At 45.3% G+C, this 72089-nt stretch overlaps 3 protein-coding genes across 3 annotated transcripts; 1 reads left to right on the forward strand and 2 right to left on the reverse strand.

Moving 5' to 3' along the window:
• Positions 1–8782: 8782 nt before the first annotated feature.
• On the reverse strand, positions 8783–11524 carry LOC123131378 (receptor kinase-like protein Xa21). Its single transcript, XM_044551069.1, has one exon. The coding sequence runs from the start codon at positions 10197–10199 to the stop codon at positions 9105–9107; it is 1095 nt and encodes a 364-aa protein (XP_044407004.1). The 5' UTR covers positions 10200–11524; the 3' UTR covers positions 8783–9104.
• Positions 11525–13809: 2285 nt separating this feature from the next.
• On the reverse strand, positions 13810–16933 carry LOC123131379 (LRR receptor-like serine/threonine-protein kinase EFR). The gene is made up of 2 exons (XM_044551070.1): positions 16774–16933; positions 13810–16460 (listed from the first exon to the last, which is right to left on the reverse strand). The coding sequence occupies exons 1-2, from the start codon at positions 16814–16816 to the stop codon at positions 15364–15366; spliced, it is 1140 nt and encodes a 379-aa protein (XP_044407005.1). The 5' UTR covers positions 16817–16933; the 3' UTR covers positions 13810–15363.
• A 14914-nt stretch (positions 16934–31847) lies between these two features.
• LOC123131380 (phragmoplastin DRP1A-like) lies at positions 31848–42049 on the forward strand. Its single transcript, XM_044551071.1, has 13 exons — positions 31848–32057; positions 35435–35498; positions 35583–35687; positions 35800–35901; positions 36023–36073; positions 36145–36206; positions 36397–36487; positions 36653–36717; positions 36835–37029; positions 38056–38125; positions 40134–40384; positions 41041–41369; positions 41608–42049. Exons 1-13 carry the CDS (start codon positions 31929–31931, stop codon positions 41822–41824), a joined length of 1731 nt encoding a protein of 576 aa, XP_044407006.1. The 5' UTR covers positions 31848–31928; the 3' UTR covers positions 41825–42049.
• Positions 42050–72089: the final 30040 nt, after the last annotated feature.

Below are 72089 nucleotides of genomic sequence, written 5' to 3' on the forward strand. Positions count from 1 at the left end.
TTTTTCTCGGAACAAGCTCATTTTTGTGAGCCCGTGAAGTTTATCCGCATGTCCAACTCCTTCCCCTATCCTTCCTTTTTTTTCTCTTTCTTATCCATGTGCTGTTTTTTTTCTTCGGAAGAGAGTGTAGAAGGAAGGAGAGTCCAGCCCACCCGGGCCTCTCCATCCCCGCCGGCCACCTGGGCCATCTCTAGGCCAGCCGCGCCCCTGCCCACCTGGGCCTCTCGCGCCGGCCCAACAACCCCTCTGCCATCCTAACCCTAGGCCCCGATCCCAATATCCCACATCTCCCTCTCCCTCGATTCCTTCCCTCGCGCCGCCAGGAGAGGAAAGCCGCGCTCGACCCCCATCTCCTTCGAACCTCCCCGTCTCCCTCGATCCCATCTTCCTCTCGCTCTTTCCTCTCGATCCCTCCAGGCCTGCAGCCTCTCTCTCTCGGGCCACGACGCTCGAGCTCCACTCCTCGTCCCCATGCCCGCTACAGCAGAGCAGGAGCTCCGGCGCCCGCCATCCTCCACGAGCAGCCAAGCTCCGCCATGGCCGCCCCCCTGCTGCTGAGGCCCTGCCGTCCGACCGTCGCCCTGCCTCTCCTCCTGGTTCTCCGCATCGCCCTCAACCCGCCTAGACGTCGCCGCCGACAGAAGCATCTGCTGCACCCTCTCGTCGTCCCCACGCTCCTGCCGTCTTGCCGGACGGGGAGAAGCTGCCCCGTCGCCAGATCCAGCAGTATCGTGGCCTCGCCTCTGCTTCGTGGTAGCTTTGACCTGAGGCCGTCCTCCCCGACGCCCTTGCTGCTGCTAGTTCATCTTGGTGCAATCAGGAGCACCATGGCCTCCGCCGAGACCCTTGGTTTCGTCAAGATCGGTAACGCCCCATATGTAACCTTCCCGAATTGTACTCCAACTCATGCCGTTTCCGGCATTAAGTTATATTTAATTCTCGGGTTCGGGTCTTATTCTCCGTGTGTTGTTTTTGTTTTCGTGCATCTCATATCATGTCATCACATGCATTGCATTTGCATACGTGTTCATCTCATGCATTCGAGCATTTTTCCCGTTGTCCGTTTTGCATTCCGGCGCTTCGTTCTCCTCCAGTGGCCATTTCTAGCTTTCTTTCGTGTGTGGGGATTAAACATTTCCGGATTGGGCCGAGACTTGCCATGCGGCCTTGGTTTACTACCGGTCGACCGCCTGCCAAGTTTCGGGTCATTTGGACTTCGTTTGATACTCCAACGGTTAACTGAGGGACCGAAAAGGCCTCGTGTGTGTGCAGCCCAACACCCCTCCATTTTGGCCCAAAACCCACCAAACTCTGCTCCAACGTCTCGGTCGTTCGATCACGATCGTGTGGGCGAAAACCGCACCTCATTTGGACTCTCCTAGCTCCCTCTAGGTCTATAAATAGACCCCCCGTAATTCGGATCTCTCCCCTCTCAAAACCCTAAAAATCCCCTCCGACGCGCCGGACGTGTCCGGTCCGCGCCGGACATCTCGCCGCCGCCAACCACCACCTGCCACGTGGCACCCGCGCCGCCTCCACCGGCCGCGGCCCGCCGGGCCCGTCCGCGGCCCCCGCGTCGCCTCCGCGGGCCACACGCCGCGCCCCGCCGCCAGGGAGGGCCGCCGCCTCCTTCGCTGGCACCGGCCGCCGGAACCCGCTCCGGCCGCCGCGCGCGACCCGCCGGACCTTCGCCGGCCCCTCCTCTAGCCGGGATCCGCCGCCAGCGCCGCCCCGCGGCACTCGGCGCCCGTGCCCGCCGGCGCCGCGCCGCGCCCACGCCGGCCCGCCTCTCCTCGCCGGCCGCCCCTCGCCTCCCCGGCTCCGGTGAGCCGGCCACCGCCGCCATCGCTGGGATCGGCTTCGTTCGAGCTATAGTGCGCCGCCGTGCTACAGTAAATCGGGATCTAGATCTGGATCGGTTGACCTCTTCCCCGAAACCCTAATTCCGTAATTTTTTATGCCATGTTTGACCTGCCATAACTTTGCATCCGTAGCTCCGATTTGGGCATATGATATGTCAAAATCTTCTCCTCGACGAGTACATCATTTCATTCCATTGCATAATTTGCATTTGAGGTCATCTTGTTGCCCAAAATGCTATTGGAAGGAGGCATCATGAGTTAAATTGCAGATCCGTTAGTTCATCATGCACTTTTGTCATTTTTGCCATGTTTAATCCATGCATGATATGCCAGTGCCCCTTTGGGATGAATTGTTAAGCATGTTGTCTTCTTTCCAGAGGTGCCTCCCATGCATTTTTAGAATGTGTGTGTTGTCTTGTGCAAGCTTGCAAAGAGGGCTACCTGAGTTTACTGATTTCAGGGACTTAGTGAAAATCACTAAGTCTGGGATGTTTTAGTTCGCGATGCTATATGTCCAGCTTGTTTCCTAGTGATCCGTGCCTCTTTTGAGGATGATCAGTAAGAGTGATTTGTTATGCTTGTTGTGTTTAATCGATCCATGTCTTTACTTGTGATGTTGGAGCACCCTAGGTTGACTCAATCGAGCTCAACTTTTGGATAGTTGTTGTTTTGGGCAGATCGTGAACTCTTTTGCGATTTTGCCGGAGTTATTGCTAGTGATCCATGCATGCTATGCCATTGTTCTTGCCATTTCTAGCTAGCATTTTGTGCCTTCTTAATGGATATATGCTTGCCTTGCCATGACTTGCACCGTAGTGAGAGCATCGAGCTCGTACATGCCTCCGTGAGTTATTATTTCAGCATGTCCCAGTTTTCACTAAGTCTGAAAACTGATTGTGTTTCATCGATGTTCGTGTGCTCGGTAGAGTATTTTGTGAACCCTTTTGGCCCCAAGTCATTTTGGGTGCTTTTTTAAGCTTGTTGAGTAGCTCCATGCCATGCTCTTACTTTCTATGTTCAGGTTTTGCTTCATGTTGTTTTGCTGATCCGAAGAGAGCATCGTGGTCTGAAATTCCAGACTAGCGTTAATTTCGCTAAGTCTGAAATCTGTTTTGCTTATTCAGTTTTGCCATGCTTGTTTGAAGCCCTTAATGGATGAATTTGCCTATGCCTCAGTCCTGGTGATTTGTTAAGCTTCTTGAGTACATCACAGCCATGCAATTTGTTTTCATGTTGGGTGGCTGTAGCATGTTCATTTTGTTGCATTTAGGAGCCTACTTGCTGTAAATCACAGATCGGTTCGTTTAGTAAATCGCTTGCCATTTCTAAACCGTAGCTCCGATTGCCATGATCTTTATATCGTTTTCAGGGGATTTCTTCCCCTCTATCCAGTGGAACACTTGGATTTCCAAGTTGAGGCCAGGTTCATGCATTTCCTGTTACATCTTGCATTTGGCATCCCGCATCGCATCCCGCATAGTATATCATCTTTGCATATTATTGGTTGCCCTTGCACGTGGTTGATTGTATCCTTGTTGCTTGTTTGTGTTGTTGGGTAGAGCCGGGAGACGAGTTCGCTAACGAGGAGCCCGTTGAGTTTGCTTTTGAGGATCCAGTCAATTCTGACAACTGTGCAGGCAAGATGATCACACCCTTGAAATCACTACTATCTTTGCTATGCTAGTTTGCTCGCTCTTTTGCGTTGCCAATGCTACGATGCCTACCACTTGCTTGTCAGCCTCCCAATTGCCATGCTTGAGCCTCTAACCCACCTCTGTCCTAGCAAACCATTGATTGGCTATGTTACCGCTTTGCTCAAGCCCCTTCTTATAGCGTTGCTAGTTGCAGGTGAAGATTGGAGCCGTTCCTTGTTGGAACATTTATTTACTTGTTGGGATATCATTATATTGCTATGTTATCTTTACTCATCTATATACTTGGTAAAGGGTGGAAGGCTCGGCCTCTCGCCTAGTGTTTTGTTCCACTCTTGCCGCCCTAGTTTCCGTCATATCGGTGTTATGTTCCCGGATTGTTGCGTCCCTTACGCGGTTGGGCAATAATGGGAACCCCTTGATAGTTCGCCTTGATTAAAGCTTTTCCAGCAATGCCCAACATTGGTTTTACCATTTGCCACCTAGCCTCTTTTTCCCTTGGGTTTCCGGAGCCCGAGGGTCATCTTTATTTTAGCCCCCACGGGCCAGTGCTCCTCTGAGTGTTGGTCCGACCGAGTAGACTGCGGGGCCACCTCGGGGCAACTTGAGGGTTGGTTTTACTCGTAGGATGTCTCATCTGAGTGTGCCCTGAGAACGAGATATGTGCAGCTCCTATCGGGATTTGTCGGCGCATTCGGGCGGTGTTGCTGGACTAGTTTTGACCTGTCGAATCATCTTGTTGTACCGGGATACCGAGTCTGATCGGTGGGTCCTGGGTGGAGGTCTATTCCTTCGTTGACCGTAAGAGCTTGTTATGGGCTAAGTTGGGACCCCCCTGCAGGGATTGATCTTTCGAAAGTCGTGCCCGCGGTTATGGGCAGATGGGAATTTGATAATGTCCGGTTGTAGATAACTTGACCCTTAAATAATTAAAATGAATCAACTGAGTGTGTTGCCGTGATGGCCTCTTCTCGGCGGAGTCCGGGAAGTGGACACGGCGTTGGAGTTATGTTTGCGTAGGCTGCTCTATATAGTTTCCGCTCGTGCTTTGCCTCCTCTTCTCGCTCTACTTTGCGAATAAGTTAGCCACCATATGCTAGTCGCTTGCTGCAGCTCGACTTTACATTACCCCTTTCCTACCTATTTAGCTTAAATAGTCTTGATCGCGAGGATGCGAGATTGCTGAGTCCTTTGTGGCTCACAGATTACTATTACACCAGATGCAGGGACCGATGACACTTCTCCGGATGGCGCGCTCGAGCTGAAGTGGGAGTACGACGAGGACTCTCAGCGTTACTATGTGTCGTTTCCTGATGATCAGTAGGGATGCCTATTCGGGGTTAGATTCAGGGCCTAGTCGCTTGTTGGGGGTCTTTTCTATTTTGGCGCCGTAGTCGGGCCATGAGTGATTGTATGATGGATGTTATTTATGTACTTTGATGTGACGTGGCGAGTGTAAGCAAACTATGATATTCTCCCCTTTATATTATATATGTACTTGGGTTGTGTAATGATTCCCGACTTGCGACATTGCTTTCCATGCGCCTATGTCTCTAAGTCGTGCCTCGACACGTGGGAGACATAGCCGCATCGAGGGCGTTACAAGATCGACAAGTGCAGGATGAACCGCGAAGCTCCACGGATTTGCCAAGTACCACGACATGAGGACCCTCGAACGCGTCAAGTACCCCTTCGGATGCGCCAAGTTCGTCTACACGAGAACGGCAAGTACCTCGACGCCCGATGCATAGAACGACTACCGTCGCCGATGACCCGAGTACCACTACCGTCGACCCTCGAAGACCTCGTGGACGTCAAGTTTCGTGTCGTTGACCCCGAACCTCTCCGAAAACGTGCACGATTACTTCCGTGGCCGAAGACCCGTGTACAACTACCATCGCCGAAGACGTCGAGGGAACGTCTACCCACATCGTGTATTTGACCAAGTTCGATGACGACAAACTCGGATTCACCAAGTTCCACTACCGTCGCCTTCGGAAACATCGAATGCGTCAAGTCCTTCTCCGAGACGTGTACCACTACTTCCTCTACCGTCACGAGAACGCCTACTTCCTCTACGAACCCGAACCGCTTCGAAATGCACGCTTCGAAGGTATAACCTGAGTCGACATCCGAGAACGAATGCATGTGTGATGTATGAAATGCTCGTGTTTGCTCCGTGTCGGAGTTGTTCGGTGCACGTTGCCCCTCTTTTGCCTTGCCACCATCTTGTGGGAACCCGGTATCCGGAATCACCCCACCTCCTATCGCGTGTCACGCTCCCGTCACTTTTCCTTTTGCGCCGGTATCTCCGCGAGTTACCGGAACCGATATGTTGCCGTGGCATCATTTTCGGAACGTTGCCGTGGCATCCTTTCTTCCGCCACGATGACATATGCTTCCTAATGCTCTTATCAACTTTTAATAATATTTGCATAAACTTGTTCATGTCATCCGCATCATGATAACAACAATTAAAATGTTTAAAATGTTGTTTGCAATAATTTGCTCCTATGCCATGTTAAAATGTTTTCATTCATAACTAAATAATCGTAACTCCGATTTTAATAAACTTTATATGTAAATGGGGTAGAATTTTGCCTAGTTTATCATGGCGCACTCATCTTGCATGTTAAACAACCCTAAAATGTGGTTTAGGGCAGATCAGGACCAAACCTAATATTTGCATATGAGGATTTTCCGGACTTGTTGTTTTGTTGTTCCGGCCTCATTTAAACTTGCCTAGATTAGATAGTTTCATCATGCTTCACCTCTTGCCATGCTTAACAACATTTAATATTGTTGGGTACATAAACGAGATCGAACTAAATAATTGATGTGGTGTTTTGTCAATATGCATCTCGTTGCATATTGAGCTCCACTTAATTTGTAGAATTGTTTGTGCATTTTGCCATGCCATGCCCCCTTTAAACCGGACATGCATCATACTCGATTGTGCATCATGCCATGTTGATGTGTTGATTGTTTACTATGTTGTTTGCTCTTTTCCGGTGTTTGCTTCTTCGGGTTGGTTCCGATAACGTCGAGTTTGTGAGGATCCGTTCGACTACGTCCGTTTGTCTTCTTCGTGGACTCGTTCTTCTTCCTTGCGGGATTTCAGGCAAGATGATCATACCCTCGAAATCACTACTATCTTTGCTATGCTAGTTTGCTCGCTCTTTTGCTATGTCATTGCTACGATGCCTACCACTTGCTTGTCAGCCATCCCAAATTGCCATGTTCAGCCTCTAACCCACCATGTCCTAGCAAACCGTTGATTGGCTATGTTACCGCTTTGCTCAGCCCCTCTTATAGCGTTGTTAGTTGCAGGTGAAGATTGAAGTTTGTTCCTTGTTGGAACATGGAGATCGTTCCTTGTTGGAACATTTATTTACTTGTTGGGATATCACTATATATCTTATTTAATTAATGCATCTATATACTTGGTAAAGGGTGGAAGGCTCGGCCTTATGCCTGGTGTTTTGTTCCACTCTTGCCGCCCTAGTTTCCGTCATATCGGTGTTATGTTCCCGGATTTTGCGTCCCTTACGCGGTTGGGCTATAATGGGAACCCCTTGACAGTTCGCCTTAAGTAAAGCTTCTCCAGCAATGCCCAACATTGGTTTTACCATTTGCCACCTAGCCTTTTTCTTCCCTTGAGTCGGCCGGCTCAAGGGTCATCATTATTTTTAACCCCCCCCCCCCCCCGGCCAGTGCTCCTCTGAGTGTTGGTCCGAACTAGAGTCCTGTGCAGCGCCCCCTCGGGGAAACTCAAGGTTTGGTTTTAGTTGTATGGAGCGCTCATCTGAGTGTGCCCTGAGAAAGAGATATGTGCAGCTCCTATCGAGATTTGTCGGCACATTTGGGCGGTGTTGCTGGTTTAGTTTTACCCTGTCGAAATGTCTTGTTGTACTAGGATACCGAGTCTGATCGGAATATCTCGGATGGAGGTCTATTCCTTCGTTGACCGTGAGAGCTTGTCATGGGCTAAGTTGGGACACCCTGCAGGGATTTGAACTTTCGAAAGCCGTGCCCGCGGTTATGGGCAGATGGGAATTTGTTAACGTCCGGTTGTAGAAAACCTGAAGTTGACCTTAATTAAAATGAATCAACTGCGTGTGTAACCGTGATGGTCTCTTTCCGGCGGAGTCCGGGAAGTGAACACGGTTGTTGGAGTTATGCTTGACGTAGGTAGCTATAGGATCACTTCTTGATCATACTTTTAACGACCGTGCTTTGCCTTCTCTTCTCGCTCTCATTTGCGTATGTTAGCCACCATATATGCTAGTCGCTTGCTGCAGCTCCACCTCATACCTTTACCTTACCCATAAGCTTAAATAGTCTTGATCGCGAGGGTGCGAGATTGCTGAGTCCCTGTGGCTCACAGATACTTCCAACACCAGCTTGCAGGTGCCGATGAGTCCGTGCAGATGACACAACCCAGCTCAGGAGGAGCTCGTTGAAGACCTTGTTCATTTGTGTGGTTTCGTTCTAGTTGATCAGTAGTGGAGCCCAGTTGGGGTCGATCGGGGGTCTTTGTCGCATTTGGGGTTCTTCTGTTATTTTGGCTCCGTAGTCGGACCTTGAGTGTAATTGTATGATGTAATGCTTTATTCATGTATTTGTGTGAAGTGGCGATTGTAAGCCAGCTATGTATCTCTTTCCCTTATGTATTACATGGGTTGTGTAAAGATTACCTCACTTGCGACATATGCCTTCAATGCGATTATGCCTCTAAGTCGTTCCTCGACACGTGGGAGATATAGTCGCATCGAGGGTGTTACATATTTACAACCGGTTTGAATGGCAATCCAATAATAAGCAAGGTGTTTAGTCATCTCAACCTATTTTTGCCTGTTGTTGTCAACTTTTATTTGCTCTTTATTTTCCTTTTAGCTCCATGTGAGCTTGTACTGAACCGTAAGCATTCTGGTACTTTTGCTTAATATTATGGTTGCATGTGATGTAGAGGCCGGGGATGACCATCCTTTTCAAAAACAAAGTTAGTGCGCCTTCGGCTCGCTTCAATGCTTATAATCATTGCTAGATGGTATATGAGTCTGGATGTAATTTTTATTATTTTTTGTGTTCGTTGTACTACCATGATTGGTGATGACTAAATCAGAAGTTTCCCGCAAAAAATAATCCATAAGTTTAGTATCGGCAAAAGTTAGCATGAAAAGATCAAGACCTGCCTAGGTTAGCTTGTAAACAATACAATGGAGTGGTTGGCAATCAGCCAGGATTGTTTACGTGAAACTCCCCTTTTAACCTGTTTTGCTGATTGAGCACTGAGAGCCACGATCTCAGTGGATCGTTTATTGCCCGCGTGAATTACAATAATCAGGTAGTACAATGATAGGTTTGCTCTTGACGTCTTCTTGGTGAGCATAAAATAGGCCAAAGAATATGAGTGGCGTGAAACCAAGTATTGTAATGAGGTAGTACAATAATCAGGTAGTACATACTGTGTTTCTTCTCTCCAAGAGATGGCGGGACATGGGAGCAGATCCAGTGGTTCCTCCAAGGAAAAAGTCCATGTTGCCTCCAAGTGAGACGGAACTGTTATTTTCAACAAATATACTCCGTGTCATGGCACACCACCTTGCATATTATTATCAGACAGATCCAGATGGGTGAGCTGCTTTAAGCCGCCAAGCTCTATTGGGAGGAAGCCCCAAAAATTGTTTCGCTGAAGGATTAGGTATTCTAACAGTGCAAGATTACCAAACGAACCTGGAACTTGACCAATGAAATTGTTGGACGACAAGTTTAACAGTCTTAGTTCTGAAATATTGCCTAGTGAAGCAGGGAGATGACCTTCAAAATTGTTGTTGTCCAAACAGAGATGTTTAAGATTCGGGAGGGTGTCACCAAAGTTCGATGGCACTGTTTTCCCGAGCATATTCGAATATAAGTATAAATATTGGAGAGAGGACTGATTGTATTTGTACAAGGTTTCTGGAATTCCACCAGATAGCATATTTCCAGCAAGGTCTAAATTAACAAGAGATGAGAAAATTCCCATCTCATCAGGAATGGTTCCCGTGAGCTTATTATCAGTAAGAACGATGCCTTCAAGCTGACTGTTGTTTTTTAGGCTTGGCGGGATTTTTCCGGTGAGATTATTTGAGGAAAGCCATACTTTCCTTAGATTGGATAGGCGACCTATGCCAAGGGGAATTTCACCCATTAGTAAGTTGGCAGATAGGTCTAGGCTCCATAGCTTGGAGCAGTTTGTGAGAGTATTTGGAATGGTCCCTTGTAGTGAGTTGTTTCCCAAGTCAAGGTATTCCAGTCTGTGGAGACGGTTGAGAGGAGGTAACTCGCCGGTGAATCCATTTTTGGACAGGTCCAGTGTCCTAAGGAACGTTAGGTTGCCAAGGGAGGGGGATATCCGGCCCAACAACCCTCGTTTGCTGAGGTAGAGCTTAGTGACTCGCCCCGAGCTGCAGTGGACGCCCTCCCAACTGCAAAGAGGGACGCTGCCGTGCCAAGATCTCAAGGCTTGTCTTGAGTCGTTGGTGATGGCCCGCTTGAAATCTAGCAGCGAGATCATGTCCGTGCTGTTATCATGGACTGTCGTCATTGATGAGCAAAGGATGCTCCTGACTCCGCAAGAAATGAGCAGCAACGGTAGTAGCATAAGCATGGTGGCGAGCCTTGCCGTTTGACTAATGGCCATGTCACCTGCAAAGTTTGAATGAAGAATAAAACATTGTCCATACTATGTTTACTGCAAGTTTGGTCATTGCGTGCATCAATTGGTACACAAGCCTGTAGCTTGCATATTTTGTTTTCAAAGAGAAAAAAAAACTTATGAGTAGGTCATGAACAATACTAGTAGGTTTTGTGAGCTTTGCTCTCATGAACAACACTAAGGCCCCGCTTGGACGGTCGTTTCGCAGCCCAAACAACCTGTAAATTACACCCCTGTACAAAGAAAGCGGGTGGGCTTCGTATAGGTGATTGGATGGTCGTTTTGGGCTGTAAAACTTACACCGGTTTTTCGTTTTACACCCGTAATAGGCCGGTATATGATACAGACCTGAACTGGTCGTTTTTATTCCCCCCATCCCTCGCTCTGCACGACCTAGGAAAGACTAGGCCGAGGGCTGCGCTGCGCCGCCGCAGACACAAGGATGGGGAGGCGCCGGCTCCAGTGTCCGTGAGAGGAAGAAGCGACCGCTACATGGTGAGGCTCCGGCTCCGGTGACCACGACAGGGGTTGAGCGCCGGGACGGCGGGTAGGCATCAGCGGTCGTGACCTGACCACAATGGTGACGTCGACTCGCTCCTACTACTCCTACTCCTCACCGGCGGTCATGGCGCGGCCAAGTCTGTCACCCCCACCGACGTGGACTCGCTCCTCCTCCTCACATACTTGTGACATGGTAGTACATTACAAGCACGGCTTACACCCGAAAGCAAATACAACTCGGTCGCATGTATTCAATTGGAGACAGGTAAGTTACAGGTGTAGGGAAAATCCAACGATCCAAGCGGGGCCTAATAGGTTTCATGATCCGATGAGGGAAAATATTTGAAGTAGAACCCATGTGAAAAATATTAGTTTTTCCTTTTGCGAGATTTTTGGTTTTGACAGTAAAGAAGATGGAAGGAGTATTGAGTGAGTAATCAGGAGGAGGAGGCACCTTTGCCCAAGAGAGAGTTGCTAGGGCACCTTTGCTCGGCCGAATCGCACGGAACGGCAGCCTCTCTTGCATGGTTTTGCCGCCGCCAGCCGGGCTCTGAGGTGTGTCCGCCGTGAAGCCTGTGAGTTGAGTTGGAGGTTGGAACGCTGGCTGCTGGACGCTCAACTTGCTTTGCTTGCAGGGGTTTTAAAGAAATCACGCTTACTTGGCTCAGTGCTTCTCAGCTGGAATCGGACAGAGATGCTCTCCGTTGACACAGGACAAACGGTTGGCCCTTACTGCTTGTTAGAGTATATAGGCATATTTTTGTATATGGTAGACTATTATTTGTAATAATTTTCTGCGTTATTTTTAGGAGAGGCTTCTTGTCCTCCAAGCCTTGTACTTTATATAAACCGTCCGAGAGGCTCAATACAACATCCATCATATTCTGCCAATCTCTCTCTATTCCCTTCTAACATGGTATCAGCCTAACCGGTTCAAACCCTAGCCGCCTCCCACCGCTTCCACCCCGCGCGTCACCCCCGGGGCGGTTGGCCTGCATGACCGCTATCGGCGGCCATCCTGTCCGTACCTAGGGTTTGTCGGCCGGTCGTGTTGACCGGTGTCCTAGAGAGTCTTTTTCCCGATTCTTTGATCCGATTTTTTCTATCTCTTGCCGTCGTTTTGATCGGCATTTATTTTTGGGTTTTCTGATCTAAATCTTTCTTTGCTTATTCATAATTCATTCAAATTATGGCACCTCACATGGCATATAGGCATATACTGTGTGCATATGTATCGCCGCCTGGAGCACATATCTCTTAATAGACACGACGATCGGCTTGCAATATTAACTCTACGCCCACTTGCAGCTGGCAACAATATTAAGTTAGAACCCCACTTGCAGCCGGCCACTAGAGAACATGTTTACATGTCTACTAGCAGATTTTCTGGTGTTTTGATTCCAATCAGATAAGGTCGAAAGATCAAGTGGAAGTTTCTAAATGCATTTCTGGAGTAGTACTAATACTAGAGACGTGGTCGCTACTCTTCCTGTTGAAGTGTAGAGCAAACATTATTGTCCCAACTCTCAATAAAAAGAACATAAGTGTTATTGTCCAGGCCATCCCCATCGCACCGCGTCAGATATGCTTAATTTTGTCACCATTTGCATACAATGCAATGACGCATCTTGCTGACAGTACGTATATCATATAGAAGTACCACACTAGAGACAACTAAGGTCGCTTGACTAATAAGCTGAAGCTGTGATATATAATCGGCATTTGTCAAGCTAGCCAGCATTGTAAAACAACGCCTAGCTGTTAGACAGAGGAGTCCAGCTTTTTCGAAAAATCGTAATATCAAGATGATAGTAATTACATTCAGCCTCTGCAACTGACACAATACTAAAAATTAGTTGAGATATTGAGGATGCACATGGTTAAGAAGATAAAACATAAAGGGTAAATAACAAAAAGAGTCAAGCAATTAACGACACACAACTAAACAACTACACCACCACCAATGTCCTGGACAATAGATGAACCACATGCAAGGTTCTCTGAAAGCAACGCCTCCAGAAAAGGAACACCGCCCAAGCACTGGTATAGCCCGATCCGGGTGTTGAATGCCGGATCTTGCAGTTTTACCCTGAAGAGCGCATTTGAGATATCTATTCCTTCCAACAAAGGCGTGGAGCGTAAATTCCATCATTGACGGGTGCAACCAATGAATGTGAGACGGAGGAGTCCAGCTAATTGAAAGGATCTCTTGCGTCGTGAATCCATAGATGCGGACTATGTCAAGTCTTACTCTTGTGTTTAAAATATGGTTCAACCATTCTTGTCAGCTTAACTGTAATGGTAACAACATACATAGAAAGAAGGAAGACTCCACGTTCCTCTTTTTTTTAAAGAGAGTTTCCTCCCCGAATTCATTTACCAGAATCTAGTGTTCGTTACAGGCCCTAGCTAAGTCCAACTAACCAAAAGGAAAAGAGTGGAGACGTCCCATGACCAAGAAGCCTCTCTCTAACGGGAAGCCTGCGGGTGTCCACCCATGCAGTGTTCAGGGATATATATGATCCGAGCCGGAGTATAGTGTACAAGGTGGACGCGAATTAAGAAGAGATTTTTGTTTTCAAAATGGTGGAAATTTCCACAACCTATAGATCAGATAATGACGAAAGAGCAAGTGGAAGTTTCTTTGCGACTGCTACTATACTCGAGGACGTACTTGATCACTATATTTATAAGTGAAGTATTCCTTTCAAACAGACAATATTGTCCCAACGCTCAAGAAAAGGGAAAAAAAGTGTAGCTGTCCAGGCCATCACCATCTTACCGGGTAACACGGGCTTATCATTTGCAACATGTCTACAACACAATAAAATGACGTACACATCTCGCCAACAGCCGATAACATATAAGATTGCTACACTGGAGACAACAAGGTCGCTTTACTAAGCTATGATATATAACCAGCAATTGCTATCTATCATTGCCAAACAAGAAGTACCTAGCTGTTAGATACAGGAGACCAGCTAATTCAAGGAAGGAAACCCCTGCTTTGGCTGCCATAGGTGTAGACTTTGCCAAGTCTAACTCTTGCTTACGATGCAAACGAGTAATGATAAACATGGAAAAAGAAGCCAGACTTTGTTGTGTCTTTTGTAAAGCGAGTTTTCTCTCCCATTTCTTTTACCGGAAACCAAGGTTCATTACAGACCCCACTAGTACGACTACTACGAATAGGAAAAGGAGCAGAGACGGGACGTCCCTTCAGCGAGGAGCCTATGTCTAAGGCTAGTCATAACTCATAATGAAGAGTAAATTAGACTAGTGTCATGCATATGATACCAGTTTATTGTTATCTTCATAGTGCAAAGTACTCCATCCCTTCCTAAATATAAGTCTTTGTAGAGATTTCACTATGGACCACATATGCATCTCTATACATCTGTATGTGGTCCATAGTGGAATCTCTACAAAGACTTAGTTTTTCTAAATGTTATGTGATGGTAACATAAATCGTCTTGGCAGCGCCACTGATTTTTGAATCATCTAGACCAGTTTTGAGTGCCCACTTCCGCATCAAGAAAATCAGCAGCCAGAAAGTAAACCGCCTTTAGTATCTATGAACTCAGTGATTCTTGATCTTGCAATATTCTCCATGCCTGCCTGGCTAGCAACGAGAGGTTGAAAAGCTCCATGTCACGGAAGCCTAGACCTCCTATGTATTTCGGCATGCGCATGGAATCCCAAGATACCCATGCCGTTTTCCGTTCACCCCCTTTGCTGCCCCACCGAAATTTCCGGATCATCGACATAATACACTTGCACAGGCCCCTTGGTAATTTGAACATTGACATGGAATATGTACAAATGGCTTGCACAATAGACTTGATTAGGACCTCTTTGCCGCTGCCTGGTAGCATCTTCTCCATCCATCCTTGTACACGCCTCCATATCCGTTCTTTGATATACGAGAAAGTTCCATTCTTCTCATGTCCAACATCCAATGGTAAACCGAGATGTCTTTCATTCAATGACTCATTTATTATCCCCAGTACACCTTTCATTGTTGCTCTAACCAAGTCTGGGCAGCCTTTGCCAAAAAAAATTGATGCCTTTTGGGTATTGAGCTTTTGTCCCGAGGCTTGACTCTCCAAGTCATTATAAATTTTTGCTCCGCTTGTTGGATTGCTTTGACTGTCCAAGTCATTATAATTTTTTGCCATAAGTTCATTATCAGAAAAAGTCAGCATGACAAAACCAAGACGTGGCCTAGCTTAGCTTGTAAACAATACAATGGGAGTGGTTGGCAATCGGCCAGCATGGTTTATTTGAAACTGCCCTTTTAACACGTTTTGCTGATTGTTGAGCACTGAGAGCCACAGTCTCGCCCGATCATTTATTCACAAAGTGAAGGTTTGGAAGGTCCCAACCGCATGAATTACACACAGCACCCCCAAAAAAGAATGGTAGGTTTGCTCCTGATATCTTCTTGGTGAGCATAAAATAGGCCAAAGAATATGAGTGACAAACCAAGTATTGTAATGAGTAGTCCAATAATCAGGTAGCTAGTACATACTGTGTTTCTTCTCTTCGAGAGATGGCGGGACATGGGAGCAGATCCAGTGTTCCTCCAAAAGATGTCCATGTTGCCTCCAAGTGAGATGGAACTGTTATTTTCAACAAACACTCCATGTCATGGCACACCACCTTGCAGATTATTATCAGACAGATCCAGATGGGTGAGCTGCTTTAAGCCGCCAAGCTCTATTGGGAGGAAGCCCCAAAAATTGTTTCGCTGAAGGATTAGGTATTCTAACATTGCAAGATTACCAAAAGAACCTGGAACTTGACCAATGAAACTGTTGGACGACAAGTTTAACAGTCTTAGCTCTGAAATATTGCCTAGTGAAGCAGGGAGATGACCTTCAAAATTGTTATTGTCCAAACAAAGATGTTTAAGATCCGGGAACGTGTCACCAAAGCTCGATGGCAGTGTTTTCCCAAGCATATTGGAATATAAGTATAAATACTGTAGAGAAGACTGATTGTATTTGTACAGGGTTTCTGGAATTCCACCTGATAGCATATTCCCAGCAAGGTCTAAATAAACAAGAGATGGGAAAGTTCCCATCTCATCAGGAATGGTTCCCGTGAGCTTATTATCAGTAAGAACGATGTCTTCAAGCTGACTGCTATTTTTTAGGCTTGGTGGGATTGTTCCGGTGAGATTATTTGAGGAAAGCCATACTTTCCTTAGATTGGATAGGCGACCTATACCAAGGGGAATTTCACCCATTAGTAAGTTGGCAGACAGGTCTAGGCTCCATAGCTTGGAGCAGTTTGTGAGAGTCTCTGGAATGGTCCCTCGTAGTGAGTTGTTTCCCAAGTCAATGTATTCCAATCTGTGGAGACGGTTGAGAGGTGGTAACTCGCCGGTGAACCCATTTTTGGACAGGTCCAGTGCCCTAAGAAATGTTAGATTCCCGAGTGAGGGGGATATCGGGCCCAACAACTCTCGTTCGCTGAGGTACAACTTAGTGACTCGCCCCGAGCTACAGTGGACGCCCTCCCAACTGCAAAGAGGGACACTGGCTTGCCAAGATCTTAAGGCTTGTCTTGAGTCGTTAGTGATGTCCCGCTTGAAATCTAGCAGCGAGATCATGCCCGTGATGTTACCATGGACGGTCGTCGAGGAGCAGCGAATGCTGCCGACTCCACAAGAAATCAGCAGCAGCGACAGCAACATAAAGATTGGGGCGAGCCTTGTCGCTTGACTAAGGGCCCTATCACCTGCAAAGAGTGAATAAAGAATAAAACATTGTACATAATATGTTTACTGCAAGATTGGTCATTGTGTGCATCAATCGATACACAAGCTTGTACTCTTGTTTTCAAAGAGAAAAAAAACTTATGAGTAGGTCCAGTGGCGGAGCTAGGGGGGACTGGCAGGATCCATCGCTCCCCCCATGACCCAGGAAGTGCAGGATACATAACACACTGAACACACACACACACACACAAAACACACACGGAAGAAGCAGTACTTGAATGAGTAATCAGGAGGAGGAGGCACCTTTGCCCAATAGAGAGGTAGCTAGGGTACCTTTGCTCGGCCGGATCGCACGGAACGGCAGCCTCTCCTGCATGGTTTTGTCGCCGGCCGGGCTATGAGGTGGGTCAGCCGTGAAGCCTGTGAGTTGAGTTGGAAGTTGGAATGCTGAATGCTGGACGCTCAGCTTGCTTTGCTTGCACGGGTTTAAAAGAAAGAGTGTTGCTATGCACACGATGATGCGCGGACGATGTGTGAACGACAGCGTATATCGGTCCGTCCATGCATATCAGTAAAGTGTAGCTGTCAATGCAGGCTGTGTCGTTCACACAGCAGTTTCCTAAAAGAAAACCATGCCACACCTGCAAAAATATTCTCACGCACGGCACTCCATCAAAAGTCAAAAGGAGAATAGACCTCGCCACTTGGCTTAGTGCTGACTTTATCACGCGCGGCAGTATGTAAAAAAGAATTTATTTATTTATATATTTTACGATCAACAAACTTGAGGAATGGTGACTGGGTAATGCGAGCATGACTTATCATCAAACAAGAATTTTAAGAAGAGCACTCCAATTTGTCTGCCGTGCTGTGCATGGTGGGCTGTCTGAATCATGGCAAAGTCTAACCACTACAGCACTAGCTAATTGAGTATAGGAAAAGTATGCACGGCAAGACCGATACTCCTATCATAGAAGCTGTGGAATACAGAGAAGCTGTTGTGGTGGAATTGGAATACAGAGAAGCTGCTCTGCCCATTCTCATTTCCATCTGCCATTTCCCGACCAATATGACAGAGGAACTGCACTGCTCCTTTGCCTATTGATCTTCCAAGCAGGGTCCACTTCCCATGGCCAAGCGAGTGTATCAGGAGCCTGCATCAGCAGCGACCGATATGCGCTTCTGTCCTCAAGGCAAGCCTCCTAGACCGTGCTGACCGTCTCTCGTCATGACAGGGTGAGGATTGTTGCCAATGGAAGGGAGTCCAGTGCAGCAACAGAAGAGGCTCATCAAGCTCAGCCTCCGCAACATCGACATGGACGAATACAACTACCCGAATATGCGCAGAACATTGAGCTTGTCAGTAGGCGAGATGAGCTCTACTTTGGCTACTTTACAATAACTGAGGTATCTTGATCTGGAATTACTTCAACTGCACAAGCATCCCTGTGTTCTTGGCTTCCCTCAATAACCTTAGGTATCTCAACCTCTCGTTCGCGGGATTCAGTGAGACAATACCTTCCCAACTTGGCAATCTCTCAAAATTGCATTATCTTGATGTCAGTTGGAATGATTTCCAAACAATGGATCTTGCATGGTCACCAGGTCTCTCTTTGCTGAGCCATCTTGACATGAGTGGTGCGGATCTTAGTTCCGAGAGGGATTTGTTTCAGAGGGTTAACATGCTCCCTTCTCTTAAAGTGCTTATGTTGCCCTATTGTAGTCTAAATAATACCATATCTACTAGTATACCACGTTTCAATCTCACACATCTAAAAGTCTTTGATATGTCTGAGAACAACTTCGACACTTCACTCAAGCATGCGTGGTTTTGGAATCTCACAGGCCTTAAGGAGCTTTACCTCGCACATCTCTAACGCCATGAAAATATGTGAAAGGGTCTTTAACATGCTGATTTCCTAAATATTGCATTCTCGAAGTCATGACACATGGTATGCTACAACTGCGCCGTTGGAAGTTTGTAGGAACACCACGTCCTTGTGTGGTTGTAATCCTATGAGGTGGTAATCACACTCATCGTCATCGCGGTCGGCGATACTTCCATCCACATCAATGAAGCTGTCCTCATCCAAGTTCCATGAGTACTCGAATCGGCCATCTTCATCTACATGCACATATGCTTCTTCATCTTGTGCATAAACATCATCTGTTGTGTCGCTCAAGTCATCCGCTTCATAGACGCCATCTTCATCGTAGTTACTGTCGCCATCAACATCATCAATTGTGTTGCTAAGGTCATCAGTCTCACAGACACCATCTTCATTGTCATCACTTTCACCATCAGCGTCATCACTATCGCCATCAATATCATCAGGTGTGTTGCTGAAGTCATCAGGGTAACAGACGCCATCTTCATTGTGATCATAGTCGCTATCAACATGATCAATTGTGCCCCTCTATCTATCCTCCTCATTGTACATGAATTCCTCTTTATTACGAGCTTTGAACAAGCCAACTAGAGCTTCTTTTGCTGTCGACTGCCTCCCGCACTCTGGGTCTGGGATCCATGTAAGAGTATTTGTCTATGATGCAAGCATAAGGACCAAGGTCAGTCTCGTGCGCTAACATCCATCGATCCCTCCGCCAATCCATCTCTTGAAGGCATTGCTTTTGGAGAACCTTCTTTTCAGTCCGGATGTTGTCTTTGGTGGTGGTTAGAGTGTTACTACTGCGGATGATAGATCACCATGGCAGGGTCTTTTTTCTTTTTTGTTCCCGTTTTTATTTTCTTTTTCGTCGTGTGCATCCTGAATGTTTTTAAACATCTTATTGGTGCAAAGACTGGGTATAATTGATATCTATTTGATATTAATATATTCCTCTTTAAAAAAGGGATAAGTATATTTTTCGTCCTCGAACTCTTTCAAGAGTTTAGAAATCATCCCACAACTCAAAACCGGATAGTTTTCGTCTCTCAACTATCAAAACCGGATAGTTTTCGTCCCTCACACCGTTTCGGACGGTTTTCGTCTGTCATGAACAGTAAACCAACGAACAGTAAATTCGAAAAAAATAGCAAAAAAATCTGAAAACTTGTGGGATCAAAGTTCCTCGGGTGTGCAAGGTGCGTATAAATTTTCATATTGTTTGGAATATGTACGTCGGTGAACAATATGAAAATTTATACGCACCTTGCACACCCGAGGAACTTTGATCCCACAAGTTTTCAGATTTTTTTGCTATTTTTTTCGAATTTACTGTTCGTTGGTTTACTGTTCATGACAGACGAAAACCGTCCCAAGCGGCGTGAGGGACGAAAACTATCCGGTTTCAATAGTTGAGGGATGAAAACTATCCGGTTTTGAATTGAGGGACAATTTCTAAACTCTTGAAAGAGTTCGAGGACGAAAAATATACTTATCCCTTAAAAAAATAGGTAGTACACGAGGCAAATCAAGGCTAAGTCTGCGTGCGTCACTCCTCGATCGGTCTCTCTCGTGTTTTCTTTTTGGCTGCTCTGCTTTTTTCTCGTTTAATAAGAAAGAGATAAATGAACCTAAAAAATGATAAACGCACGCACGGCCTACCCTTGGACTTTTTTGTTTAGGGGTCCGAGCAAAATCATAAACGCACGGTGCTTGCTTTTTATTTAACACAGTATAAACGCCGCTCATATATATATGTGCTTATTCACTTACTCCTATGAACACACACGCTTACTTTATCCCTATGAGCACCTTCAAGAGACTGAACCGGCATATCATCTTGAGATTCTATAAAGTCACCGTAGGCGTCTCGTTGTTGGCGGGAACGTCTCCTCTCACTGAAAGCGCATCACCGGAAATCCTGAAATAATGCAAGCAACAGGACTTGAACCCTGGTGGGCTGGGGATACCACTGTCACTCTAATCATAGGTTGGTTCGCGGTGCTTGTTTCTGTTTTTGGACGTCCATAACTGGGAACGTTCGTTGGGGAGGGTGGCAGTTGCAAATGCTCAGCTGACAGTTTTAGTTGCAAGGGAGAGGGAGAGCTGGCAGTTTCTTGAGGCCACATGGTAGTTTCTCTCCGAGAAGCAATTTTCGTATAAAAATTGTCGTCGTTTGAAAGATGGTTCACTTGCCATCTCCCCTACAGCAAACGTTTGCCAGCTACCATTACCGTTTACTTTCTTTCACCGATCTGCCTTTCTTTCGTTTTCTCATCTCATTTCTTATTAAGAGATAAATGCATGGAGCGGCGAGATTCAACCTTCAAAGCGACGCCAAGTGTTTCATCTTTCATTCATTTTTTTAAGAAAAGGAGGATATACCCTCGGTCTTTGCATCTGGCAATGCACGTAGACATTTTATTAATTCATATTTCATTCATGGACCACATCGTCTCTTTTCTCTCACTCTCATTCAGATTCCCCCACCGGCGCTCACTTGCTCCATTCCAGACCAACCTCACCGCGGGGGGAGGGGGGCAGAGTATAAGAGGGACCTGGACGAGCAGGCCTTCCATGGACGCGACAAGAAGCAAAGGAGAAGAAAAAAACCACATAACGGACATGCCCAAAGCAAGTCTATTTCACCCATCTCTTTCCATTTAGAAAGGAAAGCATCGCCCTCTACCAACACCATCGTTTAAGGCCTAAGTCCTAAGTTGCACGTGCGCCCCGCACATGGATGAATGAGTATTCCTTGTATATATAGAGAAGGTGGCGGCATGGTGGAGAGAACAAGGAGGGGTGCAGTCAACTGTGTGGTTCATCGCGTGTCGCAGATCAATGAGGTGGAGCAAGTCACACTCTTCCTCCCTGGCTGGTTGATGGGCATCCCTAGACAGTAGACACACATTCATTGCTTTCATTCACAAGAAAGGGAATTGAGTGGCTCAGGTACGTCATTTAATGGGCTTCATTTCCAAGAGCTTATTACTCTGGTTTAAAATTTAGCGAAATCATTCAGGCATTGCCCTGCCAAGAAAGACATTCCATTTACCAAAATAATGAACCTCATGGTTCAAGTTTTGCGATATTCTTAGTTAATTAAACCTTAATGAACTAACTTTGGCCAGAATATATGTTGCTTCCATTCATCTTGGCTATTAAACTACTTCACTCTAACTAGACCAGATGTACCTACTTTTTTTCTTGACCATTCCTATCTCCCTATAGGTTGCTTCCATCATCTTGGCTATTAAGCTGTTTCACTCTAACCAACCCAAGTGTACTTCAAATTCCTTGCATCATATTCGCTACTTAAAATCATGATAAATTCAATCTATACCGAGTCCCGTTGCCACCAAGAAAAATAAAGGTTGATAAACAAGCATAAATAACAAATCATGTACCTCGTTTGGGGTATCAAACATTGTACATACATGGAAACTAAGTAACATTCTACAGCCATTCCAAGCCGGTGCAATGAACTGAACCATGTCGCCGGCCTGCATGGTGGTAGCGATGGTTGTGCCTCCACTGTTGAGTGCCGAGGAGCAGTGGTGACATAGGTAGGCGAGGATCAAGCAGCAGCTAGGTACCTAAGCAGGACGACAACGTAAAGGGAGGGGTGAGAGAGAGTAGCGACTGGGAAGGGGGTGGCGCAACCGCGCGAGTGTGGGGACAGCTGTTGTCCTACCCGTGCTAGAACCCTAACCCCTTTTGAATTACGTTTTTTTTTCATCGACGACAATTGTTGTCTCTGGTGCACGGGTCCTGCAGGGCCTTAGCACAACGATTTCCTGACTAACTACTACAATAGGGTTTGCTCGGATCCGGTGAAGGAGGGGCGGTGATGGTGACACACTTTCGACCTTTACTTCCGGTGTTTGTTGTACTGCCATGACTAGATCAGAAATTTTTCCTGGAATTTATTTATCTCTTTGCAGGTTAAGAACCACATGCAGCAAAAAAAATTAAAAAATGGACCGAACTTGTGTGAATTATTTCCCACAGCAACAGTAAAGAACCATGCGAAGAGAACAGAACCACTGATTCTTTGCAAATACACGTAGTGGTCAAGTGTGATGCTGAATAGAAGAGTTAACACGGATTGATGAATCGAAGGAAGTAACCACATTCAACAACGCTGAACAATTGCTCTGCAACTCTGTGGTACCAAACAGATACCACTTTTTACAGTAGATACCAACTGATGTGTACATTGTGATGTTCAGAATTTTATCTGTTACGTATAATTTTATGCCAGATTTTATGGCAGAACCACATTTCTAATTCTAAACTCATTACGAGAACAATCGGCACTACAGTATAATAATACACTGAACCTGAAAAAAAACATAACAAATACAGTTTGCGGTCACAATATATGAAAAGACTGAAACAACTCTCGACCAAAGTAACAACACTTCTAACACAGCAGTGAGCACTGTGAAATCAACCACCTTTTTTGCCTCACGTAAAAGATCTTTTTGCCTCAAGCGGTGAGCACTGTGGGTACTCCATTTTTGCTACACGGCCAGCCCTCATCGCACCAAAGTGAAATATGGCAAACGACTCGATCCCAGCTATGAATCTCCTCTTCAATGAGACCCTCTGTCTTTTAGTCTAGGGGTACCTGTTAGGCTTCTCCTCGTGGTTGCCGCACTCCAACCTACTATATAGGAACACGTCTGCTAGCTACGTACCAGCAACAGGAGCAGCTGGAGGGGGCATGGTCTTGCGTCAGACAAAGGATGCCTCATTTTCGGTGCCTGCAGGGAAATCGCTCATGCAATAATGGTTTGGAAGCCGAGTTGGCGCGGCATGTAGGGAGGGGCTCGAACTGGCCCTGCACCGTACTGATTTGCCCATTCCCATCAAGATGGATAGTGTGGAAGCTGTGAACATGCTGAACCCTCCGATAAGGAATCGTTCAAGGTACCGCGTGCTCGTTGAGGAGATCAAGAGGATGAAGGATGCCGAAACTAGGGAGATCTCTATTACTTCTGTTAGTCGCTCGCAAAATAAAGTTAGCCATGCTCTTGTTGCTTACGGTAGGAGTACCTTCCTACTGCAGTATGGTTGGGTTCGGGTATGTGTGACATTGTAAACATGGTTCTGGCTGATTTGCCTCCTTGAGTAATAGAAATCTCCCTTTACCGCGCACAAAAAGAAACACGTCTGCTAGATTGACCGCCGCCACCATAACGCGTCTGACATAACTCACAAAGTAGTCTTTAGATTCAAAGCCAATCAAAGTTTTAAATAGCCGGCTATAGCCAGCTATAGCGGTTTGAGCAGGTGCCGCTATGTGGCATATAGCCCGCTAAACTTGCGAAATAGCAGGCTATAGCCTCGTTATAGCTGATTTGAAGGGCCACCGCTATTTGACATAGCCTGCTATTTAAAACATTGAAGCCAATGCTTGCGGGTGTGGCCAAACTGTACTGTTGGAATTCTGCTGCGGCCAAGTCCCACTCTACACCCTTGTTCACTATATGATTCTTCTTTCCTCCTCTCCTCATCCCTTTTTGTTAAACACGCATGATCCCATTCCCATACCTGCATGCCAGAAATTAGGACAGAGATAAAAAGTGAGTTATCAATACAGCAGACATCTTTTGTATCTGGTAAGAAAATCTTGCAAAACCTTAAGTCTTAAGCCTGTGTGGGAAAAAAGAGATCTTTAGGTAAGAACGTACTGTCATGTATAGCTCCTTCAGTAAGGATGTAGCTTCAAGAATAAACATTGTCCAAGTGAGATCATACCCTTTAGGAAGATTAGCTAGATTAACAAATCTTAGCTGGCAGAAGACAGATGCCATGCATCGCGTCAGACATTCTGGCTACACCCAAATCTGCAACGAATAAGCATATGGTGAGATGGGCAGAGAAGAAGTGAAGCCACAGCTCGCAAAGGAACAATCTTGACGTGCCTTTTCATAATTAAATCCCAACTTCAGATCTCGTATAGAGGTACAGCTAAGAAACTCACTTAACTCGACCATCCTGTTGTAACTAAGGGCGAGATTTGTGAGGCTTAGAGCCTCTAGCAATGCGACATGATCAATAAAAAGTCGTGCGTCAGCAACCCTATCCCGGTTTCGATCCTCTAATCGAGCCCTTGAAGTTCAAAATGGGCTCCACTCCCCTCCATTTCATCCTGGATGCTGATCATCATCATCAAGTCAGCATCTTGGCCATCCAATACGACGAATCGATGAAGTCTTTATGAATGAATTCATCAAGCTCTTTGTCTTGATGCTCCTCATCTGATGAACCCGACGAATCCATCTTTTTGTCTACAAGAGAATCCAAAAAACTACTCAGACATTTTGTCGACCACATAGAGGGCAAGGTGTATGACAGGAAGAGCAAGACATACCACTGCGACGTATGGGCGGTGACCATGTCCAGGGCGGTGAGAATGGTGGGGAGTATTTTTGTGGCAGTGCTAGCGGCGTTGTGGGGTTGGGATGGCGATGGAGCTAAGGTGGCGGCGAAGCTAGGGGAGGGTGAACGCAGACGAGGGAGATGAGAGAAGAGGAAAAGCGTAGGTCATATTGGTCGGGGGGATTGATGGACGCACTTGCGTGCGTCTGGGCCTCCTCATATCCGCCCTAGATATGAGATGGATACAAGGGGTGCCGATCAGCTCGGATGTCTAGGACCAGTTTGAGGGGGGCGGCTTGGTCGCGAATTGTTGACCAGTTAGTGACCGGACGTATATGGCCAATATAAGGAGCCTAATTGTAGATGCTTTTACTTGGGCTATTTTTTCAGGGAGAAGCTAAGAGCATGATTAGTTGGTTACTGGAAATTGGCTAACCAACATTTTGGCAAGACAAAAATTTGGCTACCAATTGGTTAGCCGCCAACTTACTTTGACCATCTCACAAAATTTGCAAAAAATTGGCAAATCTTGGGAGTTGCAATATTTTGGCACGCCAAAATATTGTCTAGCCAATTTTTGGGGTGATTCCTATTTGACGTCCGTGAACATCAAGCGGGCGTGGCTTCGCTGAAGCGCGGCCTCCCGACGCCCCAGTTTGGGCCCACCCACGGTTCCTTCGATGTTTTTTTCTTTTTCTTTTTTCCTTTTTCTATTTCTTTTCTTTTCCCTTTTCTTTGTCTATTATACAAAGTTCATTGCGTCTTACAAAAATGTTCATCGTATATTAAGAAAATATTCATAGTATACTACAAAAAGTTCATGATGTATTATAAAAATGTTCATCGTATATTAGAAATTGTTCAACAAATATACAAATGTTTACCTTGTTTTTCAAATGTGTTCAGCCTATAGTACACAAATGTTCAATGTGTATTAAAAAATTATTCAACATAGGATACAAAATATTCAATGTGTATTCAAAAATTGTTCAATGTATATATTCATATTTTTCAAAATAGTTTATCATATATAAAAAATGTTTATCATATAATACAAAAAACTTCATCATACATTATTAAAATGTTCAGCGGATTAAAAAACAATACAATGTGTACTTTTCAAAATGTTCAAAATAAAACTAACCAAAAACCGATCCGATATAGTAAACCGGATGCTACAGTTTGGACCGCCACAATGAAACCCATGTGCGTCAAATAGAGGGTCTTAATTTTCGGCTTCCAACAAAATCATGCTGACCCTATGGGCCATCTGCGGCCTAGAGTTTGGGCCCCCACGCCGCCTCGGGCCAGTGCACGCGGGTAACTCGTTGTCTCAAACTTAAACCCTCAGCGAATTAAGATTTGGAGTGAGAATTGACGTGGAGTGTGAATTGACGTCTCCCCTAGGCGAAAAACCCTAGGGTTTCGATATCTTCCGGCGGCCACCGCCGGAATCCTTTATCTCTCGCTCCCTATCGATCTGATCGGCGGTACGGGGTCCGGGATTGACTCCCTTTCGATCGAAAAGTGATCTACCTTGCTGTTCTCGTCAAGGAGAAGGCGGAGTCAAGCGAGATAAGATCGGATCGGGGGGATGGCAGAAAACGCGAGGTCGCAAAAGATGCAGGGAGAGGAAACTACAGATGAACTGCTTGCAAGGCTCACCCTGCAGGAAGAGGAGGAGGATGACTTCATATGGGAGGAAGAATTGCCGGACATGGCGGAACCGGCGAAGTGGCTCGCGATCGCAAGGGTACATACACCAAAAACCTTCAGCCCCAATGCTTTGTATGGGGATATGAGGGCAGCATGGAACCCGGCTCGCCCGGTGGTGTGGAGGAAAATCCGTGATAATCTCTTCACGTCACAGTTTGGTTGTCTGGGAGACTGGAACAAGGCAATGTTCGAGGGTCCATGGTTGTTCAGAGATCAGGCAGTAATTTTGGAGGAGTACGACGGGTTTAAGAACCCAGAATCGTTCAGGCTGGATAAACTGGCTGTCTGGGCACAAATCCATTGTCTCCCTGACAAATTCTTAATTGAGCCTGCAGTCAAAGGTTTGGCAACCAGGATTGGAGAGGTGCAAGAGGTTCAATTGAAGTTACCAGCAGGCTTTTTTGGTGAGTTTGTCAGGGTCAGGGTGAAGCTTGACATCAATGCTAAGATAAAGAGGTTTGTCACGGGGAAAAAGGGAGAAGAAAGGGTCAGGTACCGGGTCAAGTATGAAAAGCTACCCGTCTTCTGCTATAACTGTGGAGAGTTTGGGCATTGGCATGAGGAATGTGGAGATGGCGAGCATGATGAATCAAAGTTTGAGTGGGGAGACTTCCTGTATGCGGACACAACCCGTTTCAGGCCTGCAGGACGGGGAAACTTCACGCCACAACGCGGAAGGGGAGGAGGTAGATCAGGTGGACGTGGAAGGGGACGTGAAGCTTATAATCCTAATCAGAGTTGGCGCTACAATGCGCGCCAGCAGCAGCACGATACAGATGAACCGGTCGCGATGGACAGAGAAAGAGGAGACGAAGCTGGCACAGGCAAAACCCCTGTGGCGGAGGAACTTGATCAAGGTCATAGCCAGCTTGCGAACAAAAGAGTTTCTGTTGAGAATGGTGCCAGTTCGTCTGAGACGGACGGGGCAAGAGGGAATCAGTCGAGGGAACTGGCAGTCGCTCAGGCACTAGTCCCTCCCCTCCCCCCTGTCTATGTGTCGCCTAGGAAGGAGAGCAAGAGGCCAAAGAAGGCCAGGGCTGAGGATGATGTGGATACGATGGCAGGCACAACCGGGAGCAAGAATGGTCCAGTTGAAGCAACAACACCCAATGCATCATCGGCGGGCTCCCGCGAGGAGTACCGCCGGGCACAATGAGTATCCTGAGTTGGAACTGTCGTGGGGCGGGCAAGGCCGCGACAGTTCGAGAACTACGCGATTTAGCGCGTAACTTTGCCCCTACCTTTATTTGTATTGTTGAGACTCAGATAGATAAAACAAGGGTAGAAAACTTAGCAGGATCCATTGGCTATGATAATGGCTATGCTGTAAGTAGTGAAGGAAGAAGCGGAGGTTTAGGGATTTTTTGGAACAACCCAATAAAGATTGAAATAATTGGTTATTCGGCTTACCATATCGATTGTTTTGTGGAAGAACCGGACAGGGACAAGTGGAGATTGACACTTTTCTATGGCGAATCACAGACAGATCTACGTCACAGGACGTGGGACACGATGAAGGGGATTAGCACCTTGAGTGAGCTTCCATGGGTTTGCATAGGGGATTTTAATGAAGTCTTACGCCCGGAAGAACAAGTGGGCGTTGGGGAGAGGAGCAATGCGCAGATACAGTGCTTCAGGGAAGCGACCGATGTGTGCATGCTTATGGACATGGGTTACCAGGGGCCTTTTTGGACGTATGAAAAGAAAGAAACTGGAGGCAGTTACACCAGGGTCCGTCTAGATCGGGCACTAGCCACGGTGGAGTGGAACGAGATGTTTCCAGAAGCTCACCTCAAGCATCTAACAGCAGCCACATCCGATCATTGCCCCATTATTCTGAACTACCAAGGGACATGACCACCCAACAGAAAGAGAGAGTTCAAGTATGAAGTTATGTGGGAAACTCATGAATCCTGGTCTGAAACTATTCTGTCGCGCTGGACAGAAGGAGGCCGAGCAGCGGCAATGGCGGACTTGAGGGCAAAACTGGAGCATGTAGCACAGGATCTAGGGAGGTGGAACAAGACCACCTTCGGTTCGGTTAAAAAAGAAATCACAAAACTTAAGCTTGAGCTCGAACGACTCTGAAATGACCCTTCGAGGACTGCACCGTCTCGTATTGAACTAAAGATCAACGAGAACTTGGTAGAGTTGTATCACAGAGAGGAGCTCATGTGGAGACAACGATCGAGACTAGAGTGGCTCTCGGCGGGGGACAGAAACACTCGTTTCTTTCATCTTCGGGCCAGCCAACGAAGAAAGAAAAACATGATCAAGGCACTTATGGACTCGCTGGGGGTGCTAACTGAGGATCACTCAGAACTCAGAAATATGGTGACAGAGTTTTACAAAAATCTGTATACTTCGGAAGGGGTGTCAGGTATGGAACAAGTGCTGTCACGGGTACCCAGGAAGGTCTCTGATGAAATGAATGCTATGCTTCTAGCACCTTATAAAGCAGAGGAGGTAAAAACAGCACTGTTCCAGATGATGCCAACTAAGGCCCCAGGCCCCGATGGATTCCCAGCACATTTTTACCAGCGGCATCGGGATATTTGTGGAGAGGAAGTGACAAATGCAGTTCTGAGGATTGTGAGAGGGGAGGAGGATGCTGCGAGTATCAATGACACCGTCTTGGTACTCATCCCAAAGGTTCTCAATCCAACCCAACTCTCACAATTTCGGCCAATAAGTTTATGCAATGTAATCTATAAAATTGCCTCGAAAGTTGTATCCAACAGGCTAAAAGTGATCCTCCCAGACATCATATCTGAGGAACAGTCTGCGTTTGTTCCTGGCAGACTGATAACTGACAACATCATCTGTGCCTACGAGTGTCTGCACTTTATGAAGAGAAGCAGGGCTAAATCCAATAGCTTTTGTGCTCTGAAGCTGGACATGATGAAAGCATATGACAGGCTAGAGTGGCCTTACTTGCGAGCAATGATGGAGAAGCTGGGTTTTGCACAATCTTGGGTGCAGACAGTAATGGGTATGGTTCAGTCAGTCTCTTTTTCGGTTCTTTTCAATGGAGAAAAGTTAGAAGAATTTTTTCCGAGCAGAGGTATACGACAGGGAGATCCTATCTCTCCTTACCTTTTCTTGATTGCAGCAGAGGGCCTTTCGTGCCTTTTAAAGACAAGTTCTACTTCGTCAGGGTTTGAGGGTACTAAGGTGGCAGCGTCCGCACCACCTATTAATCATCTTCTGTTTGCTGACGACAGCCTGCTATTTTTCAAGGCAAGTGATCAAGGTGCGACTAGGGTTTCAAACCTTCTCGAAATCTATTGTAATGCTTCCGGTCAGAGAATCAACCATGCAAAATCGTCCATATTTTTTAGCAAGAGGTGCCCGCAAGCTCTACGAGATAGTAACAAGCAGATTTTGAATGTCCAGAACGAATCGTTGAGTGAACGATACTTGGGAATGCCTACAGATGTTGGACAGTCCAAGATGGGCACGTTCAAGTACTTGCGCGACAGAGTTTGGGAAAAAGTAAAAGGTTGGATGGAGAAGTTGTTATCGGCAGCAGGGAAGGAAGTGCTAATAAAATCGGTGGCGCAAGCTATTCCGGTTTACTCCATGGCTTGTTTCAGATTACCCCGAGGCCTGTGCGACAACATCAATGCTATTATCCGCCAATTTTGGTGGGGTAGTAAAAGGGGTAAGAGAAAGCCCGCTTGGGTCTCGTGGGATGTTATGACAAAACCGAAATATTTGGGAGGAATGGGCTTTAGAGACATCGAGATTTTCAACCTGTCCTTGTTGGCTCGGCAAGCGTGGAGGCTGCTCGATGATCCACTATCTCTTAGTGCAAGAATGCTTAAAGCAGCCTATTACCCAAATACGGAGTTCATGGAAGCAGAGTTGGGTAGTAACCCTTCGCAAATTTGGCGAGCGATATTGGATGGAAGAGAGATATTGCAGCAAGGCCTTATCAGGAGAATTGGGAACGGGGCGACAATAGACATATGGAACACAAACTGGATTCCCAGGATTGGGCCGATGCGGCCGATCACCTCTTTAACGGATAACCCTCCGTCTAGGGTGTCGGAGCTGATTAACACTACGGCGACCTGGCGCGAAGATGTTATTTGGGCAACCTTTCTGCCTTTCGATTCTGAAGCGATTCTGTCCTTGCCCCTGTGCACGAGGCCGATCGAGGATTTTTGGGCTTGGACAGGAGAGCGAAGTGGCAGATTCTCGGTAAAGTCAGCCTATCACTTAGTGCAAAACAAAAAGGAGCATAGGGAGAACTGGATGGAAGAGAATGCAGGCGCCTCTGATTTTCGCGATAACGGTATAGCATGGACTGAATTATGGCACACAAAGGTACCATCCAAGCTGAAGGTTTTTCTCTGGCGCTTAGCAAGGCACTCGATGCCTACAGCGGACCTCCTCCACCACCGAAATATGTCTACAATGAGAACATGTGCGCTGTGCGGGCGAGATGATTCCTGGAGACACGCTCTTCTGGAATGTACAAGCTCACGGTGCATCTGGGCACTTTTTGATCAATATCTGGTAGAACAAATAAGCCTGAATGATGAGACCAATGCAAGAAATTGGCTCTTTAATCTTCACGATGCACTGAGCCAGGAGGAGTATACTGTTTTAGTGGTGACACTGTGGGCCATTTGGCGAGCAAGACGTAAATCGATCTATGAGGACGTCTTTCAGAGCCCCCAAGCCACAAATTAGTTCATCAAAGCCTATTTGAGGGATCTTCAAGTCATACAGGAGCCAGGGCCAGTGAGAAGGCAACAAACTGCTGCACGACCGACGCGCTGGCTTCCTCCCATGGATGGATGTAACAAATTTAATGTGGATGCCGTGGTCGCGAGAGGCCGAGGGGTGGCGGCTGCAATCTGCCGCGACCACAGTGGCTGTTTTCAGGGGGCATCAGCAATCGTGACCAGGGGGATGAACGACCCTCCAACCTTGGAATCCCTAGCTGTAAGGGAAGGGCTTGCACTTGCGGATGATCTAAATGTGCAACATGTTCACCTTGCTTCGGACTGTAAGGTTGTAATTGATGATCTCAAGCAAAGGAATCCGACTAGATATGGTGCTATCCTACATGAAATCACGGAGCATAAAGCCACTTTTGGGGTTTGTAATATTGTGCATGAGTTTAGGAGCTCGAATTTCGAAGCTCACAATCTAGCGAGGCATGCTTTGAAGTTAGGGGTGGGCCGCCATGTTTGGTTAGGACACCCCGGCAACTTATCTTTTATCTCTGTAAACATTGATGCAGTTTAAATAAAGCTTCGCGAGATTGTCTCAAAAACAAAAAATTAAACCCTCGGGTTGTCTCAAAAAAAATACTTAAACCCTCGGGGCCCTAAAAAAAACCTTAAACCCTCGGGAGTCCGGACCCTAACTTAAACCCTGTACGGCCTGAGCCGATAGTCTCCCGTCCCCCCCCTCTACCCTTCGATCTCACCCCTCCGCGCCGCCTCCCCCACCCGATCCGATCCAGCGCCGGCAGCGATGGAGGACCTGACATCCCTCGTCAACAAGCTGCAGCTGGCCAGCACCACCCTCGCCGACAACGGCGCGGGGAGCGCCCTCCCGACCGACTGGGACGAGCTACCCTTCATCGCCTTCGTGGGAGCCCAGGTGCGTGCTCGTAGAACCACGCGATTTTCTTGTGCAGACGCGGTTTGGAAGTGGGCAGTGGCACCAGGGAGCCGTAGAAATTGATAGAATACGATCAGAACTAAGAGTGCATCACAGTCGTATTCGTCCACTTGGGGCAGTAAATAAGTAGCATTACAAGTGGGAGAGAAAGAGAGAGAGGAATACACGTTCAAAAACAGTACCGGTGATTAAAAGTGCATGCATTGCATTCTCTTATAATGCACCAGGCGCCCTGCACACGTACTGCATGCATTGCATGCATGGGTAAGCAAAGACTAGGTCTAGCTAGCAATTAGGGAGGCGGTGTAGAAGCGGCTGCCTGGTCAGGGGATTCCAATGCCCTGGCATTTGAAGCAGCCGTGGGAGAGGGAGGGGGAGGTGGAGCACCGCCGTAGGGGGGCATGGCGGGGGAGAGTCCGGAGTGGGTTGTGGGCGAAGTCACGCATGGGCGCGGGCTGAGGAACATGGCCGAAGGGGAAGATGTACTCGTCAAAGACTACGTAACGGGAGAGGAGGACCCGATTCCTGAGAGGGTCGAGACAGTGATATCCTTTATGATCGTTCGGATAGCCTAGGAAGAAGTAGGGAAGATATCGAGGAGCGAACTTGTTGGGGGTGGTGGCGGCTGTGTTGGGAGAACACAGGCACCCAAACACTCGTAGGGGATTGTACGAGGGTGATTTAGCGTAGAGTAAGGGTGGGCATAAAAACCGAGGAACTGAAATCTGAACCGAAACCAAAAAAAAATTAACCGAATTTTCGGTTATATAAATGACTGCATCGAAATTCGGTTGGCACGGCCAAAAACTGAATTTAATTCGGCCTATATAGGTTTCTGGGCTTCAAAACCGAACACATCATTTTAATCGATTTAGCCCAGCAGGCCCACTGTGGCGCTATCTCACCCTCAGCCCACCATCTTAGCCTGCCCTAATAGGCCCTTTTATCCTGCCGAGTAGCGAGTCTAAGTCTCCAAACGTGCCGCCGCATGTGGAGCACGAACAACACACGACCTCGCTAGCGCCGCTGCCGCTAGACATGGTGCGCAACCGAAGGTACGTCGGATTTGAGCATAAGGGGAAACGTCCAGCGGTATTTTGTATGGTTATCTATGATCAAAAGATAGTACTTATGGCCCAAGATACTCGAAATGGGAGCAGTCCAAAGATCACAATGCATTATTTCAAAGGCACTAGGGGTGGAACTAGTTGAAGGGAAAAAGGGTAAACGAACATGCTTGCTGAGTTGACATGCACGGCAAAGGCTATCATAAACTACGTTTTTATTACATTGAGGGAATCCTTTATTAGAAAAAGTCACGAGAACCGGATGGCCAAGACAGCGGTGCCACAGATCGGTGAGCCGAGAGACAGTGGCAGCGAAGGCGATGGAGGGAGCTTCTGGTGGGGCAGCGGGGAATATGGGGTAGAGCCCCCGTCACTGTTGCATTGGAGCAGAGCTGCCTTGGTGATGTAATCCTTCACAGTCAAACCAAAAGGATGAAATTCTATCAAACCATTGTTATCAGCAGTAAAGCGATGACAACAGATTTTTGATGATTTGAGGTGTGACTAGGACGTTTTGGAGATAGAGAAGACGATTGGGATTTGGGAATGACACTGAACCAACGTGACTAACAGACATACTATGACCATTACCAACGAGTACCGGAGGATAATTTGATGTCAAGGTTACCTGTGAGAGCATACCTAGATCCAAGGCCAAGTGGGTGGAGGCGCCCGAATCGGCAATCTAGCCGCTGCTTGAGTTTTGGAGCGAGAGGTTGTGCAGGGCCACAATCAAGCCAGCGTGATCAACGCCGGATGCGTCTAGAGCAGGCGGCGCCGATAGGTACTGCTCTATGGATGCGGTGGAGGCGCTAGCGGTAAACGGGCAGCTGCGGCCCCCCGGGGAAGAACGTCAGTGAATAGAGGCTGTATGCCAGCCCCAGTACTAAAACGGCGAGTCGGTGGCGAAGGCTTGGGGCGGGTATGATTCGAAGAGCCCGGTCTAGGCAAGCGGGCGAGGCGGTGGAGGGAGGGCGACGGGGTAGGCGTGCACATAGCTTGTCCATGGACTACAGGAGGCCCTCTGGTAGCCACCGTTGTTTGGTGAAGCGCCGCGCTTGTTGTGGCCTTGGTTGGGCGAGGGAGTGCCGGGGTTGCAGCTACCCGACCCAGCGCCGGACTGCCAGTTGTTGTGGCCACCAGAAGGACCACCAAAGATGCGCCGGGAGCAGAAGGCGACCATGAGCGGCGAGAGCGGTGTGGTGGCCTGCAGCAAAATCACCTTCGGGGGTCATCTCGTCCCAGAGAAACATACTTACGACGACATCGAACGGGAACGGCGTGACAGCCTTCTCAATGATCTTGGCAGTCATCCCATGGCGATCGCAGTTGATACTGCGAGGGAGCTGGATTACCATCTCGTCGTCGTCCACCGGCTTGTCCATGTTGCGCAGCCTGTCGCCAACCGACTTGAGGCGGGCGCTGAAACCGGAGATGGAGGAGTCGCCTTGACGGACGGCGTAAAGCTCTTCGTCTTCAGGTGGAATTGTCGCGAGCTCTTTTTATTGAGGAAGAGCGCCTCGAGCGACAATCACAGCTAGTACGCAGTGGCCCCCTGGTCCTAGACGAAGGCGACGAGATCCGTGCTCATGGTGCCGTAAAACCATTTCTTCATGGCCTTGTCGATGATCTTCCATGATGGGTCGTCGCGGTAATCATCGAAATCAGGGGAGACATGGTTAGCGACATCATATTGATCCATGGTCTCCTCCATGAGACCACGCCAAACGGAGTAGTTGGTGCCCTTAAGGTCGAGCACAACAGGCAGATGGTTGCGGATGTTGGCCCCTTCAACGTGGGTGGCATGGCCATGTGCCAGGTTCGCAAAGAAGCTGGGGACTAGTGGGGAAGATTGTATAGGAGAGGCGCAGTGGCGACCGGTGGAGAGAGGAGGTCGCTGGGAGATTTGGAGTAGTAGGAGGAGAGCTGGCCACCGGCGCCGTGGCCGCGCCCGGCCGGCGTCTCTGTGGACATAGCGGAAGCCAGAGAGTTGGATCGATAATCTGATACTATGATAGAATATGAGCAGAACTAAGAATGAATCAGTCATATTCCTCCACTTGGGGCAGTAAATAATAGAGAGGAATACACGTTCAAAAAGAGTACCTGGGATCCTTCATCTAAGGAGGCGCCTGGTACACGTGCTGCACGCATTGCATGGATAAGCAAAGACTAGGTCTAGCTAGCAATTAGGGAGGCGGTGCAACTGATTTCTAACAGAAATATCCCCTCTCAGTAGCATCAGTGAGCCGTAGAAATTCCAACCTAACTCCTCTAATTATTTGATAGGGTTCCGGCAAGTCATCAGTGCTTGAGGCTATTGTTGGAAAGGATTTCCTACCCAGGGGTCCAGGTATTTTCTTGAGCTCGTACGGTTTGGTGTTATCTGCATCTATTTTCAATTGACACGTTGTCTTTTTATTTGATTTGTGTACAGGCATTGCAACCCGCCGCCCTTTGATTGTGCATCTATTTAAAACTGAAGAAGGAACAGAATATGCAAAGTTCTTGCATCAACCCGACAAAATGTACGAAGATTTTGGTAATGGCTCTACTTTCCTTTTTATTTTATCAATGTGATGCTGATATCATCATAGTATTGAAATATGATGGCTCAACTTCGTATTGTGCTTATTATTTTGCAATTGTTGCAGCTGAAGTCGGTACGGAGATAGCTGATGATACTGACAGAGAAACCGGCTCTCCCTATGGAATATCATCTGTCCCCATCCGTTTAAGCATATTTTCCCCAAATGGTAAGATATTCAGATCCTGTACTATTGTAGTACTGCTTTATCAAATATCAAAACATTCACGTTCTCAATTTTTTAATTAAAAATATGTTGCTTGTTGACCTTGTTCACTTTATTTTTGCAGTTGTGAATCTGACTCTAATTGATCTTCCTGGGCTTACAAAAATTGTTGTTGGTATGTGAACTTGTGTCTTTTGAGGTTCAGTTTGTTCATTCATTAATTTCCTATTGGCTTATGCTTATCAGACGACCAGTCAGACAGTATAGTTCAGGAAATTGAAAACATGGTTCGAGCATTCATCGAAAAGGTATTTTGCTGTAGCCTGCTTAGATGATGCACATTAATATTTATTATGACATGCACTGTGTAAAAGCAAGTGTGTGGTGTGTGGATATGCTGCCGCTCAAAATTCATTGGCAGAGGGTGCATACATGTGTAATAATCCACTTTGGTGCTCTCATGGTAACTTGTTCAGCATTTTGGAGTTTTTTTTTCAGCCCAATTGTATCATTCTCGCCATTTCTCCAGCCAACCAGGATCTTTCAAATTCTGAAACAGTCAATATTTCACGGGAAGTTGACCCAAAAGGTATGACTTTGATGTTGCAGTCATTGAGCTTGCTTTAGGGGTGCTCAAGCAAAAATTGCGTATATGAAGCATATTATCATTTCATTCGTGACAGCAAGTTGAGTAACAAAATATTTGATTAATGTGATGCCGATGATGAGTACGTACCACCTTTTGTTGATTCAGGTGAAAGAACATTTCGTGTGCTCACTAAAATTGATCTGATGGAGAACCGAGCAAGTGTTGTTGATGTAAGTGAGAATTTTTTGCGTAGTTACGCTATTTTCCTTACTATGGTGTCGTAATCAGATTGTTGGCCATCATATATTTGTACGAACAAGATCCTCTCATTGAGATTAGTTGTGCAGATACTGGAAGAAAGATCTTGCCGGTTCCACATTCCATGGGTTGGTGTTGTCAACCGATCCCAGAAAGACATTAACAACAACATGGACATGATTTCTGCCAGGCGTAGAGAGCGTGACTATTTTGGTAACACACCAGAATACAAGCATCTCGCTCATAGAATGGGATCGAAACATTTGGTCAGAAGTTTGGGTAAGGTATGCCCCTTTCTTCTTTTAAGATAGAAGTTAACATGATCTTTGGAGTTCCTAGCAGGAACTAGCAATTTTAGATTATGTCCGATTTTTAATTTATTTGGCTTGTTTACTGCCACCTCATGAGTTCAATAAACATCTGGAGTAACCTATTCTGTTTTTTAAGTTCTTTGTCAAAGTTTTGAATTAGTACCATTGTGTCGTTCTGTGAAGTACTGATTCATTTGCATCTTTGCTAAACTGGCCACATGTTCTTTGAACAATCCACCTTCGATGTCTTCCGTTTACATTTTATCTGCTAGAAAGAAGGTGTTATTCTTGAGGTTTCATTGTTTTGCGTGTTGTGGCACCTGACACTTATGACCTGTTTTATCAGAGCTTCGTTTAATTTTTAAGCATTTGTACTCTATTTCCTAGAGTGTATTAGTACAAGATCATATGTTTAGACTACTTCGTATGTTCTGGGTTTTTTTTGTGGGGGAAATGTTCTGGTTCATCTTTGAGGTCTGCAAGACGTTTATTTGTAGCCATAGATCTGTTCGCAATTATGATCTAGACGCTAGGATCTACTTGTACCAGCAAATTTCCCTGTCACGGTCTTACCTTTGGACAGGCACTTGCAGTGTTTGATTTTATCTTCTGTTTTAATTTTAATCAATTTCACTAGTTCAGTGCCACATTCTGTGTTAGCGGGTTAAGCCATTGTGTTGTCGTATTACGTTTTTTTTTGCTGGGCGAGTTGTCGTAGTATGTTGAAGTTCTAAATCGGTTGCCATTTTTTGTATGGATATTCATTTGCCTCTTGCTTTTATTTGCTATCATTATGTGATCTTTGGATTTGCTAGATGAACTATTTTTTTCATTGTGTTGCCTATATAGTATGGTTGTTAATTCTTGTAGGATCATCCGTTTATTTGTTGAGCTTAGTTTGATGTCCAAAAGCAAGCATATGCTACAATTGGTGGATTGATTTTTATTCTAGTTTGTTATGCTGATTCAATCTTTCACTTCTTTTTGGTGTATATGCAGCGTTTGGAATCTTATATTAAAACAAGAGTAGGTGGTTATATGTTCACTAAAAGTTCCATCAAATCTACAGGTGATTTCCTCCTTTTTTTTTCTTTTTTTGTTCAGCTAATGGGTACATTACATGCACCATTTCCAAATATGATTTCTGGTTTTGCCATGTGGTTATGTTTTAGTGCGAAAAAGTGTTAGCTTAGTAGTGGAGCGAAAGTCGGCTATAATAAAAATTTGAGTCATCCCTTTCAAATTAATTATATTTAAGCCATCCAATTTGAAGTTTACTAACCTCCTACAAATCATTAATCCTGGATTAACTAGCATGCCATGGTAATTTTCCTGCTGGACTCGATTAACTAGTTCATAACTATTTATACAACTAAATCAATTATTTGGGAGCTGTGGTCACACACCTTTGTACCGGTAGCAGGTGTTGTAAGGCCTATCTTCTGCACCGGTGCTAGCTGACCTGGTACTCGATTTTGAGTTTATCACAATTCATCTGATTTTTAGAACAGAAGATATCGTGTGTGATGCCTATATTTGTAAATTACGGGAGCACATTTTCTAGGTTCCTCCTCTTGTAGCCACTTCGAGCAAACTCAAGATTTTTGTTCACCTTAGTTATTCAATTCTGAAACATTCACAGAGTAAGCTCGCCTGGTATTAGGACACAAAAGATTTCCCATGGTTGGTATTTATCATCATGGGGATATTTGGGGTTTATTATTGTGGTATTGCATGTCCAGTTGGTACAGGTTGCTCTACTTCTGTGGGGTTATTGGTTTATTGTGTACCTGGGTGTCTAGTTGGTGCAGGTTGATCTACTCCCTCCGTCCCGTGATATAAGAGCATTTTTTACACTAGTGTGGTGTCAAAAACGCTCTTATATTATGGGACGGAGGGAGTACTTCTGTAGGACTTTAGGATGGGTATAGCATGCTCCTTTTGATTTCATTGAGCTGTAGATGCGATGGCCTATGTTTTAATGTGATCAATGCATGAGTGTGGTGTCAAAAACGCTCTTATATTATGGGACGGAGGGAGTACTTCTGTAGGACTTTAGGATGGGTATAGCATGCTCCTTTTGATTTCATTGAGCTGTAGATGCGATGGCCTATGTTTTAATGTGATCAATGCATGGGCTCACTTTAAATGACTGTAGCATTACCAAAAAAGGCTTTCACCCCACTTTATATATAAAATGACTGTAGCATTAGCAAAGTTTAGGTGATGCTCGGCCTCATCATGTAACTCCCTGCCAGTTCCATGATATCAACCAATGTTGTTCCATTTTGCTTCTAATTCCGACTGGGATGTTGGTACTTGTATAATTCTACAATACTTTGTATGTTGTCCATGTTAATCTGGGTTATGTGCATCTGGGAAGGTGATGACGGTCCATAATGATCAAGGCTCTATCTGGATATGTGGTGCACAAAAGTGTTAGCTAGGGTCTGACCTAGGGCCACAGCATTTGTAACGTCAAGTGGCGGAGGGTGCATACATTTGTAATAACCGACTTAGGTGCTCTCATGGTAATTTGTTCAGCATTTCACATGGTTTGGGGTATATTCTGTTTAGATTCTTTGGGGATATAGATGGTAAAGCTCCATTGCATGCAGTTGTACTTGTACATGTACTGCTCATTTCCTTGTCATGTAATCTTCACAGGCTTCATGGGACCACACCCTCTTTTTTATTCAATGTTGTTGAAATGGTTCAGGTTGGATGGCTACTGTGGTGAATGGCGTAATTGGTAGTTAGATTTTCCGTTTCGAAAAATAATAATTGGTAGTTAGATTTGTATTTGCGTGGTATGCATATTTTTTTATCATAAAAGTTTGGAAGCTTGCTTTATCTGTTTTGAGGATATCTGACTCTTTCAGACATTGTCCCAGTTGATTAAATAGTTATGTATGTTTATGATCGCTGTGCTGCAACCCGGGGGGGGGGGGGGGGGGATCCGAAATACTGGGAATTTCTGATGTTTTGCAGTCACAAAAAACAAGCTGTACTAATTGTCTTTCTATTATCTGAGTTGATTAATTGTGTGTCACTAATTATCTTCTTCTCTTATGCAGTGAGAAAGAAAAACTGGCTGCAAGGCTATACACTCAGAGCCTATGGTACATTTCCCACATACCACATACGTACGGAAGGCGGGCCACATGATATGTACTTTGAATGCACAGTGCACGTGCAGAACCGCAAGTTCATTTCAGCAATGCTTCACCGCCGTCGCAAAGATGCGGAGGAGGACGCTGCGGATGTTGCCTACACAGCATTGATGGGAAATGAGACGCTGGAGACTTTACTTGGGCTGCTTAACAAGGTAAGCATTATCACGATCTTCTTTTGTGATTTAAAGGCAAGTGACACACATGCTTTAATTGCAACAAAGCATCATCATCTTATGTGTGTAAATCTATGTTCGGACTTTTAGAGCTGAAAAGCATATTCTATGCATGTCCAACATATGCAGATCCTTATTCTAATTCAATAGTTGCAAACAAAGAATTTGATGGTATGCATAAGATTTGCTTGTCAAACCTATTTGATTAATAGCAAAATTCATTTTCCATATTAGTGCCTAATCTATGTATTGCAAATAGTGAAGATGCATCCCTTCAAGCATTATGAGCTAATACCGTCACACATCATTGCGCATGAACATCCTAGAGCGCCTTACTCTGATAAGACATATATGTACTACATATCCAAACTACAACCTTCAGTTTTCATCCTAGATTTGTTTTAAGTGTTGGATGCATGTATTATTCTGTAAAGAAGGTGTTTTCCTTTGCTGCCACTATTAAACATGCAGGACTAATCCACAACATTATTAGTCTTGGTTGAAGTTGTTTGGGGTGTACACATAATATCCTCATCGAAAGGTTTTGTCGCCTTTGTCATAATAAATTGTACATGCATGTTCCTAGAATCACCCATCGCTACATAACATCAAGTCACTCTTACTCTTCTGTACAGGATACAATATGCAAGGTTGGCCTTCTGCTACAGTACGCACGCAAGAAGAAGGTTGCAGACCCAGTATATGTGTCGTCCTCCTCCAAGATGGCTGTAGAGAGCCAGAGGACACTTTGGCTTTCCACGGTTGTCTTGGAAGACAAGACTTATATCGGGGAGGTTGCAAATACAAAGCGCCTATCAATTCAGAAAGTTGCTTCCGCAGTCGCGTCCTCCATGCTGGAGGTTGGAGATGACTTGATGATCCAGTTGCTTCTTGCCAAGAGGCTCAAGACCGAGGTGCCCAGAAGAAAGAGAGACCGAGGTGCCCAGGAAGAAGAAGATAGATTGTACTCCCCCGCTCTTTTTTACTCCATATATTTGATTTGTGTCAAGTCAAACTTTGCAAAGTTTGACCAATATATATTAAGAAAATATGAACCTCTAAAATACCAAATATATATTCCATGACACTACATTTCGTAATGAATCTAAAAATATTGATTTGACATTGTTAATGTTGATACTTTTTTTTATTAGTTTGATCAAAGTAGAGGTACTTTAACTTCGAACAAAATTTATATGCAGAGTAAAAAAGACCCGAAAGAGTAGTTTGTTGTCGGGAAAGGCCCCCCTAGGGGAAGAAGTAAAGGAGGAGGAGCTTGTGGGCGACTACGGTGCGGCAGACGCGCCTGGACTTGGCGAGGGGACGGCATTGGAGGTAGCGGAGAATGTTGAGGAGCACGGCGCAAGGGAAGCAGATGGCATTGCCGTTGCCATCGCTCGCGTCCATCTGGCCGGCTAGCAGGGTGCTCGGAGAAGGCGCACATCTTGCGATCAAACGAAGGCGAGTAGTATAGGATAGGCGGCAATCGATCGAGTTGTGTAAATAGTAACACTGGCTGCTGGTTGAATTTGTTGTGCATATTGATCTGGCACGTGAGTTGGTTCCGAGTCCATGTCCAACACGTGTTTTGGTTTTGTGTCAGTTGAAGCTTTTTTTTTTCCTCGTAGATAATTACACCCTTGTACTCGCTGGCATGTATCAATATGATCCTCAAACTCGCAGAGTGCTGCACTACTGTCCTCAAACAGGAGAATACGCTTCAATACGGTCCTGACTACATCTCCCGCTACTCTTTATAATACTTGCCATACAGGTGTGAGTCCCGCATGTCAGCTTGTGTGAGGGAAATCTCGTAGAGAAAATTGCAAAAATGGGCTTTGAACTTGAGACCTGTTCACTAAGCTTGTGGGAGTAACTAACTTTATAAGGAGCATAAAACGGAAAGTGCATTTTCTTCGCATAGGGGATTTGGCACACGGAATTTGGTTCCAGTAATACTATGCTCATGCGTGCTCCAAGATTGCTATTCATGGCGTCTTGGCTGGCATTAATAAATTAGTCCTACACAATACAGTGCAGTATTACCCCCTTCATGTACACGCTAGGGACAAAACGCGTTGTTGCTGAAAGAATCCCTCTTAACAGGAAATATTTTTTTTTGAACGAAGGCTGGAGAGAGAGCCCGGCTTTGAATTAACAAAGCCATCAACCGGCCAGAAGTTACATCGGACAGCACCTTACAAGAGGAAAAAAGAAAAAGACGGCAGATACGTGGTGCTACTAGACAGCTTACAAACCTTAACAACACCAAGCACTACAACATAATGGACAACAAAGCTTAGCTTGATGTCGATAATGTCCCCAGCCGCAGAATGAGCACCATAGGCGGAGCGGAAGCACTAACAAGATGAGACCCATCATAGGCAGGGAGCATGCCCTCATCTGCACCAGGAGTGGTGAGCTGCAACAAACTACCCGAAACCATCTCCGAAGAGGACCCCTACCCCTCATCCTGGCTCGAAGGACGCCGTACCGTCGGAAGATGGGGAAGCTCACCCTAGAGCCAGATAAGATGGCAGCCATGAACAACCTTGAGAGATACTCAGCCCCGCCCCCAGCTGAGACGAGCTCGCCTTGGAAGATCCTCGCCCACAAGCATAGAGCCACACACGAAGGGATGAAGCTATCAAGATCGAAGGTGCTGAGGAAGGAAGCGCAGAACAATAAAATCGGACCACGCGACCGTCGATCCCCCAATCCCCAAATCAGAACGCCCTCGCATCTCTCGAACCACCTTAGCGGCACCTCCAGGAAGGTGACGGCGTAGAGCGCCGCTGCCGCCCCATCCAAAAGGATGAGGTTTTCACCCGGGGCGAGAGGGGGAGAGGGGAATAGAACCTCAACGGAGCCTCCAGGGAGAGGCACGGCAACAGTTGATGTCGTCACCGTCGTGGCTGGGCCACACCGGCCAAGGATTTCTCCCGGACTGCCGCCAGTCCCACACCCCAAACGCACTAGATCCGGCGACCAGGGACCGCCAAGGACCAGCAGCGCCGGGGTGGAAGGAGCTATGAGAGGGGGAGGGAAATGTTGGGGAACGTAGTAATTTCATAAATTTTCCTACGCACACGCAAGATCATGGTGATGCATAGCAACGAGAGGGGAGAGTGTTGTCTACGTACCAACGCAGACCGACTGCGGAAGCGATCACACAACGTAGAGGAAGTAGTCGTACGTCTTCCCGATCCGACCGATCCAAGCACCGTTACTCCGGCACCTCCGAGTTCTTAGCACACGTTCAGCTCGATGACGATCCTCTGGCTCCGATCCAGCAAAGCGTCGAGGAAGAGTTCCGTCAGCACAATGGCGTGGTGACGATCTTGATGTACTACCGATGCAGGGCTTCGCCTAAGCACTACAACGGTATGATCAAGGTGGAATTTGGTGGCAGGGGGCACCGCACACGGCTAAGGAACGATCTCAAGGATCAACTTGTGTGTCTAGAGGTGCCCCCTGCCCCCGTATATAAAGGATGAGAGGGGGAGGGCTGGCCGGCCAAGCTTGGAGGCGCAGGAGGAGTCCTACTCCCACCGGGAGTAGGACTCCCCCCTCCAATCCTATTCCAACTAGGATTCCTTAAAGGGGGAGAGAGAGAGAGAGGGTGGCCGGCCCCTTCTCCTAGTCCTAATAGGACTAGGGGGAAAGGGGAGGTGCGCAGCCCTTGTGGGCAGCCCTCTCACCTTTCCACTAAGGCCCATGTAGGCCCATTTGGCTCCCGGGGGGTTCCGGTAACCCTCCCGGTAATCCGGTAAAATCCCGATTTCACCCGGAACACTTCCGATGTCCAAACATAGGCTTCCAATATATCAATCTTTACGTCTCGACCATTTCGAGACTCCTCGTCATGTCCGTGATCACATCCGGGACTCCGAAAAACCTTCGGTACATCAAAATGCATAAACTCATAATAACTGTCATCGTAACGTTAAGCGTGCGGACCCTACGGTTCAAGAACAATGTAGACATGACCGAGACACGTCTCCGGTCAATAACCAATAGCGGGACCTGGATGCCCATATTGGCTCCTACATATTCTACGAAGATCTTTATCGGTCAGATCGCATAACAACATACGTTGTTCCCTTTGTCATCGGTATGTTACTTGCCCGAGATTCGATCGTCGGTATCCAATACCTAGTTCAATCTCGTTACTGGCAAGTCTCTTTACTCGTTCCGTAATACATCATCTCACAACTAACATCTTAGTTATAATGCTTGCAAGGCTTATGTGATGTGTATTACCGAGAGGGCCCAGAGATACCTCTCCGACACTCGGAGTGACAAACCCTAATCTCGAAATACGCCAACCCAACATCTACCATTGGAGACACCTGTAGTACTCCTTTATAATCACCCAGTTACGTTGTGACGTTTGGTAGTACCCAAAGTGTTCCTCCGGTAAACGGGAGTTGCATAATCTCATAGTTATAGGAACATGTATAAGTCATGAAGAAAGCAATAGGAACATACTAAACGATCGGGTGCTAAGCTAATGGAATGGGTCATGTCAATCAGATCATTCAACTAATGATGTGACCTCGTTAATCAAATAACAACTCTTTTGTCCATGGTTAGGAAACATAACCATCTTTGATTAACGAGCTAGTCAAGTAGAGGCATACTAGTGACACTCTGTTTGTCTATGTATTCACACATGTATTATGTTTCCAGTTAATACAATTCTAGCATGAATAATAAACATTTATCATGATATAAGGAAATAAATAATAACTTTATTATTGCCTCTAGGGCATATTTCCTTCAGTCTCCCACTTGCACTAGAGTCAATAATCTAGTTCACATCGCCATGTGATTTAACAGCAATAGTTCACATCACCATGTGATTAACACCCATAGTTCACATCGTCATGTGACCAACACTCAAAGGGTTTACTAGAGTCAGTAATCTAGTTCACATATCTATGTGATTAACACCCAAAGAGTACTAAGGTGTGATCATGTTTTGCTTGTGAGATAATTTTAGTCAACGGGTCTGTCACATTCTGATCCGTAAGTATTTTGCAAGTTCTATGTCTACAATGCTCTACACGGAGCTACTCTAGCTAATTGCTCCCACTTTCAATATGTATCCAGATTGAGACTTTAGATTCATCTGGATCAGTGTCAAAAACTTGCATCGACGTAACCCTTTACGACGAACCTTTTTGTCACGTCCATAATCGAGAAAGATATCCTTATTTCACTAAGGATAATTCTGACCGCTGTCCAGTGATCTACTCCTAGATCACTATTGTACTCCCTTGCCAAATCAATGCAGGGTATACAATAGATCTGGTATACAGCATGACATACTTTATAGAACCTATGGCCAAGGCATAGGGAATGACTTTCATGAAGGAAATATGCCCTAGAGGCAATAATAAAGTTATTATTTATTTCCTTATATCATGATAAATGTTTATTATTCATGCTAGAATTGTATTAACCGGAAACATAATACATGTGTGAATACATAGACAAACAGAGTGTCACTAGTATGCCTCTACTTGACTAGCTCGTTAATCAAAGATGGTTATGTTTCCTAACCATGAACAAAGAGTTGTTATTTGATTAACGAGGTCACATCATTAGTTGAATGATCTGATTGACATGACCCATTCCATTAGCTTAGCACCCGATCGTTTAGTATGTTGCTATTGCTTTCTTCATGACTTATACATGTTCCTATAACTATGAGATTATGCAACTCCCGTTTACCGGAGGAACACTTTGGGTACTACCAAACGTCACAACGTAACTGGGTGATTATAAAGGAGTACTACAGGTGTCTCCAATGGTAGATGTTGGGTTGGCGTATTTCGAGATTAGGGTTTGTCACTCCGAGTGTCGGAGAGGTATCTCTGGGCCCTCTCGGTAATACACATCACATAAGCCTTGCAAGCATTATAACTAAGATGTTAGTTGTGAGATGATGTATTACAGAACGAGTAAAGAGACTTGCCAGTAACGAGATTGAACTAGGTATTGGATACCGACGATCGAATCTCGGGCAAGTAACATACCGATGACAAAGGGAACAACGTATGTTGTTATGCGGTCTGACCGATAAAGATCTTCATAGAATATGTAGGAGTCAATATGGGCATCCAGGTCCCGCTATTGGTTATTGACCGGAGACGTGTCTCGGTCATGTCTACATTGTTCTCGAACCGTAGGGTCCGCACGCTTAACGTTACGATGACAGTAATTATGAGTTTATGCATTTTGATGTACCGAAGTTAGTTCGGAGTCCCGGATGTGATCACGGACATGACGAGGAGTCTTGAAATGGTCGAGACATAAAGATTGATATATTGGAAGCCTATATTTGGACATCGGAATTGTTCCGGGTGAAATCGGCATTTTACCGGAGTACCGGGGGGGTTACCGGAACCCCCCGGGGGGTTATTGGGCCAACATGGGCCTTGAGGGAGAAGAGGAGAGGAGGCAAGAGGTGGCCGCGCGCCCCTCCCCCTCCTAGTCCGAATAGGACAAGGGAAGGGGGCCGGCGCCCCCCTTCCTTCCTCTCTTCCTCCTATTCTCCCCCTTCTCTCCTAGTCCAACTAGGAGGGAGTAGGACTCCACCTGGCGCGCCACACCTTGGCCGGCCGCCTCCTCCCCTTGCTCCTTTATATACGGGGGCAGGGGGCACCCCATAGACACACAAGTTGATCCTTGAGATCGTTCCTTAGCCGTGTGCGGTGCCCCCTGCCACCAAATTCCACCTCGATCATATCGTTGTAGTGCTTAGGCGAAGCCTTGCGTCGGTAGTACATCAAGATCGTCACCACGCCGTCGTGCTGACGGAACTCCTCCCCGAAGCTTTGCTGGATCGGAGCCCGGGGATCGTCATCGAGCTGAACGTGTGCTAAGAACTCGGAGGTGCCGGAGTAATGGTGCTTGGATCGGTCGGATCGGGAAGAAGACGTACGACTACTTCCTCTATGTTGTGTGATCGCTTCCGCAGTCGGTCTGCGTTGGTACGTAGACAACACTCTCCCCCTCGTTGCTGTGCATCACCATGATCTTGCGTGTGCGTAGGAGAATTTTTTTTTGAAATTACTACGTTCCCCAACAGTGGCATCAGAGCCTAGGTTTTTATGGTTTGATGTTATTTGCACGAGTAGAACACAAGTGAGTTGTGGGCGTTACAAGTCATACTGCCTACCAGCATGTCATACTTTGGTTCGGCGGTATTGTTGGACGAGACGATCCGGACCAACCTTACGCGTACTCTTACGCGAGACCGGTTCCCTCGACGTGCTTTGCACACAGATGGCTTGCGGAAGACTGTCTCTCCAACTTTAGTTGAACCAAGTGTAGCTACGCCCGGTCCTTGAGAAGGTTAAAACGGAGTCTATTTGACGAACTATCGTTGTGGTTTTTATGCGTAGGTGAGATGAGTTCTTACTAAAGCCCGTAGCAGCCACGTAAAACTTGCAACAACAAAGTAGAGGACGTCTAACTTGTTTTTGCAGGGCATGTTGTGATGTGATATGGTCAAGGCATGATGCTGATTTTATTGTATGAGATGATCATGTTTTGTAACCAAGTTATCGGCAACTGGCAGGAGCCATATGGTTGTCGCTTTATTGTATGCAATGCGATCGCGATGTAATGCTTTACTTTATTACTAAGCGGTAGTGATAGTCATGGAAGCATAAGATTGGCGAGACGACAACGATGCTACGATGGAGATCAAGGTGTCGCGCCGGTGACGATGATGATCATGACGGTGCTTCGGAGATGGAGATCACAAGCACAAGATGATGATGGTCATATCATATCACTTATATTGATTGCATGTGATGTTTATCCTTTTATGCATCTTATCTTGCTTTGATTGACGGTAGCATTATAAGATGATCTCTCACTAAATTATCAAGTAGTGTTCTCCGTGAGTATGCACCGTTGCCAAAGTTCGTCGTGCCCAGACACAACGTGATGATCGGGTGTGATAAGCTCTACGTCCATCTACAACGGGTGCAAGCCAGTTTTGCACACGCAGAATACTCAGGTTAAACTTGACGAGCCTAGCATATGCAGATATGGCCTCGGAACACAGAGACCGAAAGGTCGAGCGTGAATCATATAGTAGATATGATCAACATGACGATGTTCACCATTGAAAACTACTCCATCTCACATGATGATCGGTTATGGTTTAGTTGATTTGGATCACGTGATCACTTAGAGGATTAGAGGGATGTCTATCTAAGTGGGAGTTCCTAAGTAATTTGATTAACTGAACTTAAACTTATCATGAACTTAGTACCTGATAGTATCTTGCTTGTTTATGTTGATTGTAGATAGATGGCTCGTGCTGTTGTTCCGTTGAATTTTAATGCGTTCCTTGAGAAAGAAAAGTTGAAAGATGATGGTAGCAATTACACGGACTGGGTCCGTAACCTGAGGATTATCCTCATTGCTGCACAGAAGAATTACGTCCTGGAAGCACCGCTGGGTGCCAGGCCTGCTGCTGGAGCAACACCAGATGTTATGAACGTCTGGCAGAGCAAAGCTGATGACTACTCGATAGTTCAGTGTGCCATGCTTTACGGCTTAGAATCGGGACTTCAACGACGTTTTGAACGTCATGGAGCATATGAGATGTTCCAGGAGTTGAAGTTAATATTTCAAGCAAATGCCCGAATTGAGAGATATGAAGTCTCCAATAAGTTCTATAGCTGCAAGATGGAGGAGAACAGTTCTGTCAGTGAGCATATACTCAAAATGTCTGGGTATAATAATCACTTGATTCAGATGGGAGTTAATCTTCCAGATGATTGCGTCATTGACAGAATTCTCCAATCACTGCCACCAAGCTACAAGAGCTTCGTGATGAACTATAATATGCAAGGGATGAACAAGACTATTCCCGAGCTCTTCGCAATGATGAAAGCTGCGGAGGTAGAAATCAAGAAGGAGCATCAAGTGTTGATGGTCAACAAGACCACTAGTTTCAAGAAAAAGGGCAAAGGAAAGAAGAAGGGGAACTTCAAGAAGAACAGCAAGCAAGTTGCTGCTCAGGAGAAGAAACCCAAGTCTGGACCTAAGCCTGAAACTAAGTGCTTCTACTGCAAGCAGACTGGACACTGGAAGCGGAACTGCCCCAAGTATTTGGCGGATAAGAAGGATGGCAAGGTGAACAAAGGTATATGTGATATACATGTTATTGATGTATACCTTACTAGAGCTCGCAGTAGCACCTGGGTATTTGATACTGGTTCTGTTGCTAATATTTGCAACTCGAAATAGGGACTACGGAATAAGCGGACACTAGCAAAGGACGAGGTGACGATGCGCGTGGGAAACGGTTCCAAAGTCGATGTGATCGCGGTCGGCACGCTACCTCTACATCTACCTTCGGGATTAATATTAGACCTAAATAATTGTTATTTGGTGCCAGCGTTGAGCATGAACATTATATCTGGATCTTATTTAATGCGAGACGGTTATTCATTTAAATCAGAGAATAATGGTTGTTCTATTTATATGAATAATATCTTTTATGGTCATGCACCTTTGAAGAGTGGTCTATTCTTGTTGAATCTCGATAGTAGTGATACACATATTCATAATGTAGAAGCCAAAAGATGCAGAGTTGATAATGATAGTGCAACTTATTTGTGGCACTGCCGTTTAGGTCATATCGGTGTAAAGCGCATGAAGAAACTCCATACTGATGGGCTTTTGGAACCACTTGATTATGAATCACTTGGTACTTGCGAACCGTGCCCCATAGGCAAGATGACCAAAACACCGTTCTCCGGTACTATGGAGAGAGCAACAGATTTGTTGGAAATCATACATACCGATGTATGTGGTCCGATGAATATTGAGGCTCGTGGCGGATATCGTTATTTTCTCACCTTCACGGATGATTTAAGCAGATATGGGTATATCTACTTAATGAAACATAAGTCTGAAACATTTGAAAAGTTCAAGGAATTTCAGAGTGAAGTTGAAAATCATCGTAACAAGAAAATAAAGTTTCTACGATCTGATCGTGGAGGAGAATATTTGAGTTACGAGTTTGGTGTACATTTGAAAACCTGTGGAATAGTTTTGCAACTCACGCCACCCGGAACACCATAGCGTAATGGTGTGTCCGAACGTCGTAATCGTACTTTACTAGATATGGTGCGATCTATGATGTCTCTTACTGATTTACCGCTATCGTTTTGGGGTTATGCTTTAGAGACAGCCGCATTCACGTTAAATAGGGCACCATCAAAATCCGTTGAGACGACACCTTATGAACTATGGTTTGGCAAGAAACCAAAGTTGTCGTTTCTTAAAGTTTGGGGCTGCGATGCTTATGTGAAAAAGCTTCAACCTGATAAGCTCGAACCCAAAGCGGAAAAATGTGTCTTCATAGGATACCCAAAGGAAACTGTTGGGTATACCTTCTACCACAAGATCCGAAGGCAAGACATTCGTTGCTAAGAATGGATCATTTCTAGAGAAGGAGTTTCTCTCAAAAGAAGTGAGTGGGAGAAAAGTAGAACTTGACGAGGTAACTGTACCTGCTCCCTTATTGGAAAATAGTACATCACAGAAAACTGTTTCTGCGACATCTATACCAATTAGTGAGGAAGCTAATGATGATGATCATGAAACTTCAGGACAAGATACTACTGAACCACGTAGATCAACCAGAGTGAGATCCGCACCAGAGTGGTATGGTAATCCAATTCTGGAAGTCATGCTACTAGATCATGATGAACCTACGAACTATGAAGAAGCGATGGTGAGCCCAGATTCCGCAAAGTGGCTTGAGGCCATGAAATCTGAGATGGGATCCATGTATGAGAACAAAGTATGGACTTTGGTTGACTTGCCCGATGATCGGCAAGCAATTGAGAATAAATGGATCTTCAAGAAAAAGACTGACGCTGACGGTAATGTTACTGTCTATAAAGCTCGACTTGTCGCAAAAGGTTTTCGACAAGTTCAAGGGGTTGACTACGATGAGACCTGCTCACCCGTAGCGATGCTTAAATCCGTCAGAATCATGTTAGCAATTGCCGCATTTTATGATTATGAAATATGGCAGATGGATGTCAAAACTGCATTCCTGAATGGATTTCTGGAAGAGGAGTTGTATATGATGCAACCAGAAGGTTTTATCGATCCAAAGGGAGCTAACAAAGTGTGCAAACTCCAGCGATCCATTTATGGACTGGTGCAAGCATCTCGGAGTTGGAATAAACGCTTTGATAGTGTGATCAAAGCATTTGGCTTTATACAGACTTTTGGAGAAGCCTGTATTTACAAGAAAGTGAGTGGGAGCTCTGTAGCATTTCTGATATTATATGTGGATGACATATTGCTGATTGGAAATGATATAGAATTTCTGGATAGCATAAAGGGATACTTGAATAAAAGTTTTTTGATGAAAGACCTCAGGGAAGCTGCTTACATATTAGGCATAAAGATCTATAGAGATAGATCAAGACGCTTAATTGGACTTTCACAAAGCACATACCTTGACAAGATTTTGAAGAAGTTCAAAATGGATCAAGCAAAGAAAGGGTTCTTGCCTGTGTTACAAGGTGTGAAGTTGAGTCAGACTCAATGCCCGACCACTGCAGAAGATAGAGAGAAAATGAAAGATGTTCCCTATGCTTCAGCCATAGGCTCTATCATGTATGCAATGCTGTGTACCAGACCTGATGTGTGCCTTGCTATAAGTTTAGCAGGGAGGTACCAAAGTAATCCAGGAGTGGATCACTGGACAGCGGTCAAGAACATCCTGAAATACCTGAAAAGGACTAAGGATATGTTTCTCGTATATGGAGGTGACAAAGAGCTCACCGTAAGAGGTTACGTTGATGCAAGCTTTGACACTGATCCGGACGATTCTAAATCGTAAACCGGACACGTGTTTACTTTAAACGGTGGAGCTGTCAGTTAGTGCAGTTCTAAACAAAGCGTCGTAGCGGGATCTACATGTGAAGCGGAGTACATAGCTGCTTCGGAAGCAGCGAACGAAGGAGTCTGGATGAAGGAGTTCATATCCGATCTAGGTGTCATACCTAGTGCATCGGGTCCAATGAAAATCTTTTGTGACAATACTGGTGCAATTGCTTTGGCAAAGGAATCCAGATTTCACAAAAGGACCAAACACATCAAGAGACACTTCAACTTCATCCGGGATCTAGTCCAGGTGGGAGACATAGAGATTTGCAAGATACATACGGATCTGAATGTTGCAGACCCGTTGACTAAGCCTCTTCCACGAGCAAAACATGATCAGCACCAAGGCTCCATGGGTGTTAGAATCATTACTGTGTAATCTAGATTATTGACTCTAGTGCAAGTGGGAGACTGAAGGAAATATGCCCTAGAGGCAATAATAAAGTTATTATTTATTTCCTTATATCATGATAAATGTTTATTATTCATGCTAGAATTGTATTAACCGGAAACATAATACATGTGTGAATACATAGACAAACAGAGTGTCACTAGTATGCCTCTACTTGACTAGCTCGTTAATCAAAGATGGTTATGTTTCCTAATCATGAACAAAGAGTTGTTATTTGATTAACGAGGTCACATCATTAGTTGAATGATCTGATTGACATGACCCATTCCATTAGCTTAGCACCCGATCGTTTAGTATGTTGCTATTGCTTTCTTCATGACTTATACATGTTCCTATAACTATGAGATTATGCAACTCCCGTTTACTGGAGGAACACTTTGGGTACTACCAAACGTCACAACGTAACTGGGTGATTATAAAGGAGTACTACAGGTGTCTCCAATGGTAGATGTTGGGTTGGCGTATTTCGAGATTAGGGTTTGTCACTCCGAGTGTCGGAGAGGTATCTCTGGGCCCTCTCGGTAATACACATCACATAAGCCTTGCAAGCATTATAACTAAGATGTTAGTTGTGAGATGATGTATTACAGAACGAGTAAAGAGACTTGCCAGTAACGAGATTGAACTAGGTATTGGATACCGACGATCGAATCTCGGGCAAGTAACATACCGATGACAAAGGGAACAACGTATGTTGTTATGCGGTCTGACCGATAAAGATCTTCGTAGAATATGTAGGAGTCAATATGGGCATCCAGGTCCCGCTATTGGTTATTGACCGGAGACGTGTCTCGGTCATGTCTACATTGTTCTCGAACCGTAGGGTCCGCACGCTTAACGTTACGATGACAGTAATTATGAGTTTATGCATTTTGATGTACCGAAGTTAGTTCGGAGTCCCGGATGTGATCACGGACATGACGAGGAGTCTTGAAATGGTCGAGACATAAAGATTGATATATTGGAAGCCTATATTTGGACATCGGAATTGTTCCGGGTGAAATCGGCATTTTACCGGAGTACCGGGGGGGTTACCGGAACCCCCCGGGGGGTTATTGGGCCAACATGGGCCTTGAGGGAGAAGAGGAGAGGAGGCAAGAGGTGGCCGCGCGCCCCTCCCCCTCCTAGTCCGAATAGGACAAGGGAAGGGGGCCGGCGCCCCCCTTCCTTCCTCTCTTCCTCCTATTCTCCCCCTTCTCTCCTAGTCCAACTAGGAGGGAGTAGGACTCCACCTGGCGCGCCACACCTTGGCCGGCCGCCTCCTCCCCTTGCTCCTTTATATACGGGGGCAGGGGGCACCCCATAGACACACAAGTTGATCCTTGAGATCGTTCCTTAGCCGTGTGCGGTGCCCCCTGCCACCAAATTCCACCTCGATCATATTGTTGTAGTGCTTAGGCGAAGCCTTGCGTCGGTAGTACATCAAGATCGTCACCACGCCGTCGTGCTGACGGAACTCCTCCCCGAAGCTTTGCTGGATCGGAGCCCGGGGATCGTCATCGAGCTGAACGTGTGCTAAGAACTCGGAGGTGCCGGAGTAATGGTGCTTGGATCGGTCGGATCGGGAAGAAGACGTACGACTACTTCCTCTATGTTGTGTGATCGCTTCCGCAGTCGGTCTGCGTTGGTACGTAGACAACACTCTCCCCTCGTTGCTGTGCATCACCATGATCTTGCGTGTGCGTAGGAGAAATTTTTTTTGAAATTACTACGTTCCCCAACAGTGGCATCAGAGCCTAGGTTTTTATGGTTTGATGTTATTTGCACGAGTAGAACACAAGTGAGTTGTGGGCGTTACAAGTCATACTGCCTACCAGCATGTCATACTTTGGTTCGGCGGTATTGTTGGACGAGACGATCCGGACCAACCTTACGCGTACTCTTACGCGAGACCGGTTCCCTCGACGTGCTTTGCACACAGATGGCTTGCGGAAGACTGTCTCTCCAACTTTAGTTGAACCAAGTGTAGCTACGCCCGGTCCTTGAGAAGGTTAAAACGGAGTCTATTTGACGAACTATCGTTGTGGTTTTTATGCGTAGGTGAGATGAGTTCTTACTAAAGCCCGTAGCAGCCACGTAAAACTTGCAACAACAAAGTAGAGGACGTCTAACTTGTTTTTGCAGGGCATGTTGTGATGTGATATGGTCAAGGCATGATGCTGATTTTATTGTATGAGATGATCATGTTTTGTAACCAAGTTATCGGCAACTGGCAGGAGCCATATGGTTGTCGCTTTATTGTATGCAATGCAATCGCGATGTAATGCTTTACTTTATTACTAAGCGGTAGTGATAGTCATGGAAGCATAAGATTGGCGAGACGACAACGATGCTACGATGGAGATCAAGGTGTCGCGCCGGTGACGATGATGATCATGACGGTGCTTCGGAGATGGAGATCACAAGCACAAGATGATGATGGTCATATCATATCACTTATATTGATTGCATGTGATGTTTATCCTTTTATGCATCTTATCTTGCTTTGATTGACGGTAGCATTATAAGATGATCTCTCACTAAATTATCAAGTAGTGTTCTCCGTGAGTATGCACCGTTGCCAAAGTTCGTCGTGCCCAGACACCACGTGATGATCGGGTGTGATAAGCTCTACGTCCATCTACAACGGGTGCAAGCCAGTTTTGCACACGCAGAATACTCAGGTTAAACTTGACGAGCCTAGCATATGCAGATATGGCCTCGGAACACAGAGACCGAAAGGTCGAGCGTGAATCATATAGTAGATATGATCAACATGACGATGTTCACCATTGAAAACTACTCCATCTCACATGATGATCGGTTATGGTTTAGTTGATTTGGATCACGTGATCACTTAGAGGATTAGAGGGATGTCTATCTAAGTGGGAGTTCCTAAGTAATTTGATTAACTGAACTTAAACTTATCATGAACTTAGTACCTGATAGTATCTTGCTTGTTTATGTTGATTGTAGATAGATGGCTCGTGCTGTTGTTCCGTTGAATTTTAATGCGTTCCTTGAGAAAGCAAAGTTGAAAGATGATGGTAGCAATTACACGGACCGGGTCCGTAACCTGAGGATTATCCTCATTGCTGCACAGAAGAATTACGTCCTGGAAGCACCGCTGGGTGCCAGGCCTGCTGCTGGAGCAACACCAGATGTTATGAACGTCTGGCAGAGCAAAGCTGATGACTACTCGATAGTTCAGTGTGCCATGCTTTACGGCTTAGAATCGGGACTTCAACGACGTTTTGAACGTCATGGAGCATATGAGATGTTCCAGGAGTTGAAGTTAATATTTCAAGCAAATGCCCGAATTGAGAGATATGAAGTCTCCAATAAGTTCTATAGCTGCAAGATGGAGGAGAACAGTTCTGTCAGTGAGCATATACTCAAAATGTCTGGGTATAATAATCACTTGATTCAGATGGGAGTTAATCTTCCAGATGATTGCGTCATTGACAGAATTCTCCAATCACTGCCACCAAGCTACAAGAGCTTCGTGATGAACTATAATATGCAAGGGATGAACAAGACTATTCCCGAGCTCTTCGCAATGATGAAAGCTGCGGAGGTAGAAATCAAGAAGGAGCATCAAGTGTTGATGGTCAACAAGACCACTAGTTTCAAGAAAAAGGGCAAAGGAAGAAGAAGGGGAACTTCAAGAAGAACAGCAAGCAAGTTGCTGCTCAGGAGAAGAAACCCAAGTCTGGACCTAAGCCTGAAACTAAGTGCTTCTACTGCAAGCAGACTGGACACTGGAAGCGGAACTGCCCCAAGTATTTGGCGGATAAGAAGGATGGCAAGGTGAACAAAGGTATATGTGATATACATGTTATTGATGTATACCTTACTAGAGCTCGCAGTAGCACCTGGGTATTTGATACTGGTTCTGTTGCTAATATTTGCAACTCGAAATAGGGACTACGGAATAAGCGGACACTAGCAAAGGACGAGGTGACGATGCGCGTGGGAAACGGTTCCAAAGTCGATGTGATCGCGGTCGGCACGCTACCTCTACATCTACCTTCGGGATTAATATTAGACCTAAATAATTGTTATTTGGTGCCAGCGTTGAGCATGAACATTATATCTGGATCTTGTTTAATGCGAGACGGTTATTCATTTAAATCAGAGAATAATGGTTGTTCTATTTATATGAATAATATCTTTTATGGTCATGCACCTTTGAAGAGTGGTCTATTCTTGTTGAATCTCGATAGTAGTGATACACATATTCATAATGTAGAAGCCAAAAGATGCAGAGTTGATAATGATAGTGCAACTTATTTGTGGCACTGCCGTTTAGGTCATATCGGTGTAAAGCGCATGAAGAAACTCCATACTGATGGGCTTTTGGAACCACTTGATTATGAATCACTTGGTACTTGCGAACCGTGCCCCATAGGCAAGATGACCAAAACACCGTTCTCCGGTACTATGGAGAGAGCAACAGATTTGTTGGAAATCATACATACCGATGTATGTGGTCCGATGAATATTGAGGCTCGTGGCGGATACCGTTATTTTCTCACCTTCACGGATGATTTAAGCAGATATGGGTATATCTACTTAATGAAACATAAGTCTGAAACATTTGAAAAGTTCAAGGAATTTCAGAGTGAAGTTGAAAATCATCGTAACAAGAAAATAAAGTTTCTACGATCTGATCGTGGAGGAGAATATTTGAGTTACGATTTTGGTGTACATTTGAAAACCTGTGGAATAGTTTTGCAACTCACGCCACCCGGAACACCACAGCGTAATGGTGTGTCCGAACGTCGTAATCGTACTTTACTAGATATGGTGCGATCTATGACGTCTCTTACTGATTTACCGCTATCGTTTTGGGGTTATGCTTTAGAGACAGCCGCATTCACGTTAAATAGGGCACCATCAAAATCCGTTGAGACGACACCTTATGAACTATGGTTTGGCAAGAAACCAAAGTTGTCGTTTCTTAAAGTTTGGGGCTGCGATGCTTATGTGAAAAAGCTTCAACCTGATAAGCTCGAACCCAAAGCGGAAAAATGTGTCTTCATAGGATACCCAAAGGAAACTGTTGGGTATACCTTCTACCACAAGATCCGAAGGCAAGACATTCGTTGCTAAGAATGGATCATTTCTAGAGAAGGAGTTTCTCTCAAAAGAAGTGAGTGGGAGAAAAGTAGAACTTGACGAGGTAACTGTACCTGCTCCCTTATTGGAAAATAGTACATCACAGAAAACTGTTTCTGCGACATCTATACCAATTAGTGAGGAAGCTAATGATGATGATCATGAAACTTCAGGACAAGATACTACTGAACCACGTAGATCAACCAGAGTGAGATCCGCACCAGAGTGGTACGGTAATCCAATTCTGGAAGTCATGCTACTAGATCATGATGAACCTACGAACTATGAAGAAGCGATGGTGAGCCCAGATTCCGCAAAGTGGCTTGAGGCCATGAAATCTGAGATGGGATCCATGTATGAGAACAAAGTATGGACTTTGGTTGACTTGCCCGATGATCGGCAAGCAATTGAGAATAAATGGATCTTCAAGAAAAAGACTGACGCTGACGGTAATGTTACTGTCTATAAAGCTCGACTTGTCGCAAAAGGTTTTCGACAAGTTCAAGGGGTTGACTACGATGAGACCTGCTCACCCGTAGCGATGCTTAAATCCGTCAGAATCATGTTAGCAATTGCCGCATTTTATGATTATGAAATATGGCAGATGGATGTCAAAACTGCATTCCTGAATGGATTTCTGGAAGAAGAGTTGTATATGATGCAACCAGAAGGTTTTATCGATCCAAAGGGAGCTAACAAAGTGTGCAAACTCCAGCGATCCATTTATGGACTGGTGCAAGCATCTCGGAGTTGGAATAAACGCTTTGATAGTGTGATCAAAGCATTTGGCTTTATACAGACTTTTGGAGAAGCCTGTATTTACAAGAAAGTGAGTGGGAGCTCTGTAGCATTTCTGATATTATATGTGGATGACATATTGCTGATTGGAAATGATATAGAATTTCTGGATAGCATAAAGGGATACTTGAATAAAAAATTTTCGATGAAAGACCTCGGGGAAGCTGCTTACATATTAGGCATAAAGATCTATAGAGATAGATCAAGACGCTTAATTGGACTTTCACAAAGCACATACCTTGACAAGATTTTGAAGAAGTTCAAAATGGATCAAGCAAAGAAAGGGTTCTTGCCTGTGTTACAAGGTGTGAAGTTGAGTCAGACTCAATGCCCGACCACTGCAGAAGATAGAGAGAAAATGAAAGATGTTCCCTATGCTTCAGCCATAGGCTCTATCATGTATGCAATGCTGTGTACCAGACCTGATGTGTGCCTTGCTATAAGTTTAGCAGGGAGGTACCAAAGTAATCCAGGAGTGGATCACTGGACAGCGGTCAAGAACATCCTGAAATACCTGAAAAGGACTAAGGATATGTTTCTCGTATATGGAGGTGACAAAGAGCTCACCGTAAGAGGTTACGTTGATGCAAGCTTTGACACTGATCCGGACGATTCTAAATCGCAAACCGGACACGTGTTTACTTTAAACGGTGGAGCTGTCAGTTAGTGCAGTTCTAAACAAAGCGTCGTAGCGGGATCTACATGTGAAGCGGAGTACATAGCTGCTTCGGAAGCAGCGAACGAAGGAGTCTGGATGAAGGAGTTCATATCCGATCTAGGTGTCATACCTAGTGCATCGGGTCCAATGAAAATCTTTTGTGACAATACTGGTGCAATTGCTTTGGCAAAGGAATCCAGATTTCACAAAAGGACCAAACACATCAAGAGACGCTTCAACTTCATCCGGGATCTAGTCCAGGTGGGAGACATAGAGATTTGCAAGATACATATGGATCTGAATGTTGCAGACCCGTTGACTAAGCCTCTTCCACGAGCAAAACATGATCAGCACCAAGGCTCCATGGGTGTTAGAATCATTACTGTGTAATCTAGATTATTGACTCTAGTGCAAGTGGGAGACTGAAGGAAATATGCCCTAGAGGCAATAATAAAGTTATTATTTATTTCCTTATATCATGATAAATGTTTATTATTCATGCTAGAATTGTATTAACCAGAAACATAATACATGTGTGAATACATAGACAAACAGAGTGTCACTAGTATGCCTCTACTTGACTAGCTCGTTAATCAAAGATGGTTATGTTTCCTAATCATGAACAAAGAGTTGTTATTTGATTAACGAGGTCACATCATTAGTTGAATGATCTGATTGACATGACCCATTCCATTAGCTTAGCACCCGATCGTTTAGTATGTTGCTATTGCTTTCTTCATGACTTATACATGTTCCTAAACTATGAGATTATGCAACTCCCGTTTACCGGAGGAACACTTTGGGTACTACCAAACGTCACAACGTAACTGGGTGATTATAAAGGAGTACTACAGGTGTCTCCAATGGTAGATGTTGGGTTGGCGTATTTCGAGATTAGGGTTTGTCACTCCGAGTGTCGGAGAGGTATCTCTGGGCCCTCTCGGTAATACACATCACATAAGCCTTGCAAGCATTATAACTAAGATGTTAGTTGTGAGATGATGTATTACAGAACGAGTAAAGAGACTTGCCAGTAACGAGACTGAACTAGGTATTGGATACCGACGATCGAATCTCGGGCAAGTAACATACCGATGACAAAGGGAACAACGTATGTTGTTATGCGGTCTGACCGATAAAGATCTTCGTAGAATATGTAGGAGTCAATATGGGCATCCAGGTCCCGCTATTGGTTATTGACCGGAGACGTGTCTCGGTCATGTCTACATTGTTCTCGAACCGTAGGGTCCGCACGCTTAACGTTACGATGACAGTAATTATGAGTTTATGCATTTTGATGTACCGAAGTTAGTTCGGAGTCCCGGATGTGATCACGGACATGACGAGGAGTCTTGAAATGGTCGAGACATAAAGATTGATATATTGGAAGCCTATATTTGGACATCGGAATTGTTCCGGGTGAAATCGGCATTTTACCGGAGTACCGGGGGGGTTACCGGAACCCCCCAGGGGGTTATTGGGCCAACATGGGCCTTGAGGGAGAAGAGGAGAGGAGGCAAGAGGTGGCCGCGCGCCCCTCCCCCTCCTAGTCCGAATAGGACAAGGGAAGGGGGCCGGCGCCCCCCTTCCTTCCTCTCTTCCTCCTATTCTCCCCCTTCTCTCCTAGTCCAACTAGGAGTCCTACTCCCGGTGGGAGTAGGACTCCACCTGGCGCGCCACACCTTGGCCGGCCGCCTCCTCCCCTTGCTCCTTTATATACGGGGGCAGGGCGCACCCCATAGACACACAAGTAGATCCTTGAGATCGTTCCTTAGCCGTGTGCGGTGCCCCCTGCCACCAAATTCCACCTCGATCATATCGTTGTAGTGCTTAGGCGAAGCCCTGCGTCGGTAGTACATCAAGATCGTCACCACGCCGTCGTGCTGACGGAACTCCTCCCCGAAGCTTTGCTGGATCGGAGCCCGGGGATCGTCATCGAGCTGAACGTGTGCTAAGAACTCGGAGGTGCCGGAGTAACGGTGCTTGGATCGGTCGGATCGGGAAGAAGACGTACGACTACTTCCTCTACGTTGTGTGATCGCTTCTGCAGTCGGTCTGCGTTGGTACGTATACAACACTCTCCCCCTCGTTGCTGTGCATCACCATGATCTTGCGTGTGCGTAGGAGAATTTTTTTTTTGAAATTACTACATTCCCCAACATTTCATTCTCTTTCTATCTTCTGCCGTGGTCGGGCTTTGAGTCTTACTCAACTTCACACCTTGTAATATAGGCAAGAACTCTTTCTTTGACTGCTCCATTTTGAACTACTTCAAAATCTTGTCAAGGTATGTACTCATTGAAAAAAATTTATCAAGCGTCTTGATCTATCTCTATAGATCTTGAAGCTCAATATGTAAGCAGCTTCACCGAAGTCTTTCTTTGAAAAACTCTTTTCAAACACTCCTTTATGCTTTACAGAATAATTCTACATTATTTCCGATCAACAATATGTCATTCACATATACTTATCAGAAATGCTGTAGTGCTCCCACTCACTTTCTTGTAAATACAGGCTTCACCGCAAGTCTGTATAAAACTATATGCTTTGATCAACTTATCAAAGCGTATATTCCAACTCCGAGATGCTTGCACCAGTCCACAGATGGATCGCTGGAGCTTGCACATTTTGTTAGCACCTTTCGGATTGACAAAACCTTCTAGTTGCATCACATACAACTCTTCTTTAATAAATCCATTAAAGAATGCAGTTTTGTTTATCCATTTGCCAGATTTCATAAAATGCGGCAATTGCTAACATGATTCGGACAGACTTAAGCATAGATACGAGTGAGAAAAACTCATCGTAGTCAACACCTTGAACTTGTCGAAAACCTTTTGCGACTAGTCGAGCTTTATAGACAGTAATATTACCGTCAGCGTCAGTCTTTTTCTTGAAGATCCATTTATTTTCAATTGCTTGCCGATCATCGGGCAAGTCAACCAAAGTCCATACTTTGTTCTCATACATGGATCCCATCTCAGATTTCATGGCTTCAAGCCACTTTGCGGAATCTGGGCTCACCATCGCTTCCTCATAGTTCGTAGGTTCGTCATGGTCAAGTAACATGACCTCCAGAACAAGATTACCGTACCACTCTGGTGCGGATCTCACTCTGGTTTACCTACGAGATTCGGTAGTAACTTGATCTGAGGTTACATGATCATCATCATTAGCTTCCTCACTAATTGGTGTAGTAGTCACAAGAACAGATTTTTGTGATGAACTACTTTCCAATAAGGTAGAAGGTACAATTACCTTATCAAGTTTTCTACTTTCCTCCCACTTACTTCTTTCAAGAGAAACTCCTTCTCTAGAAAGGATCCATTATAAGCAACGAATGTCTTGCCTTAGGATCTGTGATAGAAGGTGTACCCAACAGTCTCCTTTGGGTATCCTATGAAGACATATTTCTCCGATTTGGGTTTGAGCTTATCAGGATGAAACTTTTTCTCATAACCATCGCAACCCCAAACTTCAAGAAACGACAACTTTGGTTTCTTGCCAAACCATAGTTCATAAGGCGTCGTCTCGACGGATATAGATGGTGCCCCTTTTTAACGTGAATGCAGCTGTCTCTAATGCATGACCCCAAAAACGATAGTGGTAAATCGGTAAGAAACATCATAGATTGCACTATATCCAATAAAGTACGGTTATGACGTTCGGACACACCATTATGCTGTGGTGTTCCAGGTGGCGTGAGTAGTGAAACTATTTCACATTGTTTTAACTGAAGACCAAACTCGTAACTCAAATACGTTTCTCTACGATCAGATCATAGAAACTTTATTTTCTTGTTACGATGATTTTTCACTTCACTCTGAAATTCTTTGAACTTTTCAAATGTTTCAGACTTATGTTTCATCAAGTAGATATACTCATATCTGCTCAAATCATCTGTGAAGATCAGAAAATAATGATACCTGTCGCGAGCCTCAATATTCATCGGACCACATACATCAGTATGTATGATTTCCAACAAATCTGTTGCTCGCTCCATTGTTCCGAAGAACAGAGTCTTAGTCATCTTGCCCATGAGGCATGGTTCGCAAGCATCAACTGATTCATAATCAAGTGATTCCAAAAGCTCATCAGTATGGAGTTTCTTCATGCGCTTTACACCAATATGACCTAAACGGCAGTGCTACAAATAAGTTGCACTATCATTATTAACTTTGCATCTTTTGGTTTCAATATTATGATTATGTGTATCACTACGATCGAGATCCAACGAACTATTTTCATTGGGTGTGTAACCATATAAGGTTTTATTCATGTAAACAGAACAACAATTTATTCTCTTACTTAAATGAAAAACCGTATTACAATAAACATGATCAAATCATATTCATGCTCAACACAAACACCAAATAACACTTATTTAGGTTCAACACTAATCCCGAAATTATGGGGAGTGTGCGATGATGATCATATCAATCTTGGAACCACTTCCAACACACATCGTCACTTCACCCTTAACTAGTCTCTATTTATTCTGCAACTCCCGTTTCGAGTTACTAATCTTAGCAACTGAACTAGTATCAAATACTGAGGGTTTGCTATAAACACTAGTAAAGTACACATCGATAACATGTATATCAAATATACTTATGTTCACTCTGCCATCCTTCTTATCTGCCAATCACTTGGGGTAATTCCACTTCCAGTGACCAGTCCCTTTGTAGTAGAAGCACTTAGTCTCAGGCTTAGGATCAGACTTGGGCTTCTTCACTTGAGCAGCAACTTGCTTGCCGTTCTTCTTGAAGTTCCCCTTCTTCCCTTTGCCCTTTTCTTGAAACTAGTGGTCTTGTCAACCATCAACACTTGTTGTTTTTCTTGATTTCTACCTTCGTTGATTTCAGCATCACGAAGAGCTTGGGAGTTGTTTCCGTTATCCCTTGCATATTATAGTTCATCACGAAGTTCTACTAACTTAGTGATGATGACTAGAGAATTCTGTCAATCACTATCTTATCTGGAAGATTAACTCCCACTTGATTCAAGCGATTGTAGTACCCAGACAATCTGAGCACATGCTCACTAGTTGAGCGATTCTCCTCCATCTTTTAGCTATAGAACTTGTTGGAGACTTCATATCTCTCAGCTCGGGTATTTGCTTCAAATATTAACTTCAACTCCTGGAACATCTCATATGGTCCATGACGTTTCAAAACGTCTTTGAAGTCCCGATTCTAAGCCATTAAGCATGGTGCACTAAACTATCAAGTAGTCATCATATTGAGCTAGCCAAACGTTCATAACGTCTGCATCTGCTCCTGCAATAGGTCTGTCACCTAGCGGTGCATCAAGGACATAATTTTTCTGTGCAGCAATGAGGATAAACCTCAGATCACGAATCCAATCCGCATCATTGCTACTAACATCTTTCAATGCAATTTTCTCTAGGAACATATCACACAGGGAAGCAACAACGCGAGCTATTGATCTACAACATAGATATGCTAATACTACCAGGACTAAGTTCATGATAAATTAAAGTTCAATTAATCATATTACTTAAGAACTCCCACTTAGATAGACATCCCTCTAATCCTCTAAGTGATCACGTGATCCAAATCAACTAAACCATAACCGATCATCACGTGAGATGGAGTAGTTTTCAATGGTGAACATCGTTATGTTGATCATATCTACTATATGATTCACGCTCGACCTTTCGGTCTCTGTGTTCCGAGGCCATATCTGCATATGCTAGGCTCGTCAAGTTTAACCTGAGTATTCTGCGTGTGCAAAACTGGCTTGCACCCATTGTAGATGGACGTAGAGCTTATCACACCCGATCATCACGTGGTGTCTGGGCACGACGAACTTTGGCAACGGTGCATACTCAGGGAGAACACTTCTTGATAATTTAGTGAGAGATCATCTTATAATGCTACCGTCAATCAAAGCAAGATAAGATGCATAAAAGGATAAACATCACATGCAATCAATATAAGTGATATGATATGGCCATCATCATCTTGTGCTTGTGATCTCCATCTCCGAAGCACCGTCATGATCACCATCGTCACCGGCACGACACCTTGATCTCCATCGTAGCATCGTTGTCGTCTCGCCAATCTTATGCTTCCACGACTATCACTACCGCTTAGTAATAAAGTAAAGCATTACATCGCGATTGCATTGCATACAATAAAGCGACAACCATATGGCTCCTGCCAGTTGCCAATAACTTGGTTACAAAACATGATCATCTCATACAATAAAATCAGCATCATGCCTTGACCATATCACATCACAACATGCCCTGCAAAAACAAGTTAGACGTCCTCTACTTTGTTGTTGCAAGTTTTACGTGGCTGCTACGGGCTTAAGCAAGAACTCATCTCACCTACGCATCAAAACCACAACGATAGTTTGTCAAATAGACTCCGTTTTAACCTTCTCAAGGACCGGGCGTAGCCACACTCGGTTCAACTAAAGTTGGAGAGACAGTCGCCCGCAAGCCATCTATGTGCAAAGCACGTCGAGGGAACCGGTCTCGCGTAAGCGTACGCGTAAGGTTGGTCCGGGTCGTCTCGTCCAACAATACCGCCGAACCAAAGTATGACATGCTGGTAGGCAGTATGACTTGTATCGCCCACAACTCACTTGTGTTCTACTCGTGCAAATAACATCAAACCATAAAACCTAGGCTCGGATGCCACTGTTGGGGAACGTACTAATTTCAAAAAAATTCCTACGCACACGCAAGATCATGGTGATGCATAGCAACGAGAGGGGAGAGTGTTGTCTACGTACCAACGCAGACCGACTGCGGAAGCGATCACACAACATAGAGGAAGTAGTCGTACGTCTTCCCGATCTGACCGATCCAAGCACCGTTACTCCGGCACCTCCGAGTTCTTAGCACACGTTCAGCTCGATGACGATCCTCTGGCTCCGATCCAGCAAAGCGTCGAGGAAGAGTTCCGTCAGCACAACGGCGTGGTGACGATCTTGATGTACTACCGACGCAGGGCTTCGCCTAAGCACTACAACGGTATGATCGAGGTGGAATTTGGTGGCAGGGGGCACCGCACACGGCTAAGGAACGATCTCAAGGATCAACTTGTGTGTCTAGAGGTGCCCCCTGCCCCCGTATATAAAGGATGAGAGGGGGAGGGCTGGCCGGCCAAGCTTGGAGGCGCAGGAGGAGTCCTACTCCCACCGGGAGTAGGACTCCCCCCTCCAATCCTATTCCAACTAGGATTCCTTAAAGGGGGAGAGAGAGAGAGAGAGGGTGGCCGGCCCCTTCTCCTAGTCCTAATAGGACTAGGGGGAAGGGGGAGGTGCGCAGCCCTTGTGGGCATCCCTCTCACCTTTCCACTAAGGCCCATGTAGGCCCATTTGGCTCCCGGGGGGTTCCGGTAACCCTCCCGGTAATCCGGTAAAATCCCGATTTCACCCGGAACACTTCCGATGTCCAAACATAGGCTTCCAATATATCAATCTTTACGTCTCGACCATTTCGAGACTCCTCGTCATGTCCGTGATCACATCCGGGACTCCGAACAACCTTCGGTACATCAAAATGCATAAACTCATAATAACTGTCATCGTAACGTTAAGCGTGCGAACCCTACGGTTCGAGAACAATGTAGACATGACCGAGACACGTCTCCGGTCAATAACCAATAGCGGGACCTGGATGCCCATATTGGCTCCTACATATTCTACGAAGATCTTTATCGGTCAGACCGCATAACAACATACGTTGTTCCCTTTGTCATCGGTATGTTACTTGCCCGAGATTCGATCGTCGGTATCCAATACCTAGTTCAATCTCGTTACTGGCAAGTCTCTTTACTTGTTCCGTAATACATCATCTCACAACTAACATCTTAGTTATAATGCTTGCAAGGCTTATGTGATGTGTATTACCGAGAGGGCCCAGAGATACCTCTCCGACACTCAGAGTGACAAACCCTAATCTCGAAATACGCCAACCCAACATCTACCATTGGAGACACCTGTAGTACTCCTTTATAATCACCCAGTTACGTTGTGACGTTTGGTAGCACCCAAAGTGTTCCTCCGGTAAACGGGAGTTGCATAATCTCATAGTCATAGGAACATGTATAAGTCATGAAGAATAGCAACAGCAGCATACTAAACGATCGGGTGCTAAGCTAATGGAATGGGCCATGTCAATCAGATCATTCAACTAATGATGTGACCTCGTTAATCAAATAACAACTCTTTTGTCCATGGTTAGGAAACATAACCATCTTTGATTAACGAGCTAGTCAAGTAGAGGCATACTAGTGACACTCTGTTTGTCTATGTATTCACACATGTATTATGTTTCTGGTTAATACAATTCTAGCATGAATAATAAACATTTATCATGATATAAGGAAATAAATAATAACTTTATTATTGCCTCTAGGGCATATTTCCTTCACCCCCCACCTTAGTACCGGTTCAACATGAACCGCCACTAAAGGGCCACCACGTGGCACGAGCCAGCGCCGGGGGCTAGAAGACCTTTAGTGCCGGTTGGTAAGGTTTAGGGGGTTTTGGATTCATGATTTCTTTTTCCTTTAATTTTGTGTTTTCCATTTAATTCTTTTTCATTTGCTGGTATTTTACGATACTATATATTGTACACGTTATGCATATATATAAATAGAATTTCTCGTAGGACAACACTATTCTAATTCCAGGATTAGAATAGTTATTTGGATCACAGCATCCCTATATAGGGCCCGACAGAACCCACCTGGTCCTGATCCCGATTCAGCCGCCCCAGCCCCCTTCCTCGCCGCTCCTCCCCTCGATCACCGGGCTCCCCCCGTGATTCCTGCCGAACTCCGCCAGATCCAACGCCTCCCCTCCGTCTCCAGCTCGTGGCTGACCGGATCTAGCGCCCCCTCTCCGTCTCCACCTCCTGGCCGGCCGGATCCAGCTCTGCCGCCTCCGTCGCCACATTCTGCCCGACCGCCGACGCGGGCGAGCGAGTGACGGTGGACACCGGCGCGAGGGAGCCCGCGTCGCCTGGAGCGGCGAAGCCGCTAGACTTTCTGCCAATAACAGCCATGGACTTCCGGAAGCCTCCTCCTCGGTCCATTGTCACCGCCCGACGGCTTAGCAGTGGTCATGAAGGCCAAGGCGCAACCTACGGCGAACAGCGCGCCCAAGGAAGCATGTCAGCGGCGGAGGCCGCATCGGCGGCGCCTTCAAATCTAAGAACGGTATATGAAGTTCCTCCCCGATCTTGCGGATTCCTTCAATATTCCCTTACCTGACCTTCTTGCTTCATGCAGGTGAACTTCGCGCCCTATGCAAGACATGTATTGCCATGCGGTTCCTCTCCCAGCTCTTCGACAAATTGCTCTCAAGGTGGCCTATCAGCTGCTGGAAAAAGGTTGGCCGAACTTCTAGCCAGGGTATGGTTGAACTTCTTCCTTCTGTTTGTTATTTTCTTACAGCTATGTGAAGTTCAGGTGGTGTGTGAGCGTTAGTCTAGGCTACAAAAGTTTTTTTATATCTGCCTGCTTACAGCCATGTGAAGTTTAGGTAGTGTGTGGGCATCAGTCCAGGCTAAAAACAGTAGAAAATCTGCCTGCATTCACATGTAAAAAGCCATGTGAAGTTCAATTATTAAGTGTATAAGAGTTCAGGTTGGTATGTATCTGGTTCTGTGCAAAAAAGGAAAAATAGAACATGCATGTGATCTCGCATGAAGGTCAGGTTGGTATGCACTAGTGGTTCAACCATTCAAACTCATGAAGGTTCAGGTTTTTTAACTGTAGACAGTATTTCCCCTTTGCAAAACCAGAAGTTCAAGCTATGGAGAGTGCTCAGTTCAGGTACATATAAGTAATCAAATAGTGTAGAATTAACAAAATGTGAGGTTCATTCTGTGAAGGGTGCTCAGTTCAGGTACAAAAGTATTGGAAGATGCTCAGCTCAATTAAGAGTGTGACGCCTGCCTAGGGTAAAAAATATGTACATGAACATCACTTTTATATGAGAAGTTCAGGTTGTGAATAATGCTAAGTTCAGTCACAAAGATATAGGCAGATGTAACTTGTGTGCTAATAGACATTTTTTTCATTTATGTCAGCAAGACGAGAGACGCATGAAGAAGCTTAGAAGTTCCCAGCAGCAAGTACACAATCCTAAGCATGTACGCGTTGCACCACCCCCTCAATGGGTCACACCTCAAACGCACCAACAACATTGCCAACCTGCTCCAGACCAAAAATGAATGACACCCGAAACACATGGAGACTTCCAAGATGTTGGGTCACAGCCCTATCCGCGCAACTTTGCGCCTCCACCTAATTGGGTGACGTCGGAAATCCCCCGCGGATTCTTTTTATCCACCAGCAGACTCCTAAGCACACCGATGGAGGAGGGGGGTTAGCTCAAGTCCTGCGTGTAACTCTGGAGGTTATCCTGGTGTGCCTCGTCAATGCCAAAGGGAAGCAACTAAACCGGATCCCAGGACAAATCCAACAGGAACACACGCACGGAGGAGAGTGCTCTGCACACTACCACCATTGGATCCTGTTGCTGCTGCTACTACAAGTCAGAATTGTACGGGACATAAGATAGATGGATTGCTTCACAAAACAAAAGAGCAAACCAAGACCAGGATCGCAATACCTCCACAACCACCTCAAGCAAAAAGGACGCAAACAAGAGAGAGGCCATCTTCAGCCCTCCTTCCTCCTCGTGATCCACTCCTGCATCCTGCTATGATTACTCCGCCGTGCCCCATCCCAGAGGGACAGCAGCAGACTCCGGTGGAGTTGTGATCATACATGCACGTAAGTGATACAAAATATTTATATACGCATCTTGTATTATCTGCAAATTTTCTGCTCCCTCTAGGATAACAAGTTCATAAACTGCATTTTAACATGTCGTTTAGATTATTTTTTCTTTTTTTACAGACGCCGGATCTCCCAGATTATCTAATACCAAGACTAAATATGTGATTCCAAGATGTAGAGAAAGCAAGGGAATTTTATAACAGATACGCCAAACACGTTGGTTTTGGAATCAGGAAGACGGGGGGGTGACAACCACAAGTATTTTGTTTGCGTGTTCCAAGGGATACACACATCTTTTGTTTTAGAGGCTAACAGGAAGCGAAACAAAACATCGCGGAGGACAGGCTGCAATGCAAGAATGAGGGTGACGGTGCAGGAGGAAAACACATGCGTGGCAGTGGACATTGAGTACAATCATAATCACCAACTCATGCAAACTGATGACATGCTGCTATTCTTGCACTCACACAAGAATTATGACCCCACTATTTTGGAGTACGTAAAGCTCCTGCAGTACCATGATGGATAGATCCATGAGGCCCCCCTTTGGTCAATGAAATTGTTTGAAGGATAGGTCCATGATGCGCGTCCTTTTTGAAACTTTCTACCTCTACTTTTGAACCTAGGAACGCATGGAGATTAAGATGATGTGTTATTTGTACTACAAAATATCACACAACAAAAAGATAAGCAAAAAAACATGGATGAAAATTTATGCACATCCTTATATATGATAACTTAAAACAATATTCTTTTGCTTCATGAAGGGGAAAATTTATATTGATCGACCATCCACATGCATCTCTTGACCTATCAGAATGATTGTACTATGTGGAATGCTACGCCAAGATCATCACCACCCCGACTATTGAAAATAGAATAACAGAGCTCAGATGGTAGCAAAAAAGAAGAGCTACAAGTGCCTTCTTGGTACGTATGGCGAATCTAGAACGAAAGTAGAGGGTAGGCTCAAAGTTAGGACACAAATCTAAAGTATAAAAAAACAACGGTTATATTTTCATCTAATTTAAATTTAAACATGGCATACAAATAATTTAAATTCATGTCATAGATCAAATATCACGCCATTCATGAAATTCCTTGCTTCTCCTAAAATTAATAACGAAAGTTTAAAGTTGTGGAATGTGAGCAACAAAAATTGATCAACCGCGGTAAGATTGTTAGAATATGGTGTACCTTCCTCGGTGTAGATTATGTTTAACTTCAGTGAAGCGGGTGAGGAAATCCAAATAGGCCTTTAACTAAAGAGTCTAGGTTCTGCTACCTCTTGAGCATGCGTTGATTTTCCCTTGAAAAGGAAAGGATGATGCAGCAAAGTAGCGTAAGTATTTCCCTCAGTTTTTGAGAACGAAGGTATCAATCCAGTAGGAGACTACACGCAAATCCCTAGTACCTGCACAAACAATTAAGAACCTTGCAACCAACGCGATAAAGGGGTTGTCAGTCCCTTCACGACCACTTGCAAAAGTGAGATCTGGTAAAGATAATAAGATAAATATTTTTGGTATTTTTGTTGTATAGATTGAAAAGTAAAGATTGCAAAATAAACGGCGACAGAAATAGCTAGTTGACGAAAGATTAATATGATGGAAAATAGACCCGGGGGCCATATGTTTCACTAGTGGCTTCTCTCAAGATAGCATATTTTACTGTGGGTGAACAAATTACTATCGAGCAATTGATAGAAAAGCGGATAGTTATGAGAATATCTAGGCATGATCATGAACATAGGCATCACGTCCGTGACAAGTAGACCGAAACGATTCTGCATCTACTACTATTACTCCACACATCGATCGCTATCCAGCATGCATCTAGAGTATTAAGTTCATAAGAACAGAGTAACGCATTAGACAAGATGACATGACGTAGAGGGGTAAACTCAAGCAATATGATATAAACCCTATCATTTTATCCTCGATCACAACAATACAATACGTGTCATTTTCCTTTCTGTCA

Source organism: Triticum aestivum, chromosome 6A, assembly GCF_018294505.1.
Source record: "Triticum aestivum cultivar Chinese Spring chromosome 6A, IWGSC CS RefSeq v2.1, whole genome shotgun sequence".
In the NCBI taxonomy this organism is placed as follows: domain Eukaryota; kingdom Viridiplantae; phylum Streptophyta; class Magnoliopsida; order Poales; family Poaceae; genus Triticum; species Triticum aestivum.

Coding starts and splice junctions, on each gene's coding strand:
- LOC123131378 (XM_044551069.1), bottom strand. CDS start 10,199: ATGGCCATTAGTCAAACGGCAAGGCTCGCCACCATGCTTATGCTACTA.
- LOC123131379 (XM_044551070.1), bottom strand. CDS start 16,816: ATGCAGGAGAGGCTGCCGTTCCGTGCGATCCGGCCGAGCAAAG. Junction 16,461..16,773: donor TGCGATCCGGCCGAGCAAAG/GTACCCTAGCTA, acceptor CACTCTTTGCAG/GTGATAGGGCCCTTAGTCAA.
- LOC123131380 (XM_044551071.1), top strand. CDS start 31,929: ATGGAGGACCTGACATCCCTCGTCAACAAGCTGCAGCTGGCCAGCACC. Junction 36,718..36,834: donor ACCGAGCAAGTGTTGTTGAT/GTAAGTGAGAAT, acceptor TTAGTTGTGCAG/ATACTGGAAGAAAGATCTTG. Junction 41,370..41,607: donor CAGGAAGAAGAAGATAGATT/GTACTCCCCCGC, acceptor ATTTATATGCAG/AGTAAAAAAGACCCGAAAGA.